This window comes from Sycon ciliatum, chromosome 5 (assembly GCF_964019385.1).
Source record: "Sycon ciliatum chromosome 5, ocSycCili1.1, whole genome shotgun sequence".
NCBI lineage: Eukaryota > Metazoa > Porifera > Calcarea > Leucosolenida > Sycettidae > Sycon > Sycon ciliatum.
This window is the reverse complement of record NC_088647.1, coordinates 35,866,508-35,938,596: the sequence shown is the minus strand read 5'-3', so window position 1 is coordinate 35,938,596 and position 72,089 is coordinate 35,866,508. Positions and strand designations below refer to the sequence as shown.

General features: G+C 48.5%; 4 protein-coding genes across 4 annotated transcripts in view; all 4 read right to left on the bottom strand.

Annotated features, from left to right (window-relative positions):
* Positions 1-1,821, bottom strand: part of LOC135818518 (uncharacterized) — an 11,254-nt gene extending 9,433 nt beyond the window's left edge. Inside the window, exon 1 of the mRNA XM_065331906.1 lies at positions 1,185-1,821. Within this exon, the coding sequence (XP_065187978.1) occupies positions 1,185-1,569 (385 nt within the window). The 5' untranslated portion in view covers positions 1,570-1,821. The remainder of the gene's footprint in view (positions 1-1,184) is intronic.
* Positions 1,822-14,676: 12,855 nt separating this feature from the next.
* On the bottom strand, positions 14,677-25,147 carry LOC135818517 (ER membrane protein complex subunit 8-like). The gene is made up of 6 exons (XM_065331905.1): positions 24,862-25,147; positions 22,726-22,802; positions 21,076-21,145; positions 16,990-17,037; positions 16,604-16,653; positions 14,677-15,819 (listed from the first exon to the last, which is right to left on the bottom strand). Exons 1-6 carry the CDS (start codon positions 25,054-25,056, stop codon positions 15,657-15,659), a joined length of 603 nt encoding a protein of 200 aa, XP_065187977.1. The 5' UTR covers positions 25,057-25,147; the 3' UTR covers positions 14,677-15,656.
* Positions 25,148-26,106: 959 nt separating this feature from the next.
* LOC135818516 (succinate--CoA ligase [ADP-forming] subunit beta, mitochondrial-like) lies at positions 26,107-33,853 on the bottom strand. The gene is made up of 11 exons (XM_065331904.1): positions 33,677-33,853; positions 33,444-33,597; positions 33,246-33,345; positions 32,196-32,286; positions 31,096-31,167; positions 30,655-30,757; positions 29,421-29,585; positions 28,999-29,160; positions 27,707-27,849; positions 27,142-27,351; positions 26,107-26,366 (listed from the first exon to the last, which is right to left on the bottom strand). Exons 1-11 carry the CDS (start codon positions 33,722-33,724, stop codon positions 26,292-26,294), a joined length of 1,323 nt encoding a protein of 440 aa, XP_065187976.1. The 5' UTR covers positions 33,725-33,853; the 3' UTR covers positions 26,107-26,291.
* An 815-nt stretch (positions 33,854-34,668) lies between these two features.
* Positions 34,669-65,768, bottom strand: LOC135818515 (uncharacterized). Its single transcript, XM_065331903.1, has 19 exons — positions 65,433-65,768; positions 64,287-65,087; positions 62,433-62,654; positions 59,658-61,178; positions 56,499-58,516; positions 54,667-55,459; positions 51,147-51,416; positions 50,341-50,682; positions 49,943-50,091; positions 49,049-49,484; positions 47,219-47,791; positions 45,877-46,095; positions 43,439-43,675; positions 42,769-42,972; positions 41,610-41,783; positions 39,572-40,170; positions 38,900-39,286; positions 38,076-38,311; positions 34,669-36,260 (listed from the first exon to the last, which is right to left on the bottom strand). The coding sequence occupies exons 2-19, from the start codon at positions 64,809-64,811 to the stop codon at positions 36,061-36,063; spliced, it is 9,105 nt and encodes a 3,034-aa protein (XP_065187975.1). The 5' UTR covers positions 64,812-65,087; positions 65,433-65,768; the 3' UTR covers positions 34,669-36,060.
* Between the last annotated feature and the right edge of the window lie 6,321 nt (positions 65,769-72,089).

The window sequence follows — 72,089 nt, the reverse complement described above, 5'->3', positions numbered from 1 at the left end:
GCCGGTACATAATGCGTCAAATACTGGAAATAGGCGCGATCGCCCACACAACTACTTGAACGCACAGACAGTGTATTGCAAGTGCACAAAGGGGGTCATCTACCTATCCACCCATTCACGTAACGGCGTTGCAACACCCCGGATGAATAGGGCAAGATTCGGCCAAGCGACCTCGGAAGCACACAGTCACCGTCCTTCACCCACGAGTTCGCCTGATGCAACAAAGCACAACGCGATGGATTACACTACACGTACGTAAACACATCGATCATATCAACGAAAAATCTATAGAAACGTGTTTTACTTTGGGGTCGTGTTGCAAATGTCCATACCGTTATCTACCACAAAATACACCAACACAATACGGTACATCAATTTCAAACGAGGACGACCAACCCAATCCCTATGCAAAACTACACATTATTGATAACGACGCAACACAAACTGTTCGCCGTATCTAGAAGACCTCTGGCGCGCTTTCCGTCCGCACAGAAAGGGAAGACTTCCTCTCCACACAAGACAATCTAAATATTCTTATGACCAGACACTTCCCAGCCAGGGTCGGAGCGGGACAAGAAGAACAGCCAAGTCGAAACAACACCACCCTAGCTATATCCGCTGACTCGTAGATCTACGCCTATGGTCAAGTATGGAGCAACAAAACCACTCCGGGCAGACAAAGCAAAGAGCACAAGACACTCTCTGGACCACATCAGCACAACCAACGCGGGTTCATTCACAAGCCACCTAGGGAGAAAACCTATTGCTGCAACGTCTACTGCATACTCAGTCACACGTCTCGCGGGGAATGCCCAAAGATGCTGGTGCAAATTATTGCGGACACCTACAGGCTACACCACCCACTGCTCAAACATGAACTTACTTGCACGTAATTGTACTACTCCTCACTGCCAGAAGAGATTAATTTTTTTACAAAGCGGATGAGTATGATACGAACAACCTCACAAAGGCTACATCGCCGGATACATTGTCATTTTGCTATGAGACACGCTCATAGATCACACCAAGCCGAGAGTGCAAACTCCTGGAGTTTGGCGTGAAACTGATAATAATATTATTGTCGTGATAATGAACAAATAATTGTAACCATGTGTTACACGCAGGGCCGCCACAAAATGAAAACCAAGGCCAAGGGGACGAAGAGAAGAGAAGAATTCGCTTACCTATCACCGCATGGGTTCCACGCTGTTTGATGGGCCAGTTGAATTTCCACAGATGAAGGCCATGCTCCATTGGCAAGCCAGCGCGTGCTAAGTCGGTGCGCTGCGCCACTGGGTAACGATGGAAAGTACATGGGGCTTTCGGGTCGACGGTAATGTTGCCGGAAAACTTAGTCCATGATAGCTGCTCCAGGTCTGCTCGCTTAGCTGCGTCCATGAGACGGCGGTCGAACAGAGCTTCCTGGACTCCTAACGGACGCTCTAGAGATGATAAGCCGTCGACGGAGGACGACTGTTCCATACAGCAAATTCTGCGCTCCAGCTTTCTAGAGTTTGCTGACTCCCGGTTGACTTTGGAGGGCTTAGCCTTGCTTGCTGTGTTCCCCATGCTTGCTAGCGACGCGGTGCTCAAGTCACTTTGGGCACAACTAACAGCATTGTACAAGCTACACAGCTTTCCTAGCACGCTCAGCTAACTTGAAGTCGGTAGAAGCTACCACGCTTCCACACCGACCCAAGGCGAGCGGCCGAGACCTAGCGCCAGACAGAGAGATGCGAGCTAGATGGGGAGAGAGGGAGAGGGAAAACATAAACTGCCCAGGCCAAGAGGCCACGCCGAACACGCCAAGCCACAAGTGAGAGTCGAGGTAATCCCACTACTTGCTAGACTGCGCACACACAGACTCAGTGTGTGGGGCATGCACGCTTCTCACTCAGTCATGTCATGTACCAAGTACAGTCTACAGAGTCACTCAGTGCATGCTCCAGCTAGATGCAGAGTGCACTGCAGTGCACCAATCGACGATGTACGTCAAGCACTCGACTCGCGTGCACACGCGTAGACCTACGCGGCGTAGGTCTTCTAACGGCATGCATGCAGTAACGCACAGTCGTTTTGCCAGGTACTACTACTGGGTCCCATGCACGATACTCGTGAGTCGTGAGTCTACCTGGTCTACAAACTACAGACAGTTGAACTAAAATTTTAAATAACTGATAATTATTAGTACAATAGTCAAAAGTAGATACTACAACAACAACTACAATCATGACTGATTGTATTACATGACTGTACAATCATGTAGGTCTACTATGTCCAGCAGGCAGCAGCCGAAAACTAAAAGAGGTTGTTTTGCAAGTATCTTTCAGTCTCAAGCAGACAACCTGACTCGCGGCTTTGCATGGGTGGAAAGACCATGTCCTACCTAGGGATGTCGAAACGGCTTGTACAGTGTACTACTACTACGTACTAGCAACTAGTGCACTTCTTCATATGCATGAACGTCAACTTGTTTTCAAGGCAACAAGTAGACATAATTATAGTTACTTAGTTGAACAACAGTCTGAACAGACCCCAATTATTTGCCAAAACTAACTACTAGTACGTGTAGTTACTTGGCAAAAGCTTTCTCGTAACTCCGAGTTTTGACTTTCGTGTTCAAAAACACTCATCAGAGGAAGTATTGAAGCACGCAACGTCGCAAGGACCTCAGACACTTTGTGTACATGATTGTACTATAATTATACTGTCCAATACACCACCGGGTCGTCGCTACTTCTTCTTCTCAATTATACTGAAGTACTGTCATGATAATAATTGATATGTGCAATTCATTTTGCAAGTATAAGAGTCATGGACATGTAATCCTGAAATAAAGATTTATTATATTCATGGAATCCAGAAAAAAAGAAATCCAGTCGAATCATGTACAGTGGTCCCTCTATAATCCGGCACCATTTGTGCCACGAAAATCTGCTGGATTAGGGAGGGTGCTGGATTAACAAATCTGATTTACTGCTGCAATGTGCATGAAGAGGACATTTTGGCTACTGAAAATTGTGCTGGTTTATCGAGGGTGCTGGATTATAAAGTGCCGGATTAGAGAGGGACGACTGTATAAACATGATAAACGACTAACGGTTCCGATGGCGATGCGACCACTGCACTACGTACTGACCAGCGCGCTGCATGCAGCGCATAAATGCATGTGTGTACCGCCGGCGCCCTGGGCTGGGGCGGCTAGACGTGCGACCGGATTTCCATGTCCAGCTCTCACGAAACGAGTCGCTTCGCGAAGGTACACGCGTGACGGCGCGACCCGACAAGACGAAGCCTCCGGCGCCCGGAGCCCCATGAGGCTTCAAAAACTCCACTCTCCATATACCAGGAGTACCTATGCTACATGTTTGTGTAGAATACACAATATCAAGAGTACATAACCCCACGGGGTTATACTACAAATTCAAATTTTATTGTAGGCTATGCTCTGCCAGTGCTGGATACTACACCTGACTCCTAGGATCCTGTCCTAATCCCGACTCCCTACCCAGTACCCAGTAGATCTACTCGCGTGATCATGGTGATGAGTTGAGTTGTTGGAGTCAGCTGATCCTTGCTTTCTGCGGTCAGTGTGACTGTGAGACCTCTTTACATGGTGTCAGTGCTGCTCAGTGAAATCCGATCTAGTGACTCGATGATCAGTTTTGCGTCTTGCAGGGCTGGGCCTAGGTCTAGGCTCTAGCCAGGCCTACTACTTACTAGGGCTGCTAGGGCTGCGCAACGCCCGGCGCGAACATGTACTAGTAGTAGTAGTAGTAGTAGTTGACTCAGACGATCGGATTTCGTTGAGCAACCAGTGCCATGGCCCATGGACCACGGGCCTGGGCATGAGGATCCTTTGTCGCAGTTGCGAAATCAAGAACGTCTTCAAAATGAAATGATTGCACTGGCTGTCAAGAACTGTGAGATATGCATGCTACATGTCATGTAGATCCGATCATAGACGGCAGGGATGAGACGACAATGAGGATGGACGGCTGGAGAAAGCCGCACTTTCGTCACTGCGGTACGTCGCGTCGGACAAGAGCCAGACATGATCCGCTGGACCTGCCAATGATTATGTGGCAATGACAATGGCGAATGATGGATTGATGCATGTCACGTCCGTCATATCCGTCAAGGACATAAGCACTGGCAGTACAGTCTGTAACATTAGTGCAGACAGCGGGCTGTTTCAGCATCTAGCCTTCTACTAAGTTCTAGGCGAACTTAGTTATGAACTCTTCGTCCAATGACGTGAGGTACATCATGGTACATAGCCTCATACAATGTCATGTACATGTAGGTCGTTCTGATTCGACAGCTGTGCCATACTTTTTAAAGTTCGCATTGTTGAGATAATTTTTACCATTGACTCTACATTGTAATTATTAAACAGCACGTGACTCAGCAGTACATGTTGGGTACCCGCGTTGGACGGTTGGGTACCAAAGCAGCAGCATCAACACTCATTTCAACAGCTGGCCTGAACACGTCTGAGTTCGTTCCACAAGAATGGGCAATCGGGCACGTACAGTGCATGACAATTGCATTGGCATTCAGGCTGAGTTGGAGTTCATGCCATTGCCAGCACTAAAGCAGTCCGGCAGCTCTAGACGGTAGACCGTCGTCGATCATCAACGCAACGAGATTGCGGTGGGTTCACTGGTGGAATGTACATGTACTTCGAAGTGCATCACACTTGTATTCTTCTTTTCCTACTTCTTAGACCGTGTTATGGTGGTTATCATGGTTCGTGGTCATACATGTACATGTACATTTGTACTAAGTCTTGTAGAACAATGGCCCAACCCAATTAAATGGCTTTCATATCACCTATTATATAAAGGAGGTACGAGTCCTGCACTGATGCTCCGGCACCTTACATTATGACTTGTACTTTTAGGTGCACACATGACCCCAGAGCGATGACGTTCCCCTCACACCAGGATGTTGTTGGGTCTGTGGCTCTGTGCGACTCCCTGCCTCTCACATCACTGCATGAACCTCAAAGTACATGGAAATACTGCACAAGTATCACACTGCCCCGCGTAACTCGCATTGTCTTAGATCAAGCTGAGCGTGGTACGTGGTGCAGTGGTGCATGATTTCATTTGACTTTTACATTGTATATTAAAAGTTTTACTTGGCACGTTCAAACAGGATGACAAGGCCCAGTAATGCCAACGTGGTGGCGACGTACATGTATTTGCCTAGAAAACAACAATGGAAATAGCAACACGCTACTAAGTATATGAAAGATATACATGTGCATGTAGACATCTGCCCAATGTTGTAGCTGCTTTGGCTATCTAGGACTCATCAGTACAGCTATATATGTTCATCATGTACATTTGTATTTTGAAGTACATGATAGTGCAAATCGCCTGGTGATTGCACTCATGGTGCAAGAAGCTGGGACGGTTGCGACGAACTCTGAAAACCTCCTTTGTGCTTTCTGCACTGTGTACAAATGTACATTGTATGTGTTAGGGCGCGGGGATGTTGCTTTTTACCTTATTACCGTTGACTTGTTGTTCCCTTCCCTCTAACCAATTACCTAGCCCAGTCCCCCCCCCCCCCTACATGTACGGCCCGTTTGCTCTACCCTGTCAGTCATGACATGCGCGTGTTGTTGTTGTTGTTTATTTTACTTCGCAGATTCTAACGGGCAAGTAACATAACGGTTAGTTAGTTGCCCTACAAGAAAGTGAAGGCCGTGTCACTGCCGTCAGTGAGACTCGAGAGCTAAGACAAGAGCGAGACATCAGTCAAACATCCCACGTTCCCTATCCCACACACCAGTACATGTCATGTACAACCAGTTATCAGCAGTTGTGGTCTACCCTCGGCGCACAGTCACACTGTATTTAGTCTACCCTCGGCGCACAGTCACACTGTATTTTTAAATGCGAGTACACGTCGCATAGACGTCATAGCTATAATTATAGACAGAAAGATCGAGTCTGGGCAAGTAACCGTAACGACGTAACCATCCATTATTACACTGACTATACCACATCATGCAGTGTTGTATCTTCGAAGTCATGGCTTCAACGACTTACACGTGTGCTATTGTATAGTATATTACAGTAGTTGCGACGGCTTACATGTAGCTACAAGCAGTTATCGCACATAACAGGTTAGCATGTTCCGCACCTACATCGTATAGGTTTATACTACAGCACTTCGCCTGAAAGCTACCATACTCCATAGCTCATACTCATAAGTCGTTCTCCACTTCTCGTTCTCCAGATCACCCCGCCATGATGCCTGGCCTACACACCACAACAAGTAAAGAATGGGGAAGGAACTGGTTATGAACACTACAACAGGGGGTATCTTAGGACTCCATGGTCAGCAATTTCTTGCATGGTTTCGCCTACATTGGAATTTCAATTATGACGTAACTACTACTTCCGTCTACCTATTAGTATTACTCAACTAACTAGTTACTTGAAGTTATTACGTCATCGCCATCTACACTGTTGTCTACTGCATGCCTCCTTGCAATCAGTTCTGCGGTGTTTGCCAAGCTAGGGTATTACTTGACCTTCGCTAGTGGACCGTATCTCATGTTCGATACACTTGCATCGTCAATGCACCTACAAAGGCTACATCATACATGTAGGTGTGTGCGATATATGGCGGCATGGCCTGCCAAAAGGATTGGACGTTCGCAGGAAACAATGAACAATCGCAATTAGCAGCAGCGGAGCGCGACCACCAACGCAATGACTGTAAGACCAAGAGTTGCACAAATCCACTGAATGCATTCAACGCACTGGATGCGACTCCTCACTCCTCAGTCCAACCAGTATGACTGCAGAGTGCAGTGGGATGTTCTTTTCTGGCAATGGTGTCATGGTCATGATCGGCAACGACGACGTAGCGTAACAGACTTATTGTCCCCTCAGCCTGACTGGATCAGATGATCGATGATATCGGCATAGTCTTTTGGTCGGTCGAGACAGCAAAGACTTTACTAGAAACAAAGGCGACAAACAATCTACATTTACAGTTCCAGATGGGTGATGCAGTTTCTATTGCGTGCAAGAATCAGATACCACATCATCGTGTTCCCAACATGTCGGTAGGACAGTATCATACTGCGGTTGCCAGTGTTGGTGTCCTACATCTAGTACTAGTACTACTACTAGCATACATGTACAGCGCCCTCTTTACAGGCCGCTAACCAACAGACAGACAGTATCAGTAAGTATTGCATGTGCACACACACGTAATACTAATTGTACGTGTATGACTGTCATCTTGAATGATCAATAGCTAGCGGCTATAGTAGTGGCCGTAGCAGCATTGAAAGAGCCGCTCGCTTCGGCGGCCATGACTGTGGTGGTGGCGACGTGGAGGTGAAAGTCGCCAGACTCAGCCATGAGCAATTCTCCAGCTAGTCGGTCACATGGTCATGGGTGAACTGGGTGCCGTACCGTCGATCGATCGAGTCAGTACTAAGCCTGAAACGGCATTGGCATGCAGCAAATCGTAGTAGTAGTAGTTAGTAATACCAAGAGTACATAAACCAGTTTATGTACTCTTGGTAATACTAATAGTATATTTCCAAATGACTCGGTCAGGTCGGTTTGACCGGAGGGTCCACCAGGTCCACTACCAGCAACACAAAGACAGTATCCGTCACAGCATGATAAGAGACCGTGAGTTTGACCTTTATACCAACCTTTCCCTATCATAATTATAACATAATTATTAACGGCATTATTACACAAGGTATACATGTACGTGTACTTCAGATCATGACTTTCGGAGGATATGGTACGCGGTGTAGCAACCGATAAGGTCACATGTCAGCACCTCCGTCATGGAGTGTGGTTGCCGGCAGCAGTACGAGTACCGCAGGTAGAGTCGTCCATCACGGACTCGGGAATTTGGTTAGGCCGGGTCAACCCATGCCGCCTCAGAGGGCGACACGTGAGCCAGGAGGACGCTTTTTCTCAGATGCTAGCCTTTATTATTAGACTTGCAGGTCCGCATAGCGGCATATCCGCAGAGGAGGAGAGAAGCAAGGCCTCAGCCCGAAAAGCATCAGTGTGCACAGTCCTGCGTACATCGTTCATCCTCGCGATACCACGGCACGAGGTCGAGTGCATAATGGCATTATGCAGTGGTGAGCAGGGAGCCCTGCACATACATGTACCAGGTATATGTAGGGCTCCCTAGGCTGGTTGTGAGTGAGACGGTACGTGGACGGTGACCTAACCTTGTGCTACCATGAATACGAGACGACGCTACGAGTGTTTCAGGCCACTATGGAATATCAATAGAAGAAGTTACAGTTTAGTTATCGCGCAAACCTCAACGGCTCAAGCACTGCATCCGCATTGATAAAGACTGAAACTCCATTCACCATTGTGGTCACAATGGCTGGTTGCTGACAGGACAAGGACGTGCGAGAGGCGCAAGGCCAACACTAAAGACACCGAGACAGTAATGAATTGTATTACCCAGCCTGAGTGCAGGCATCGCTGATTTCAACAGTGCCGACTTGCAGAAACGTGCAGTGAAGGTACTGAATGGCCATTATTTATAGTTTTAACATGTTTGTTCATGTTGTATTACTTCCTATAGAGTATAGTGTTGCACAAATGTGACTAATTGCACGTCTTGGATGCTGAGCAGATGAGTCACCAGGCTATCAGCACCGTCGAAGTAAACGATCAACTGAAGAGTGAAGTAGACTGATACCCACAATCATCCAGGGAAAGTAGACAGAAGGTACTGTAGTAGACCGGTTGAGGACCGTGAGTAGCTGTTTGTGTGTTAACGCATGCCAGCAATTATCAAAAATACCGTATCACATGACGGTCTCCTGCTAGGCTCTCTCTCCCGAAACTGCGTTAGTTTCACTGCCTGCACTATCCACACACTGAAGCCTGTGAAGGTGGTAAGTACGCAAAGCCACGGTACGCAAAGCCACGTCGTTGTGGTCACAAGTTAGTTATTGGCCACCAAATCCATACCCCAGTTTCTCCTCTCCCGTGAACCATCTGGCCAAAACGAGTCATATGCATAATTATTAATTTTTACAATCATGTAGCAGGATTGTACTCTGGATGTGCTCCTTCAGCCCTCCTTGGAAGCGGACAGTAGTAAAATACCGGTATTTCAACTTCTCCCCGCCTGGAAGCAAGAGACTTGAGAAGTGGCCCTTGCTTCCTGGCAGGGATTAGGACGGCTTGTGTATGCACCAGGAGTGCCGGATTCACTGATTTAAAATGGTATTTCATAGCTATTTCCAAGCAAGCTATTTCCTGGCTCCAAGATGGGGTAGCGAGTGTTGGCAGAGACATGGCATTTGCACACGCAGAGTCCCTGACAGTAATACATGTACAGCCTAAAATCGTCATCCACACTCACTACAATTGTAACTGGCACATGTCACAATAATCTCGGAGGTCTTGTGCCTTGTGTCGGACATTTTAAAACACACACACACGCACACACACACACACACACACACACACACACACACACACACACACACACACACACACACACACACACACACACACACAGTGCATGGATTAGACTAAACAAAACATGGCTTAGGGTGGGCAACATCTGCCACCTCCTCCACACCAAGAGAAACAACGAGCCAGCAGTTCATCATGACCAGGGCGATAGAAACAAGCTAGGCAAGGCATTTAATCGAGGTCATGACACTTCCATAACCATGATATCGATACTGATGGCCCGAAATCACAACAAGCACTAGCGGACTTGCTTAGTGTTGTTTGGGCGAAGTATACCCAGATGGGATATGGAACACAATGGCCATAATCATACCACTAACACGGTGTGACTGTGGGTAAAACAGGCACAGTGTAAACACATCAACAAACTTCCCCACACAACCCAACTGCCAGTAGCAACAGGCGTGCCCTATCCCCAGACGCCCAGCCTGCGGTGAGCAGCACGCACACACACACACACACACACACACACACACACACACACACACACACACACACACACACGCTTAGGGGGACATCGTGACAGCTGCACCGCAGTGTAGCCCCCTTGGCCCTGACGAGCCGCTATGGCGCTACGCAGCATGTTCACAGAAAACAGTCTGTTTATTGCCAGTCAGGGGAAACCCCAACAATCTCAGTCTTGGTGGACAGGTGGCACACACTAGTGTAGTGTACTGTACAATCATTGGAGATGTGGCAGAAAGCAATCATAACGTGATGGTGGAACACGTTGTCTTAACACTGCTCTTTGGCAGCTGATATGCCTGAAAATAACACATGCATTTAAGATACTAACGGTGAGTTCAAGCCACCGACACCACCATGCATCTTTCTTCAAGCAAGCAGTCAAGTATGCTTAGAGTAAGCTGTAAAAACGATGTCAAGGCTTCGCCAGCATGCACGTTGCATATACTGGTTACTTGCAATTATTCAACAATGTACATGTATCACTGTACAACATGTGGCCGTGGATCTGACCTGTAAATAACAGGAGCTGCAGCCTAACCTACACAAGTCAAACTTTAAATTTGTCTACCAGTTTTATCGGACAGGGAGTGCACGCCAAAACACGATTTTGTCACATTTTCAGACATCGGACACAGGGGATGTATTGCTGTCACCCATTGAAACACCACAATGCGGTAACGGATACACATGGGTGGATATACCTGCGGCACAATTACAAATGTACACACACGCACACGGAAAGCGACAACCAAAACCCAACACAAGTAAAGCACACAAGGCGGCCCCCTCGAGACCTACTGAAACAGCAGACACAGTTTCATTGCTCATCATACTGTGTACTACTAAAGGCTGAAACGATGAGCAAGACAAACTGTATCCTCAGTACTACCTCGCACTGGGACACACACACACACACAAACACACACACACACAATCTACTACAAGCCCGGCATACATTCATCAGAGACACCGCAGCCCAAAGCCCAGACAGAGTTAAACTAAAACCTAACAGGTACATACCGTAACCCGCCCAGGGCAGCAAACTGCCGTACGTGCAGCAACGTACACCGCCTGCGAGCTGCAGAGTACATGGACATTGAGTGAGCTGGACTCTTGCCAAGTGTATGGTATCGCAGCGTCGTGACATGTTGTATAGACGTTACCCAAAGCTGTCAAATCTTCTAGGGACGCACATGCACACATGTATACGCATAAACGCACACCTAGACGTGCAATAACAAGGTAACGGAAGGGCAGGAACACACGATAGACAATCGTATTGTTCATACGTGTGTCGCTTGCTGAGATGTGACACGTGTACACACACACACACACACACATACACACACGGACACACACACACACACACACACACACACACACACACACACACAGAGCGTTGGACTGCGATCTGTCAAAAGGTGAAAGGCCGAGATCGGGCACAAGGAAAAGCACCATGGCCTGTTGTAAAATAAAATCAACAAATCTCACTGTCTGCTCACGTCATGGCCCTTGCAACACACATTGTCAGGCTTGGGAGTGCGTCTGAATCCTAAAACACCGGGGATGCTGGGGAAATGTACAGGAAGTTTACACTACTCAATTTACTTGTCTAATGAAGCCACCATGACAAACCCAGTAAGCACATCTTGACATGACACGTGACGTCGACCTCATCAGTCGCAGCCACAGTAGAACGAGAGTGTCAGCAGTATTGTTCAAATCAGCAACTAAGAAGTCAACTACTTGTAGAGCGCTAAGGTGCCCACAGTGTGTGTGTTTGTGTGTGTGTGTGTGTGTGTGTGTGTGAGTGTGTGTGTGTGTGTGTGTTGTGTGTGTGTCAGTTCAAGTTGCCATATGTCCATGTTGACATGTTAGCTGTCAATACGATGACAAGCAGCGAGCCACAAGAATCCGGGGCAGTGTCCTGGGGACAGCGACCAGGCAGTGGAGTATTGACAGCGGCCAGGCAGTGGAGTATTGACACGCTGCGCCTACATCCAGGCAGTCAGACACTAACACGTAATATGTACGTACATGAGTGCGGCGGCGGGATGGAGCTCTGGGATCTGCTGGTGTAGTGCTTACTAGAATGTTATGCCAGGACACATGGCAACAGTGCGCTTATCATGATAGCGATAACGAGGCTCTCCGTATCAGTCAATATGGCCTCGTCTACGATTTCTCACTCGCACCCTATCCCCACACAGGTAAGTGTTCTTAACAATAAGACACAGCGTAGCATGGAAGTCCAGAAAAGCGTGTCAGCAAGCAACGGAGGTGTGTAACGAGTCCAGCACTGGTGAATGCCTGCAGATGCTTACAACAACAAGAGCCTGGAGATGACTTTGTCGTCTGGAGGGAGCTGGCAAAGCGTGGGCAGAGTTGCAGGGATGAGTTTCAGCCTTGCGATATAAGCAGAGAGAGAGGAAGAGGAAGTGAAGAGAGACTCCGGGCAAGACAAAGACAAGAAAAGCACACACACGTAAGTAAACTTACACGCTTAGAGCCCGCGGGTAGAAGCCGACCAATCGGAATGCTTTTACACAGCACACCAGTGACTGCCATCTCATTGCCCAGAGCTGAGCTGACAGAGCCGCTGCGTGATCTCAGCATCATCACAGGTGGTCTCCTGCATGAGTCATACCTACGCAATGTCAGCCACTACATACCAACACAGGTGCAGCAAGAATCGTGCACTGCACGGCACAGCATTGGACACCACCCATTGTGTGCACTTTTAAGTCATAATAATACAACACGAGCAGCATCTAAAGCATCAATACTAGTGCGCGTAGTATTCAAGAGAATCTGCAATGACTGCAGGGCACGGAGTGGTGGTGACAAATCGCTGATGAATTTGCCTGATAAACGAGCAAAATATTTCGCACGATCTCGAGGATGCCAGCTTTTGCCATGTGATGAGCACACGCGTACACACATGCCCTCCCCCCCCCCCCCCCCACACACACACAGTACAGTTTAGTTGAATGAAAATTCAAGGATGCGAGTCAACTACCGCACGCTTATACAATGGACAGCTGCTCAATTTCGGGTTACTGTACTATAAAAGCCATTATTCTAACGAGGCGCATATATAACGATTTCCCAAAATTGACTAGTTTACGTGTACCAAAGGTAACGATTCTCACTCATTCTCAACGCTCAATAGGACAGTATATGTATCGATTTCTGTATAACGATTTCTATTTTAACGACAGATTTCTCCTCGTTAACTCGTTAGAGTTAGCACTTCGTTACATATTTGGCTTCTACAGTATTAAAGTCAACAAATATTCGGCGCATATTTATTTTCGGCTATTGTCGGCCTGGGCGTATTTGGTCGAAAATGTGCTGCGCCCGGAATTTTGTTTTTCAAAGTACAGTGTGACAGTGTCAGTCAGCAGCAGTACAGGCCGAAAATTTAACGCGGCCGAAATGTGCTCCAGACCTGGGAGGCCGAAATTTGAATGGGCCGAATATTCGTCAACTTTAATACAGTAGCTAGGTGTTTGAACATTGCAATGGACAACTATGAAGATATCAATGAGAGCATGACGTAACTAACGCTTTTCTGTATATTCCTACGTCAAACCTTGGCCTAAACCCGGCCGAATAGCAGGATTTTGTCCATACGGCTCGTAAGTGTATGGTTGTGAGTGGTGCACATTGACGTCCAGCGGCATGACTGGGTCCAGTGCCATCCACGCGTACATATCACTTTGCAGAGAGGTCATATAACAAACACCGGAATGGTGTATGTGTAGCAGATGCACAGTCAACTTCGCGAATAACGGCTGCGGATATAACGGCAATTCGCGAATAACGGCTGCGGATATAACGGCAATTCGCGAATAACGACAGAATTTCCATGCCCAGATCAAAGTCCCATCTAACCTGTATACATATCATGAGACTTGGGGACAAGTTTGGGTATGAGGACACTTCGTGAATAATTACACTTTTCTGATGACCCACCGAGTGTCGTTGTACGCAAAATTGACTGCACACACACCCCGTGCTGAGCTGCTCCATTGTCGCTGGGTAGATCCGCACACACGCAAAAGACCATACATGTAGTAGAATTCCTAAACTTTGACTAGAAATCGCTGTGCACTGCATGCATACCCATGGCTACTAATGATATACACGTACCTAGGTCTGGATCATTTTATTTTCTTTGACTGGCAAGCACACCTCAGACCTCAGACATGCCCATCGCGGGAGCGATGATAGCGAACAGCTATGTTAGACATAGCAACTTGTGCTGGGATTACACCATTCAACAGCTTGCAAGGCTGATGAATTGACCGCCACTATTTTTAGCCTGGTATCCACCACACAGCTGTTTGAAGTGACTTTTTCTGGCCAGTGAATCCCTATTTTTCATTTTTCCATTTTTTCTTTTTTTCTTTTTTTTCTACACACACACCACACCACATACTCCGGCATACACTGGCTGTTGGTAACCACCCAGGAGAATGAAAGAAAAGTCAGGAAGAGTCTGAGAAAGAGAAGAAAGACGTGTGTGACCATAATCGTCGGGAATCGAACCCGCAACCTATCGATTGGAAATCGCTGCACATACCACTGCACCATATGGGACACACACACACACACACACACACACACACACACACACACACACACACACACACACACCTACACACGCGCGCGCAGAAACGAAAACCAACGTGTGTATAGCTGGCTGACAGCACTAGTACTCATGAAGAAATAAGGTACACGTCCCAACACTAAACATGACAGGAGACATCAGGGCAGGTGGAAACTGGAAACCACAGGTAAAAACAGCTTAGAGCTAGGAAACAAGTTTTTGAAATAACTAGGTCATGCAGGAGCTACTTGGAGCTCACATAAATAATCAGTCACCTCTCCACTCATGTGGCGGTGCTGCAAACTAAAGTCCTTGCAACAAAAAACACGGAGGCATTTGCAGAGTCAAGTAGAAACTACTAAGATTGGGGGAAGGGTTGAGAGGCATGAATGTGAAAGGTGAAGTATTGCTGACTACTCTACAACCCAGCGAGGATTCATCCTTTACGTGGGTATTCAGAGCATGTGATATTCATAATGAAAGTAGCAACGATGGCTGCTTAGCAACGGTGCTGCCTAGCAACAGTGCTGCCTAGGAACGATGGTTGCTTGGTAACAGTGCTGCTTAGCAACAAATCAAGCCCAACCATTGCCGTGGACACTGTTGCAGCAGACACAGGTGTTCTCCGTGGGTCACTCAATCAACGCGGCGATTCGTACATAACCGCTGAACAGTCAATATACACCCTCAGCACCGCGGTGCTACTGGCTGTGCCATGCCGGGAAGAGGATCAACAACAGCGGGTGCCAATGGCAGCCCAGAGGCAATACTTCCACACTACCACGGCGTGTTGTTCAGGGGAAATACCCACACACCAATACAGTACAGCAGTGAGTGCTTGCTTGGTCTGCGATGACGCATACAGCACTCTAAACGACTGGGCGCCGTCGACCAAGACCACTGTGAAGATGCAGGCAAATGGCCAGGTCGGAACACAGCAGTAACGCTCCTAAACACTCATACTCTCACACATCACCAGTGCCATACCTTAGACTGCAGAGCGGCACTGTTGAATTCACAACACACTCTCTACCTAGCCGCCACACACACGCCTGCGGCAGACACTACACCTTCTCGGAGAGCGAGATGAGACTGTTGACGCTGGGGTTGAGCCAGTCCAGGCGCACGTCGTCCAAATGACTGTCAAAGTCGACCAGGTCTGCGTAGCCACGCTCGCGTAGAAGCTTCGCTACAACCTCAACCGACGCCATTCCTCCTTCTAGCGTGCTGTAATGAGCAGAGGAGCGGGAAATAATCACAGAATACTTCTAAAATACAAGACACGTGCCGTCAGACTTCGCTTAACCGCACACATCCGTTTTCCACAAAAATATCCAGATAGGTGAGGGGTTCGGATAACCGAACACCGGTTTATAATATGTTGGATGCATCACGTATGCTGTAAATCTATAACCAGCTATTTTCTTCCGGATGGCGAGGGATCCAGATAAAAGAGGACCGGCAAAGCGAGGTCTGACTGTATCTCCATGCCAATCACCCATCACCACAAACAATGGAAGAATGGAACCAGAAAAGAAGAGAGCAATAATGAAGAGATGCAAGGACTCTATTGCAAAGGGGAAACGCTCCGACACTGACCTATGATGTTGCTAAAGCCAATCAGACCACCACGGACACCTGTAGTATGTACGTAGTGGCTCCTTTCCAGCTCTGCAAGCTAAACTTGGCCCAAGAACTAGCCCAGCTTTCAGAAATCACTTTCTCCAAGGACAGAGCAACAAATGACCAGTTCAGCAAGCATTACCAACACATCACACAGACTCCCTGTCACACAGCACCAGTAATCATGACTAGCACTGTATCAAGTGTCTTCACAACTCACTCAGTGTGTTATGCTTAAAATTCACAATAAAATGGATACCGGTACAGCGAGACACGGGTCACTGGCTCGAGTGCAGAGTCATAATTCATTCACTGTACTCGTATGTGAAGGTCTGAATATAGCCCTTGCAGGTCTGCTAATGAGTGCTCGGTTGCAGGTCAGACTCACCTGAGAGAATGCTCAGCAACCCTCCACTTGCCGTCATGGCACTTATACACCTGTAACACGATATGCACACACACGCACACACACATACACACACACACATACACACACACGCACACACACACACACACACACACACACACACACACACTCACACACGCGCACATGCACACACACACACACACACACACACACACACACACACACACACACACACATCCGCACAGATACACGTCTACTTCAAATATAACGCACACCTCTTCTCCTGGGGTAGATTACGCATGCAAGGGCAGACATGCATACATGCACGGCCCAACATGCATAATTATTTGCACGCGCACACAAACACGCGACACTAGCCAGCCAGTCAAGAAGCCACACCCACCCACCTTGACAGCCAAATCATCTGCTGATGCAGTAACCTTCTGGTTCTCCACCTGTACAGTATAACCAGCAGACAAAATGATACTGGAATTCAAAACTAAATGCACATAGCCAAGTACAAAGAGAAGTCCACCCCCCACCCCCACACACCCACACACACCCACAAGGCTGACCATCACCTAGGATGTACACTCATACCTCGGCTATCCGGACTCTGAAGTTACGGGCACCCTTTGGGTGAGTTTCGGTGGAAAAATTACTACTCTTTCGTCAATTTTCGGCTGTTCAAAACTCGCGAAAAAGCGACATGAGGCCCTGGGTTCGAGTCCAGCTCAATCAACGGCGTTTTTTTCTCAAATTTTTCGTTGAGAGCCTCAATTTCGCGGTCCTCGCCCACGTCTCAAACCCATCGATATTGCCTCGCCACATCGCTCACACACCACTCAGAACACCCAGTTCCGGTGCAGCGGGTGCAAGAGAACATACTGACAACGCGATCGTTCGAACGATCTTCTTTCTCCGTTTCGTTTTCGTTGGAGCCGTTCCCAGTTCTGAGAGTGTGTTTGTTTTTGAAGTCGTTGTGTAGGAGATGGGTTCATCCGAGGCTGTTTTCCAAAGGCTGTGGCTGCTCTTCGTCCTGTTTTCCTGGGTTAGTTTTTAGTTTCCTGTGCCCTGCCTGTGTGACCAGGTTGAGTACTGTCGCAGATGTATTGACAGCATCACCCAACAAGCTTCGCGGGGAGACAGCGGAGCATTTGACTATCCACTTGGTACAGTCGAAGTCCGTTGACGGTAAGCTTGAGTTACGGAAGGGTGGTACCCACGCTGTGTATGTATGTACAACGCAAGGTGGCAGTGATGCTGTGTCTGTAAGGCGGATGCAGAGGAGGTTGGAAGAAATCCGACAGGCAAAAGAGGTAGCTTGTGGGGGCACTGCTGGTGTCAGTAAGCAAGATGCCTATGAGCTACGTAGTATGGGTCAGATAGACGGTGAAAAGTTGCTTAAATCTGCTGGCGTGTCTCCTTGTACACTTTCATCTCATTCTGCCCTTGCTTTAAAAGCAGATCTGCACATGCCTTGGAACCAGCTGAGGAAACTGCGGAGGTGGCTCAAGTCCGTTGGGTGTGAGATTGAGTCAGAGAATACCATGCGGCAGCAGCTTGCGGAAGAGGTTCCTGCACTTCATGCTTCCGAAATGTGCCCGTTCACTCTTTCGAGTGGTGATGTAGTTTCATCGCCAATGGGTATGGCATGCAACCTCACAGAGAGATTGTCCTTTTCTTCTTGGACCAGTACGAGGAGGCTGGCATGCTTACCGACCATGGTGTTATCCCGCAGGATGAGATTCGGGTGAAGTTGGGGGGAGATCATTGGGGCGGATCTTTCAAATTATCGTTCCAAATTTGCAACATCCCTCACCCAAATGCTGTGAAGAACATTTTGGCAATCCGGAGCAGCAAAACAACCTCCAGCATGCTGCCACGCAAATGCAGAAGCAGGTCACAGCTCTGCAGGGTGACATCAGCCAACACGAACAGACCCACACAAAGGCAAAGCTCGACAATGGGCCTTGCAACCAGTACGTTGAGGCTGCTTTACAAAAGCACAACATCTGCCACCAAGTGTATCATGTGGGCTCATTCATTGGTAACCACGGTAACCACGCTCTCACAGGCTCCGTCATCACTGACTTGACATCATTCCTTACGGTTGTGGAGGAGCGTGCACCCTCTCTGGCTGCGGATGCTTCAGATGCATCCAACAGTACGCAAAGTGTCACGTTGCATTTTCCGGAACTTCTGCAGTGTCAACGGAAGTTCGCGACCAGCTACAGAGCGATATTGACACCTTCCTGGCTTCAGTTCGGAGGGAGATTGTTCCTCGTGGCCTTGGCCAGGTTACTCCAAAGCTGCACCCTTTGGAGTGTCATGTTGTTTCCTTCATGCGGAAATTCGAAGTTGGTCTTGGGTTGCTTGCTGAGCATGGGGCAGAATTTATTAACAAAGAAATTCAATACCCTTCTTGCCCGTCAAGGTGGCATTGTAGATCCTCTACAACGGCTTCAAGTCACAGTCCAGCAGCACCGTATCGCAGCTCTCCCTAGTTTACGACCTCTGGTCCCAGCTCCTCGCAAACGAAGTAGAAAGGAACAGTCCTGAAGTGCTTTGTTTGCTCAGTTCAATTTTCAGTGTAGTGCGTTGATCGCGGGTGGTTGGTGGGTGAGTTGGCGTCAGTTCAAGTAAACGAACTGCCTCCAGCTTGCTCGTAAATAAAGAGCAGAAAACTAACAACGAACTGGAGCACCTGCTATCGTCAGCAAAGGAGAACAGCTACAGGTAATACTCATAAAAGGACACACTTCAGGACACACTTTTTATGAGTATTATCGCATTTTTGTCTCAGAGGAAAGCTACAGGTAATGTATCCATTATCATTTCTCTATCGTTATTATTTTCGCTTTTCACCCAGAGGATGGGCCATGCCCGAAAATTTGGTGAGTTCATTTATTTATTTATTTTGAAGTGACGTATGCGGCGAAGAGACCGTATTTGGAAAGTTCGAGTTGAAGTACCGTGATTATGTTATTATTTTATTCAAATCAGATTCACAGTTTGGCAATTTCGCCGTGTCTCTCATTGATTTTGCATCAGTTCGATCTCACAAACTGTTCACAGCTGGCCGGCAAAACGAGGCGCGAGGCCAGACAACAAAGGTGCACCGAACAGGGCTGACTATTATCATGAGAGAATAAAACAATTGCTTCAAACTTCATCTTTTCACTCGATGAATTTCGAAAAAAATCCTGTTCAGAAAGTACAATCGCTTGGCCACGAGACTCCGCACGTACACGTTACCATGGGATTCTGACGTACAGTACGAGCATGCAAACAGTGCGTGCAGTGCCAAAAAATCGACACCATTTTGCCTCATGTCGCACTCGAAACAGCCGTGACTGAATCCCATTTTTACCGTTATTTTGCCCACTTTGTCATTGAATGGTGCAATGCTCAGTGAATGCTTGATGTCCGATCAGACGAACAGCAGTTTTTTACCACAGGCGAAAAGGCGGATCGCGATGGAGACGCCCGTGGCCATGATGAAATCGTGACTTGCTCGAGAAAAAGATCTCAAAGTCGTCGGACAAGGAGGCACATATACAAGGGTGCGTGCATGGAACACATTTTCGCTAGCCCAGGGTGCCAAGGGCCAGTAGAGAGGTTAAGATGCATGTTATTTCCGACGTGATGCACAATTTCACGTCAAATTTGGCGTAAAACTCCAAACTTCGACGTGAGCTGCGGGTCACTCGCGTTGTTTTTCGACACGTGAGCCAAATAACGCGAGCTGAACTTTCGCGTCACGTCAGAAATAACGTGCATCTTAACCTCCCTATTATGCTCGAGGTGCAGTTATCCATGCTTGACGAAGAGTTTCACTGCACAGCGTTGTACATAAACAAAACGAAGACTTACTTAGTACCTTGCAGTACTTGAGGAAATTACCAAAAGAAATTTGAATATTCAAAGGTCGAGGGAACGGAAAAGGGAAAGCCTGAAGAAAAAATTGACTGCCACCACCAGGAATCAAACCAGAGACCTTTGCTTGAGGCCAATTTGAATCGTGGGAATTTTCACAAGTACTTAGGGCGCGTTTGGTTGGTACAACCTAGAAAAGGATTCACCAGAACAGCGTGTTTGGTTGGGACTGCACTTGTTATGGGTAGGCCAGAACATGATCTGTTTGCTCCGGCCTCGAGGCCGGAGCAGACCAAGCAGTTTCACTTTTTCACAGTGAAACCAGGCGGGAACAGCGGTTTTGGTCCCAAATGATCACGTACATATTATGCTTTTGGGTTGAACTCGTTGTACTGTACAAAGTGACCATGGTGACCCGTACACCTTTTGAAGAATGCACCAAGTTTGGCACACTTTTTCACAAAAATGTGCTCTGTTTCTGGAGTACTGTTTGGTTGGCATGAGGGTGCTCCATGTGCACCAGCTGTTCGATCCTGTTCTAGATCGTACCAACCAAACACACCCTTACTTTCAGCAATTTAGCACTTTCAGGTTCACTGGTATTTACTACATACCATGAGCAAAGCAGCATGTGGGAACTTCTCTTGGATCTCATCAGACACTCGGCATGCCACTGTGTCGGGCCTGCACAAGCACATTCAAACACAACCCATCGAGGTGACACATAGCAGCAAGGGCAAGCCCCTGCAATACGGAGAAAACGCACACGATCGGTGCCTCGTGCGAGACGTTCACTTCCAAAACATCTACTGCATCAGTGCGGAACAAAGAGACTTTGTCACGGATCTATAGTCGAGGCCCGCACACTAACACAGAGGGTATGAACAGTAGAAAGGAACTCAGGTGCCAGCATAATTATCAAATTTCAACCCATGTACAGTTGCGCTCGGTGAAATCCGGCCCAAAGTGCAAAGCCGGCGCCGCGAAGCCAGCTCCCATTACATCACTGGCGATTTGTGTGTATGAACTCAACTGTACGCACCTCGTGTAAAAGTTCGGAGTGAACGTGTTGCATGCTAAAAACAGTTCAAAATTTCTTTCATTCACTTCACGAAGTACAGCTCAAGATCAAGAAGAGATAGAGAAGAAGGACATCGCTGCGAGAATGCTGACCAGCTGGTGCAGGCACTGCACCTGGAGTGGGACTCGTTGGCTCCTGACACGGTTTCCCCATACGTGGAGTCAACGCCACGTCGTGTTGAAACCCTTGTTATGAACTGCTATGTTAGGTGCCTTATGACTCTTGTTTCACAATGTATGTTGCTATGCATGCTGTGTACACGCTCACCCATACGCGCGCGCGCCTCCGGTTTATGTGTACACGCTCACCCATGCGCGCGCCTCCGCTTTATGTGTACACCTCTCATGCCGTGCATGTGTCTGGCCACGTGCTTAGCTGCGCTGCATATATGTCATGTCGCCGGAAAGGCACGACTGGTCCGCGATCTGCAGTGATGCGTACCTTCCATTGTTTTTGCCGCCTTTCAGTTTTCTTAGTTTTTGTCAGTTGTGTAGCTGCACTTCTTTCTCAGATTGCATGCCCGTCTTTCTCTAGTTCAGTCGATCTTTAGTTCAGTGTGCTTCAGTCTGGTTCTAATAACTTCTATGTCTCTCCCAACTCTCTTGTAAATATAACTCATTCCCTAATCCGAAGTGTTGCGGTAGTGCTGGCTGGTCGAACGTTGGTTCCACTACACCCTAATCGAAGCAGACGGTGGCCACTCAAAAATATTGAAGCCCTGCTGCTCTGGGTATGAAATAAACTGCTTCGAAACGATCTCCGTCTTCTTTACTTGTGCTGAGCTGAAATGAAAGTTACACTTGTCTTTGTTTGGCGCGGTTTTTTTACACTTTGGTGTGAACATGCATGCGTATGATGAGTACAGCACATGCACAGTTCATACGGCACACGTGCACACTAGCACTTGTACAACTACTTAGAGGGCATCAAGGGCCGCATCAGTACTGGGCGCCAGTTATGCACTTCGGGCCGGATTTCACCGAGCGCAACTGTATAACAAACGTAGCAGCATTCCAGCAGGCATGCCACTTAAGAGCCCGATCACACATGCACTGGGGAGCGGCGGCACTGGTGAAGCGGTGCCCTAGGAATGAAAAAAAGCATGGCCATTGCAACTGCGGAACACGGAACTGCCACTCCAGCGGATGCTAAATGCAAAATGTGTTCGCAATCTCTCACTTACAGTGTGTTGGACAGTAGCTCATTGGCTTGGTAGTATGCCACAATCTGTAGCTCATTGTTGTGACAGTAGTCATCCACCTGACACAGAGAGAGAGAGAGAGAGAGAGAGAGAGAGAGAGAGAGAGAGAGAGAGAGAGAGAGAGAGAGAGAGAGAGAGAGAGAGAGAGAGAGAGAGAGAGAGAGATAGAGAGAGAGAGATAGAGAGAGAGAGAGAGAGAGAGAGAGAGAGAGAGAGAGAGAGAGAGAGAGAGAGAGAGAGAGAGAGAGAGAGAGAGAGAGAGAGAGAGAGAGAGAGAGAGAGAGGAAAAGCTTTAGTAGAGAAATTTGCCACAAACTCAAAGCAGAAAAAAACTTATTTTTGAGTAGCACTTTTCATCTGCGCTCCGTGCCTATGTGTCACAGGTTCTTCGTGCATGTACTCGCTAAAACAGGTTTTGGATTGAAGCATTCCAACAGTTTCATGTCTAAACAGGGCTGAACGAATGAATCCTAGCCAACAAACTGGCAACCTGAACTTCAAATTTCACTCATACTAGTACATGTGTCCATCATGCTCTAAAACCAGATACCCGGTCCTTCACAGTCTACACACACTGAGATTTGGCAGCAAACCGCCTCCAGTAAAGTTATCGAGTGACGAGAGTGAGATTGTGACTAATGGTTCAGCCACTTCAGTGGCAGCTAGGTTCATGTGAGTTCAGTGAATACTTGAGAACGGGTATATTCACAAAGCCAATCGCGTCAAACCATAAAGCAAGAACCAAAGCAAAAAGACAACCCAAATCCGGCAATAAATAGAACGCTCAATTGAAGAGCAAGATTGAACACAAAAGCTTGACAAGAAACCGCTACCTAAATGGCTCAGTGAATACTACTCGGCTATCTTTCACCGTGAACAGCTCAACGACTACCTGCAATCACTCTGTGTTGATAATCCAGCTGAGCTATTCGTAATTCAACATTGCTGAAACTTCCAAATCTATCAGGAGACAGAAAGCCACCGTGTCTGTAAGCTGTGTTGGAAATGGTGTCAGTGATGCCATGCTTCAAACGGGGACATGTACATGTACTCTGCCACTATGGCATTGTGTCATTACGTTCTTCAACCTCACCAATACCTAACAGCCCGGATGACGTGGGGAGTGGTCAGGTCATCCTAATGTACATAAAAAAGGTGAACACGTCGGAATTCCGAAGAGCTACCACCGCCTTGTCATGACACTGCGGGTAGTTTGTAAGGCGCTCATCAGCATCATCACCAGGCGAGCAACTGCCTGTGCATCAACCTACATGTTCAATGTGAGAGAGGAGCGTCAAGCCGGATTCCGCCCTGGATGATCTACTGCCGTGGACATTGAAATCCGATGGATGACCGGGACTGGCGCCCTTACTGCTTTTAGCGTGTACATGCACTGTAGTTCACGTACATACTGTGAAAATGGACCAGCAGTGCTTGCGAACGCAAGGCCAGCGCCCCGTGGCCGCTTGACTTCTCCACGGATGTCAATGTCCGCTACAGTACATGTACGTGTATGCGCTTCTCACGATAAGCTATGGTTTGGAACGCGACTCCTTCCGGAATTCGTTCATGCACATGGCAAGTCGATGCAGACTGCCCGTGGAGATATATTCTGAGGGGAAACAATAATTTATAGCACTAGACAATCATGCGGTGATTGCTCCGCATTCTACTGGAGTCCACAAGGCCATGATCGAGGCAGCCATCGAGGCAGCCATCGAGGCGGCCATGGGTGCTAACACTACATATTTGGGCAACGCTAACATTGCAAATGACGTCAGTAACTGATGACCATTCAGCCCAGTGCGTGTGCGGGGGACTCCCAAATGCAAGACTGTTCAGCTACCACTCAGAGATGTTTGTTTGTAGCAAAAAGACGGTGAATGGTGCAGCGTGGGCGGAGAGATTTTGATGTCAAATCATCTCTATAAATGCACGTTCCAAAATGAAATTAAACGTCTTAGTAATGATGTACATGTACATGACTGTACAATGTCATGCAATAGTGCGATTTTCCATATCTCATTGGAGGATTTTCCATGTCTCATTTGGAGGACAGCATTTCCATACCCGACAATGACTTCTACCCGGCAATTACCACACGAAAATAACTCCTACCTGCATAAGAGCTGCATTCATCATCGGTGAGAGGCCCAAACCCTGATGAAACAGAGGTATAGCGTCCTCCACGTACACTCGACCGTTTTCTTCCGCACCCAGAAGAACTCCGCACACAGCACGCTGCGAAAACTTGCTGGCGTGCAGGATCATCTTTGCGTAGGCACGCACCGACAAACAAATATTGGGCTTCATGTTGAGGACCAGAATCGTCAAAGATAAGGGGACAAGAATGCTTCCTCAAGCAACTTTCAATTATTTCGAATGAAACAGTTTTCCAAGAACAGAAGTTTTGACTTTGAAAAAAAGTCTTTCATGATTTTCTAATGTCTTGCCTGACGTCATGATTGAAAGAACAAATAATTCAATTTTTTGTCAAAATAGCTTAGCAGAAATGTAGAGTCCATAAACAGTTTATGCACTCTTGAGAAATGCCATAATTCTATCAAGAGTATACTCAAGAGTATAATAACCCCGCGGCCCGGGCCGGGGGGTTATAATACTCTTGAGTATACTGTATAAGCCCTCTTGCTTCTATACAGGACACTTGCTACAATGTAGACCTACCATAATAATGGTACATGAACCTATGATCTGATAGTATGAAAGAGGGAGCTGGAGAGCCCAAGATAACGTCGTTACGGCTAGCCTAGAGTCACTGAGAGCAAGTCAGGACCAACCGGATACTGTAAAGTGAGAAACTTTCGCTAGAGATTCAATTATTTCGCTATTCGCGACCATCACACATTCGCGAATACAGTCAACTTCGCTAATAACGACTGCGGATATAACGACAATTCGCGAATAACGACAGCATTTCCATGCCCAGAGCAAAGTCCCTTCCAACTGTATACTGTAATACATAATTATAATGAGACTTCGGGTATAACGACACTTCGCGAATAAGGACACTTTTTTGATTCCCCGTCGAGTGTCGTTATAAGCGAAGTTGACTGTAGTATAAATGGCCGCAAACCTCTCCGTACATTGATTGTAGACAGTACAAGACCCGGCTGAAGAGATAGAATCGCAAAAGTTTCTCATCGTGAACCAGCCCAATTTATGAAAACACTAGTGCTGTATTGTACATGTACCAGTACTTTGTAGCGCTTCCTTGTAGATCTACCCAGTGGGTAAGGCATGCATGTGCACGGAACAAAGGAGGGCAAATTCATCAATCTGACAATCGGGAACAGCCCAGCCCCCCCCCCCCCCCCCCCTGACACAACACAACAGTCAGAAATCTTGATCGTGGCACGAGGGTATATTCTGGGGATCGACAAACACATGTGAAGGATTCATTAATTAATATTTAGGTGCACAGACAGAGTCGAGTATTCAAATTGATTCAAACATGAGAGACAACATAGCCAATGGACTTGAACAAAGTATAAGGTCTGAAAATCTACAAACAAAGTCGACTACATCAACTAAATTGGAAAGGAGAACGAGACATCGACTGATGATTCCTTCGCCAGCGAAACAATATTACTAAGTCGCACCACCTACAAAAAACAGGAGAGAGGAAAAGAAGACACACGCGTTGAAGACTCAAGTACAGGTGCAGTAGGCAGGCCCCATTGCCGCATTTTCAGAAGTTTAATAGCCTGTCTGAAATAAGCGCTACATGATTTCTGGGCTTTTGTGTGGATTTTTTTTCAAATCGGGTGAAATTTTAGGGCTCTCAAACTACTACTGTGAAAGCAGAAATTTTCGCTGGTGTAATATTTTCGGTATTCTCCAAAATCGGCGGTTCGGCGGAGGGAAATTTTCGGTAAAACCCGTTTTCCAGGTAAGTGCACTAGTACTACAGGTATACAGGTATACAGTATCGGTGCGTTTTATTTTCGGTAAAAATTGTCGGCACCGAAGTTACCGAAAATAAAACACTACCGAAAATTTCTGCTTTTACAGTAAGCGCCTCGGCTAGTAGTGCCGAAAATGTGGTATCTGGGCACTTCTAAGACTATAAGAGTATGACATGAAACTACACTGGTCCATCACTCTGTGCCTACGGCGCAAAGGAAACCAAATCCCACAGCGCAGGCGCACCAAAACTCAACAGTCCTAGACCTCACACTCACAACACAACACTAAACACACCACACGAAGAAATTCTGTATCGACTCTACTACTACTAGCGACCACACCAGATCTAGCGCAATATGGCATGGCAATGTTGCAAACAGGCAAACACACACACGCACACACACACACACACACACACACACACGCACACACTAAATTGTACAACAAGTAGCAGCCCAAGGCTTTGCTTACCATTTTTGCTGCCTCGTCCAAGTCATCTACGGGTAGGATTCGCAGGCCACTGTGTGCAATGAGCGCCTTGGCGTCCTCTACTCGCGTTCCCTGCAACCGCACGACTAGTGGGATGTTGAGCTGCAGTGATGTCGCCGCTTGAATGATTCCCTTGGCGATGATGTCGCAGCGCATGATACCGCCAAAGATGTTCACCAACACCGCAGTGACCTGAATCATGGGCAAACAGAATAGTCACCACACAGCATCAGAGCACTCATCAAAAAAGATTCTTGCTGAAAGACAACAACACACACACACACACACACAAGTAGATAAAGGGACTGCTTGTTCTCACTCACTATTACGCACTTTTTTGACCAACCAAACGGGCGAGAATGATTCGGAGTGATTCCCATTTGGGAATGTGACCAACCAAACGTAACCTCAGTGTTCTATGCAACCGGCTATTCTGCACCCCAGTAGTCTGGTACGACAGTATTACTCCTCGACATTCTGTCACTCAGAAACGCACAGTGCCCAAAGCTGGGACTGGTCTTTGCCATTTCCCCTGTCCACTACCCACCTTTGGATCCTCGCTGATGATCTTGAATGCTTCCGTGACCTGCTGTGCCGTTGCTCCACCGCCCACGTCGAGAAAGTTAGCGGGAGCACCGCCGTGCAGCTTGATGATATCCATGGTTGCCATGGCGAGACCGGCACCGTTTACTGCAGAGAGAGAGGGGGGGGGGCACATGCATACACAGACACACCCCAGGCACAGGCACAGTCACACACTCATGCCACAATGCACGAAACACTACCGTAAACGAATGTTCAAAACTACACTGGACATACAAGTACAAATAACATCAGTGCTACCAGTTCCGGTGCGTGGAAGGTAGCAAGCAACAGAGCCATACAGGTGCATACACAACAAGCGGAATGCTACATTCCATGCAGCCTTATCAGCTAGGACAGTGAGCATGGTGTATGATGCACTATCCGCACTGGAGTCCCCAGTAGGAGCAAATCAACAAGTGACGTCAAATAGGCCACACAGGAGCAAGAAAAGGGAATGCACTGGCGTCGCCACACCACCAAAGGTGCAATAAAAATCCCACCACGGGTGAGGCAATCGCAGCTCGAGATAGGAGTCGCTCTTGGTTAAGCACTCACTCTTGGCAGTACTTCACAGTGGTGCCCGTGCTGTGCAGTGTGCTATGCTTGAGAATTCATTATGTTTTACTACAGTTTTACCCACTATAGTGGTGCTTTGCATACGTTGAATAATACTGCAAAACAGGTAATTATAGGCGTTTTAAAATTTCGGTGTCAGAGACCTGATGGGTTTCAGGTGTAACTTAGGATTAGGTGACCAACGTTCCCTTCACATACAGCACATGCACTTGTGCCATTTAGGTGCCTGGTATTTCTACCAACCTGTTTTACAGTACACAAATCAGCAGCTACAGTCAGACCTCGCTTAACCGCACACATCCGTTTTCCACGAAAATATCCGGATAGGCGAGGGAACCGGATAATCGAACACACACACTGTGTGTGGGCATAGCATTGCTGTAAATCGGTGACCAACAATTTTCTTCCGGATGGCGAGGGATCCGGATAAACGAGGACCGGATAAGCGAGGTCTGACTGTACAAAGTTCGCTGTCTTTCTCGCAGTTCTTAAAAAAGACGGCTTTGTTGTTCAGTCAAATTCATTGTAACCAGTTCGGCCCGTCACTCTGAGCTCCGCTGATGAGATCTAGCAGGGTCGAAACAGCTACTAGTAGCTGTTCGGAGATTGTGTATCAGTAGCTACGTACTACTAGTCACACAGCAATGCAATGCAAGGCAAGGCAAGGGTATCACTCACCGAGACAACCAATACTGCCATCAAGACCGATGTAGTTCAGGTCGGCTTTCGATGCCCGTACTTCTCTATCGTCCTCCTGCGACCAGTCACGGAATCCAAACACCTCCTTCTGCCTGTAATGCGCGTTATCGTCAAAGTTGATCTTTGCATCCATGCAGATAACTTCACAGGGAAATAGGAACACGCACGCACACACACGCGCGCGCGCACACACACACACACGCAAACACATGCGGATTGAACAAGGACAGCGGTGCACATTGATCAACTTAAAGAGTCATTGCTAATGCTCCACTCCACAGAAAAGCACCAGGAAGGATGGCATGCCTGTCTTCTGATTACAGAGAAGCAACAAGTCAAGAAAACACACAAGCTTCTGCACACCACATTCCACCAGCTCTTTGCACACTACTAGTACATACCTTTGCCAGAACTCTCTTCGGAGAGCGGGTTTATTTCGATCAGCGACGCGTCGTGCTTTAAGAAGAGATCGTACAGGCGCATCATAACCTGAACGGCCTGGTCTACGCTGGCCTCGTCGAAGCCAATCTTGCCGGCCACTCGCCGTGCCTGCTCTTCCGTCAGTCCTACATGAGCAAGACAAGTAAGTACAGTGAGTACAGTGCCAGCATCATGAATGAGATGAGCTCAGTCAGACATGCAGAAGCACTCGGCTGAAGACAAGCCGACCAATCCAGCATGCTGTTGATAACTCCTGCGCACTCTTTCATGTCTACATCGGTATGCAACCCCGCAGTTGGTCGACTAAATGAGCTTGTCGGACCAAAGCCTGACTAGCGGCTACCCCCGCTACATGGACACTCATAGTAATGGTACGTACAACCATGCCAAAGAAGGGACTTCTTGCTCTTCAGATTACAGATGACACCAGCCGTGGCGTGCCTCTACAGAGAGGAGCCAGATGCTAGCGCGGAATAGAGTCCTCGAAAAATAGCACTTATGTGATGTATTCAGGATATGTATATAATACAACCCAACAGTACGCTTGTACGCGAAATATAAACCGACATACAAACCGAGGCGAAGCCGAGGTTTGTATGATGGTTTATATTTCACGTACAAGCTTACTAGTGGGATGTATTATACTTATGCTGACCTTCATACAAACTGACAGTCAACTTCTTCCTGTTTCTAAAAAGGAGTTTGTATGGTGGTGGTCTATATGGGGTTTGTATGAGGTATGAGGTTTATATGCCCAATATAAACCACCTGCATGATGGGGCAGTTGACTGGAAGTTTGTATGAAAGGTCAGCATAAAGTAAGTTACACTGACGTTTCACTTCACATGCAGATGAAATGCTCAAGTAATCACCGGCCATGCTTCATGAGACCAGGAAACCAAAGAGCAATACCGTATATTTAAACATGTAATTTTATGTGTATTTAAATGTCGGTGTCAGGGACCTGCCAGGTTTTGGGTGTAATGTAGAATTAGGTGACCACTATTCCCTTCACATACAGTGCATGGGAATAGTGACTTTTAGGTGTGCTCATTATTTAGGTGCCTCGCTTCTCTGCCCAAATTATCGAAATTAATGAATACACCGAAATACGTGAGCTACAGGATAGAATCTACCCAGTCCAGCAAGCAGCCCGGCATTGATGGCATTGTCTGACAACGATGGCGTACGTACCAACTTTGATATCGACTCCCTCCTTGATGATAGCGTCGGGGTTGGTGGCAGCCACCTTTTCAATGTCCATACCACCCTCTGAGCTGGCAACAATTGCAGGGCCCTGAAATAGTAGAAGTGAGAGAGAGAGAGAGAGAGAGAGAGAGAGAGAGAGAGAGAGAGAGAGAGAGAGAGAGAGAGAGAGAGAGAGAGAGAGAGAGGGAGAGAGAGAGAGACCAATACTAGTATTAAATAGTCGATCAGCAGCAGGCAATGGTGTTCTGTTCGTAGAAAGAGCTCAAACTCGAAATCACTCTGATACTGGTGCTCAACCACCTAAGGTGCTATGCGTGGGTGCATTTGCATCCTTCTTGCCTGATCCCCCCCCCCCCCCATCACACACAGACACACAGGCACACGGGCATAGACACAGACACACGTACCACAATCACCATATCTTACCATGAACGCACGGTCCATGACGAGTGCAAAGTAGAATTCTTTACGCGAGTAGAGTCGCTCGCAAACTAAGACCTGCATGTATGGTGGGAAGAACACAGTCAGAACAAAGATTAAGACTGCGTTCGTTTTTAGCTACCTGGTAGAGTAGAGTAGAGTCATTCTACCGATAGAGATAGAAGGTAGAGGTAAGCGCACAAACGCTGTCCTACCGGATTTAGTAGTTTTTCACGATACGTACGTGAAATGTTTCTCTTCTGCATGGAGTTGTGTACAACTCCTTGATTTTTCTGGAAATCCCGTACCTCTATCAAGTTCTACCGACTTCTACCAGGTAGAGCCGGTAGAGAAAGGTAGAATCTACTCTTTTGAGTAGAAAAACACATCTACCGAAAGAAGTAGTTTCTACCCAAACCTGTAGATCAAGATTCAAAAACGAACGTCCCCTAAGGTAAGTAACCACAAGCATTGAGTCATTTTTGACAGACTCAAACTTCACGCTTACGCGATCATCAGGCAACAGCATTCAGGCACAGGAATGAGTTTGCCTGATGATCGTGTAAGCGTGTGAACTTGAGTCGCAAAAGCCCCACTCTATCTCATTTGTACAACAAAGCTTGTCGCTGCTGCAGTGTACAAATAACAAGAGTATATAATCCCCCTAGAGCGTGCAACTCTGCATATGGGGTCTCCGACGGCGAAAACTCACATCACGTGTCTCAGATACGTTCATACTACGTACAAACGAAGGATAGCGTGCGCGCAATCCGAATATCTGCCATGGTCATGCTGGGGATTTGCATACGAGCAGTGAGCTTCTGCCAGAGAGTGCTTTTTTTATTACTCCGCTGCTCGCTAAAAACGGGCTGGAAACGTACAACTGAGACACTGCACCACGTGATGTGAGTTTTTGCCGTCGGCGTACCCCATAGAAAGGGCATCAGGAGTTGCACACTCTTGGGGGGTTATATACTCTTGCTAATAAGTGTTAGAAATCGCCGCACGTTCAGCACCGCACACCTGACATATGACAGTGCACAGGTAGGTCAGCAAGCATGACTGACAGATGCAAACATGCCATGTGAACTGCACTGCACACACACCTTCTCGCAGATGCGACCACGCTCGCCGGTCTGTTTCGTGACTAGCGTGTGTCCAATCATCTGGCCAGCCATGTCCTTTGCCTCATCAGCCCTGTACAAGCACAGGAGTCAGTCCACGCCATGGCATTGCAGACAACAATCAGATAAACACAAATAGCAGCTACAGCACACACACATTTACCTCATTCGCTACATAGATCAGTACAGCAACAGCTCACCCCACTAATATCCTTCGTTTTAAATTACTAGTATAATATTATTTTTTCCCTGTTGACGCTTCTTGTCAAGCTAATTGCTATGGTTGATTTCTACCCTAATACTACGACCATCATGAACAGACCCCCCCCCCCCCCTCATTAGGTTAGGGGGTACCCCCTCTCATTTTTCGATAAACACAATGAGAATGCGGCCACGACTCCTTCGTCGTTTCCGGGTGCCCGCACATTGCATTGTGTGTGCGAAGGCAATATTGCTAACTGTTTGTTTGGGTGCAAGGTGAGAGGCCGAGGTCGGAAAACTGTCCTCGCAATCCGGGCTGTATATTCCTACAGGCACGCTGTGTATACCATGCATGGCGATAAACAGTGCACCGGGAAATATTTGGCGCATTTGGATTTATGGTGGGCTTGATAGGATGCCTTGTGACAGAGCTTTTAGGTCTGGCTTCACAAGATAACCGCAGTATGCGATACCAGGACTGCTGTTTCAACCAGGCGAGGCTGGGGGAACTACTAGCTCTTGGCCCCTGTGTGTACCGACAATGTGTGAACAGACCCGCATAGTGCGGTCTTATCGTGCCGTAACAGCGGTCTAGAGCGATATTTACGTAAGTCTCATTGTTCACAAAGCAATCATAACAACGAATACCGTATACAATACTAAAATCAATGATGATGCTGACAAGCTACTCTGACACCAATTGACCATGCCGAGAAGAGAGTATAAGTATCGTGTTGCCCTGAACTGCACAAATCAGTGGGCCACAACACTTGCTGGATATCTGCATGAAACTCCCCCTACACAAAAATGTTCACCATGTTTGCAACTTACGAATAGACAATTTTGACGCCACCCTTTAGGCCACTGTCGAACTGACCAAGGCCTCGACCACCGGCAAGAACTTGCGCCTTCACCACCATATCCTTGCAATCTGAAGTGTGCATTCACGCATGATTACACAAATAGGGGTGCAAAATTACAGATTGACAATTTCGCCCATCCAAACGATTCAAATCGAGTTCGACGTACTGAGATCCTGGGCAATTTTATGCGCCTCTTCTGCAGAGCGGGCCACCTCTCCTCGGGGAGTAGGAACTCCATTGTCCCGCAATAATCCCCAGCTGAAATGCTCGTGGACGGAAAGAAATCGTCGGGCTTGTTGAGTGAAATTGTTCTGCCCAGCCTACAAGTCAATACGACCAACATAACAGAATTCCATCATCTCCAGAAAAACCGTCGCAGATTTCACACAGCCCACTCACGGCCAGGGTTCTGGAAAGCATTCCTGCGAACTGCCCACAGGAAGCCATCGCTGGCAGGCCCAGCAGGCTAGCCTAGCAAACAACGGCGGTAACTATTACTTCCAAGAACTCTTCAACGAAACGTCCAAAGCCTTGTTTCATGAAAACAGAAAAAGTCACTTCAACCCCAACCGACACCCACCTGAAGTAGGAATCTGAATGCTCGCCCTCGCACAGCAAGCAGGACAGCAGTCACCGCAGATACCGAATATGTGCGGCTTGACAAAAAAAGCCCCCGCTGGCTCACTGTTGTCAGTGTGGAAGATTGAGGTTCGCCCGACTGTCACGCAGTTCACAAAGCAGGAAGTAGTAAAATGCCGGTAATTTACTACTCACGTCACTGGAAGAGGACTTTTTTATTCTCTCCCATACTACTTCCGGTTCCTCGATCGTCAGAAACCGAAAGGCTGCAAACTACAGTACCTGCTTCAACAACAAAAAGTTCAAGTGTTTGTGAGAGTGTCATGCATAACACTAGTACTAGATCAACGGTACAATACTCTTATTATGTACTCTTGCCGTCTTGGTTAGTCAGGCCAGTGACAGTGGCGAGTGCCACTGCCAGTGATAGTGCAGTACCCTGGATCTAGCAGTCTACACTACAGCCAGGCTAGGAAGCACAGTTTTTGACGACCCACCAGCTATTTCAGTACTTGACCTTGGATAAATCGGCTACATGTAGATCTATGCATAAAGAAGTACAGATTTGATGGCTCTGGCCTCGGAGGTATGTTGAAAAGAAGTGTATCAAGAGTTCATAAACCTGGGGGTTATGAACTCTTGAGTATCTGTAAATGAATTTGTACCGTACTTCTTTTTATCATAAAGCGTCATCACAATGTGATAAAAAGATGTTGAAACAGCGTACTGTGAAGAATAAATTCTTCCTCTGTCCACACAGTCACGGCTCACTACCACAAATGGAAAAGGTTCCTTGACCTTACAACTACATGTAACTTGAACTCGGAAGGTAGAACCAGATTTTTGGAACTCAATAGCCGTGGTTGGCTATAAAAAGTTAAAAACCCTGCAATCGCCATGCAAAGTGGTCATTGGCTACCCCAGCCATGTATTGCTTGGAATAAAATAAAAATAAATATCACCAAGACGACTGATTAGCTTATAGTTATACATGTATACTCTTGATATTACATGTGCCGATATGGGACGGCACGGTACACGTAGTGTTACAAACACAAGATGGGAAGATGTCAGAGTGAGAGAAGGATAATTATTGATCTCAAGTGAACACCTCCGAAAGGGCAGGGAGGGAATGGAAAGTGACAACTGCCAACATAATAATTATTCTGATATGTACAATGACATGCGTACAACATAAAATAATACTAGTGCATGCATGTCGAGTGTATGATCTAACAACAGTTACACTACGGTAGTATGAGTAGTCGCGGGTAATGGCTGGTGCTGTCCGGCCGCAACACAGAGGATGGCGTGCTTTTAGGGCACTGTGACCTCTGTGTGCTCCTCTCTCTCTCTCTCTCTCTCTCTCTCTCTCTCTCTCTCTCTCTCTCTCTCTCTCTCTCTCTCTCTCTCTCTCTCTCTCTCTCTCTCTCTATCTCTCTCTCTCTCTCTCTCTCTCTCTCTCTCTCTCTCTCTCTTTATCTCTGTCTCTGTCTCTCTCTCTCTCTCTCTCTCTCTCTCTCTCTCTCTCTCTCTCTCTCTCTCTCTCATCCCGGTGCTGCAGCTTGAAAACTCGGTGTACAATGTCTTCTGGCATCAACAGGCAGGTAGGTGCCTGCAAGAATAAGGTGAAAGCCGCCAGTTTCGTTCATGACGGCTTTGCCAAGCACGTTTCTGGCTTTCTGCTTCAAACAGCTTCACATATTTACACTAAGGTAAAGCGCTGTCATGCGCAAGGCATGCATGCAACACTAAGCAATTTCGGTTCAAGCTGTGGATCTGTGCTGAGCCTTCAAGCGATTCAAAAAGGTCACCAGCTCAGTTCACCATCTGACAAAACACAAAATAAATCTCTCAATGAATTGGGGTAGTGGAGACTCAAGGACTCAGCAGGTGCTTCGTAAGGCAAGGTCTTAATGTATAGTAGGAGTTCATTCGTATGCAGAGCATGGCTACTCCGGTCTACCCACACGTCCACCCGATGCACATTGTAGTACTTCAGAACTTGAAACACGTACACGTATGCCGTGTGCTGTGCACGGCTTGTAGCTGTAGCCGTTGTGAAGTAGTGCATTGCCGGGTGCGCTCCGAATTCACGTCCAGGGGCACTCAGTGCGAGGCAGTTCTTGCTATCCATCTCTCGCTGCCAGACCGGCACCGTGCATGCAGTCGTGCGTATCACAGAGTCGGCTGAGTGTCGGTGTTTATCTGATGGACAACGGTGAACCGAGGAGGTGCTCCTGGCTTGCCTGGGTGTACGCTGGGGCCAGCGCGGCCTGGCGGTTGGCCGCTGCATCGCGGTCCAGTCTCCTCTGGACGCGGCCAAAGCTGCCGTCCCAGAGGAGCACCTGGCTCTGTTGCACTGCACCACCGATGTCCCGCGTGTACACTGTACTTGCAGTACCTGCAATCAATCAAGAGTATATACGCATATAATGAATACATGTACACAAGGCAGAACAACAGAGACCAACAGGCTTTCTCGTGACTCCGAGTTTCGTGTTTTTAAAAAACACTCATCAGACGAATTCGTTGTTCTGCCTTGTGCAGTACGCTCTGCCCTTGTTAGGGTATTGAGCACTATTTGCAGCAAGGGCTTCAGACACTTTGTCTAATGAATACTTGTATAGCAAATAGGCGGCGCGGAGACAATAACATTATTCCCGTAGCTATGCAGAAGACGTTACTTCAGTAACGTCTGGCGCTAGCCAGGGTCCACACAGCTTTAATTTGGTGTTTGTTTGTTTGTTTGTTTGTGTGTTTGTGTCACGCCTGGCGCTATCCCGTATCTCTCCCGTACCGTACCGTACCGTACCAGGAAAGACAGCTGGCCACAATATTTTTATTTGTTTGTGCCATCGACATGCCTGGCGCTATCCCGTACCTGTCCCGTACCATCAAGAGTACGGTACCATCAAGAGAATGAGTATATATGCGAAGTGTATCGGGGGAATGCATTCAGTGCAGTAACATTTTGTGTGGATTTGTGTGCGAGGCCGAGATCCCACTAGCAGGCTGGTTGGGCCGCCTGTCGACCAGCCCGGGAATGGTATGTAGGCCGATAGCATAAAAATTATAACGTATATACAGTCGTGTAGATGTATAGCAGGGAGTCATATTATGTAAACGACTCCCTGCTGTATGGTGAGATTTTCTGGAAAGAAATACGAAATAGGGAGACGAGTAAATGCAATCAGAATGGATGTTAGTTGCCGTCAGTATGATAATAAGAAGAAGAAGAACGCCCGTGATCGGCAGAGTCAGCGCCGGGGGCCAGGAAACGTCAGGACCGACATCCCGTCGACTCCAGAACGCCCGTGATCGGCAGAGTCAGCGCCGGTCCCATAGCTATGCAGAAGACGTTACTTCAGTAACTCATTGAAACGTTTTTGCAATACAATGATGTAGCTAATAAAAGGAAAAAGCATTTCCATCAGTTCTAACAACATGCACGGTGAGCTAGGCAACAAAGCATAGCGCAGGGCCCTGAGCTTCCAAGCTCTCTCGTTATAACAATACGTTTTGCTATTGCTACGTTCAATGTCCACCTCGCTGTTTCTGCTCATTACTGAACATAGCCCATGCATGCGTACACGTTTAGTACCGTATTGTTCCGGAGTATAAGCCGCATGTTGAACACTCAAAATTCACCCAACAAAAAAGGGATGTGGCCTACGCTCCGATGATCAAATTAACGGTGATAAATAGGGTAGATGTCTGTATTTCGTGGCAAAAGAAATGGGGGTGCGGCTTATACTCCGGATAGTACGGTAGGTTTGCAGCAGGTTTGCAGCAGGTTCTATTATCACCTGTCTAACAAGTTGATGGACAAACCGGTGACAAGCCGTTCTCTTCTTATATTAAATTCTGAGTGATACGGAGTAACGCTATTGGTCTTAGAATACGGATTATATTTCGTCACTTGTCTGCAAATTGCTTGGGCAATAGGTTCTAATTGAACGTCTTCTCTCATTATGTGAACATCTCAGGGCTCCGCACATTGAGGGGGGGGGGGGCTTACTACCACTGCAAGAGAGTAGTGTATAGAAGACCTCAGTGCCGTTGTTCTTAATCGTCAAGTATCACACTGATAGTGCAGTCATTAGGTATACAATCATAACATAGGTCATCAATATCGGCCGGGAGCAGTTTAGGTTCTCCGCGCCCATCAGACTATTTCCGTGCTGACCTGTTCTAAGTCATTCACGGCTAGACTTACGAGCATGCCCGGCTTCAACTGCCTGGCTAGTTGCCGGCTCTGTAAGGTTGTGGCTGAGTCCGGCCGTGACGATGCACGGCGCTAACGATTCGCCAGAAGGTTGCCCTCCGGATTGGTTGCTGCTAGCACCTGGCTCTTGATCACTGCTGCTGTACTCCTCATTGCGTGCCTGGCATCTGTGTGGCTGCTTGTCCTTGGGAACTCGGTGAACTGGCAGATTAGTGAGCACCATGGAGCTATACAGTAGACGATGAAACAATAGAACACGCCAGAGCTCTACTCAACTACGAGTACACAAAACCTTTCGAAGACGGGTTTGGAGAAAACCATTTGCTTTATAGGTGGAGTTTAGTTCAGCACTTCAGCCAATATGGGTCAATCTGGAGGACTTCACGTTTTCCCCCGCAGTCGAATCTGTAGCACTGCAGCAAAGGAAATGAGCTTCATTCGCCCGGGTTCTTGCAGATCTGGCACATGATTGGCATTACAGAACAGGCATATGTACATTGCTAAAGAGGCGACGGGCTCACTGCTTACTAGTGCGGGGGTTAGTTTCTCTGTATTCCTGGTTAGGAGTGCTATGCCCTGCCACCTAATTTCAACTCCACCCGATCCAAAATAATCACCGACGAAAAGAAGTGTACTCCGATGGAGAGCCAAGGATTAATTTATACAGAAGAAAAAAGGACCAAGGAACTACAAGTTCCGCTGATTGTTTAGTAACTGGTGGTGTTAGTGGACACTATAGCGTAACTTGTAGTTCCTTGGTCCTTTTCTTTTGTATGAAAAGAAGTGTTATTACTATAATTATGCTGTCCACTGACCTCACAGCCTTGTTGTGACACTGGGTGACAGCCTCGATCACTGGCGTGCCCAGGTCGGCGACGTTGACAACAGCAACGACGGAGTTGGAGTTGCCGGCAGCCGTACTGGGTGCACAGTCGCTCACGGCCACCCACAGCGTTCTCCCCTGGGCCAGGATGCGGTACACGCAGCCGTAATCGACCGGCGATGCCGTCGCTGCTTGCCGTGTAAAGTTGCCAGGTAGTGGTGGCTTGCCAAGCAGGTGTGATACGCTGAACTCTACTCTGTGCTTCACAGTGCCCGACAAGGGGTCTGTGCACAGCCAGGCCTGGATCAGTGGTTTGCCGATCACAGTCGTGAAAACGTATTCGCCACTGACTGCCACTCCGTCGTACTGATAGTCACCACTAGAGTTATAGTGTAAACACACGCGTACACGCAGCAACACATATACACACATTTGCCAACCCGTACGCAGTTGCACACGTACACACACACACACGTACACACACACATGTACACACACACGTACACACACACACACGTACACACACACACACGTACACACACACACACACACACATCTGCTGAGTTGACTGCGTATTGAAAAACTAGCAATGCTACTGCTGTTGTGTGTACACACCCGAATGCATGCCGTCAGAACAGAAGTTGCACTTCAGAACAGTACTTACCTTATGTTGACTGGTGTACACTCCGACAGCGGTGGTGCAGTGCTTGTGTCATACACAAACACACTGTGATCGCAGACTAGCCACGCAGTGCCACTGCCAGCATGTTTCACCATGGTCGAAACCGGACGATCGCGATGCGCAGCCTCGGGGCTCTCCAGCGGCACCAGGATGGTTTTGAACGGACATTCGAATCTCTCGGTTCCCCAAGCGGAGAGGATGTCCTTGCCGTCAATGCGCGCCAATGTTCCATTGCTCAAGCCGACGAGGAGCACCCCAACAGTCGCAGCCGTGCTGTCCGCTGGTTGTGGTTTTGCCGACACGTAGAGAAGGGACGTGATGGTTGCGCTTGCTGCCAGTTTCCGCACGCGAACGCTGTGGTCCTTACTGCGAATGATGCAGACTGTGCCACCGCGGGCGCCCGTGATGATGAAGTGCTGAGAACCGATCTCCGCCAGGACGATGTGCCCGCTCAGCGCTGGCGTTTGGTCACGCATCGTGCGCACCTCACGCCCGAGGCCGGGCTTGGACAGGTCAAACGAGTAGAGCTGGACGTCGCTGCCGTCTTCTCTGCCGTCTTCTCTGCCCACGCACGCCCACGCCTGCATGCATTAGTATACCAAGCATGGGGCAGCACAGCGGCAGCACAGCACAGCGGCAAGTGAAATACGAACAAAGATAAATGAGTACAGGTCAACTCTCAATATGCCAACTCTCGATTTTACGTAAACCTCATACACCGTAGAAATTTGAAACCGTCAGTCTTTCATCGAAGTCATCCAAGACTGCAAGATGCACGACTTTCAGCACATTCCGCTTTTCCTGAATGCGGCTTTACCGGCGTTTGCTGTGTTGACAACTAAAGCGTGTTCATGTGCCGTTTTATGCTACACTAGTCGCTATCACTTCATGAAGCCGTCCTGACTCAACTGCACTGTAATAGTCCTAAGCTGATTATTCACATCCTTATGATTATGGTGAAAAAGGAGGACAACATGTTAAACCTTAGTTAAACCGAGTTAAACCTTATGATTATCATGGTATGTAGCCATGGCATGCATTTAGGGAAACCCAGCCAGCTCTCTTTTGCAGGTTATTTGTTCTGTCTTCTCTTCTAACACTGTCCACTGCTAATGGATCTTCTCTCTATGATCATAAGTATGTTCCTGGAACGGGGTTGCTGCTTTTGGCTTCCTCTCTTCAAAACTTTCCCATCAAATGTGTAGTGAAAATAATAATAATAATAATAATAATAATTTGAAACTCGGATGTTGAGCCATAAATAAATGTAGAAAGGAAAAAGACATTATGGATACGAGTTAAGAGTAACTCTCCATCACTGTAACATGATACTTTATACAGTCAGAAAGTGCAATAACTAGGCACAAAACTGACAGAGTACTGAGACATTCGACGTCCTGACACCTAGCTTCAACACATCTCCGTAGCGCTAACCGACAGCCTTCCAATTGGAAGGTTCAAGGTTATGGAAAGACCAAAGAGGGAAAGGCAAGCGCAACGAAAACGAGCAAAAGCTACAGTCGTTTTCGTTGCGCTTGCCTTCCCCTCTTTGGTCTTTCCATAACCTTGAACCTTCCAAGTTGGAAGGCTGTCGGTTAGCGCTACGGAGATGTGTTGAAGCTAGGTGTCAGGACGTTGAATGTCTCAGTACTCTGTCAGTTTTGTGCCTAGTTAAGAGTAACTCTCCATCACTGTAACATGATACTTAACTCGTATTCATAATGTCTTTTTCCTTTCTACAATAATAATAATAGTAACAAAAGCAGGTCGCATAATGAAGCAGCATAACTATAGATGTGCAAAGTCATGATGCCTGGTCCGCTTCTGTCCTGGGTTCACTACCCCGTGCATTGCAGCCGCGAGCAAAACCAGCTCAGGCTGAGAGTTCCCTCCATGATTGTGTAGTGAGAATGGGAATGAAAAATGCAGCATTTTTATAATTATCCAGAGTGATGTACTGAAGCTTTGGCCTGTCAATAAATGAGAGTATCGTGCTCTGGAGTGTGAGCTTTGTACTAACCTGTGGGGCTCCGGAAACTGGCTGCTCAAACGCATCCATGCCAAGTACGACCAGGGGAGACTTGTGATCCCTTGGCAGCGTGGCTCTACCGCGAATGCAGGCAAAGTCGGCGTGCTGCAAGAGACGGACTAGCTCGCCGGCAGTCGGCCGCTGTTCTGGCGACTCTTGCAGGCACTGTGCAATCACACATGAGTACAATCATACTAATATGAAGGCATCAAGTTGTGGCATATTAGATTTTGGCTGCCTCGCTGATACACTTCAACGAGAACGTGTTTATAATAATTGACCTTGTGCAACGGCGACATTTTACGAGTGTGACAAAACCCCAGCAGCCAGGTCTGGAGGTTGCAACGACTTCATGCCAGCGGCTGTGTAGCCTGATGGTGGAGAGTATGCAGCAGCTGGTCTTGTGCTGCAGCCCAGAGCGCTCCCACCGTCGGCTTTGGGCATGCGCCATACAATGTGATGCTGGGCCAGAATCAAACTTTTTCATGCGGTGTGTCAATACAGTCAGACCTCGCTTATCCGGTCCTCTTTTATCCTGATCCCTCGCCATCCGGAAGAAAATAGCTGGTTACAGATTTACAGCATCCATGGTGCATCCAACATAACCAGTGTTCGGTTATCCGGTTCCCTCGCCTATCCGGATATTTTTGTGGAAAACGGATCTGTGCGGTTAAGCGAGGTCTGACTGTACTGTCGAAAAGATGGTGTACGGTGTCCGCGTACTCTTACTTCAGTTATGCAGCTGCACCTGCTAAATCAGGGTCATTGGCAGACCCCCTCCCCCCCCCCCCACACACACACTAATAGCTTCCGTGGCATTAGCCACTAGTATTTAGTTCATGGTGCACTAGAGTTAGATTTACAGGCATGTGCTATGCGCACTGCATGCATGGGTGTACGGTATGCAGCCGCCACCCTCTCTCACAGCCTGGTGCGCGCGCGCGCACATACACACACATACACATATCCTGTCCTGTCCTGAACATTGCCGTAAGACGGTCACATGCCCCCTCATACGAGGGGCCCGACAGACATGGGGTAGGTCGGTTGAGTACGGTACGCAGCGCGCTCCCCAGGCTAGCGGCCAACGTGAGTTCTGTTCATGCACACAGGCACACACAGACAGACACACACACACACACACACGTACCTGCTTAACGAGGTTGTACATGGCAGGCCAGTACAGCAGGTCGGAGAGGACCTCGTGCAGACGAGCGGCCTGCGTTTCACGACTCGCGCCGTAGACCTCCAGCATGTCTTTCTCGCGCATGATGTGATTAGCACCGGGCAGGAACGGACGCTTGCCACCCGTTGCGAGCTCACACAGGACCAGTCCAAAACAAAATATGTCAGCCTGGAGATACGTAAAAAAAAAAAGAAGGTATACTACGGTCTGATTTGTACGACATTTAGGTTTGAAGGACACGTGGCGTGCATTGGCGCATGCTCCACGTAATTGATTCATTCTAATTATCACTATTCCACAAACTGGTTATCGTTGTGAGCTGAGTGTAAACGAGAGGTTCGACCTCGTGTGTGTGTGTGTAGAAGAGGTTCGACCTCGTGTGTGTGTGTGTAGAAGAGGTTTGACCTTGTGTGTTCACTATATAACACACCCCACTACCCACCTCTCCAATGCCAGTTCACGCATGCAGCTTCCAGGGAGCCCGCCACGACAACTAGCCAGCAACACGTTACATCAATACCAAACTACACCAAGCAATACCATAATATATTATATCAACACTCCACTGCATCATGACAACTTGCCAGCAACACACTTTACATCAACACTAGAATAGTGCACGCGTCACCCACACCTTCTCGTCATAGTGCAGTGTGCCTGTGGCGGAGGAGATCATTTCCGGTGGCCGGTAGCCCGCTGTGCCCGTTAACTTGCTGAGCCCAGCCGGGCCACACCACTGTGAGATGCCAAAGTCGGTGAGGACAGCCACGCGCTCGGTGGAGATGTCCAGCGACCGTATGAGAATGTTGTGGGGCTTCATGTCCCTGAAGGCAATGCACTTGCCGTGCATGCATTCTAAACCCAGGGCAACCTGGGACACGGTTACAGCAGTTAAACACACACACGCACGTACGCGCGCACACACACACACACACACACATGCACACACACACACACACACACACACACACACACACACACACACACACACACACACACACACACACACACACAAACACACACACACACACACAGTAGTATTCTTACAAAAGGCAGAAGAGAATAGAGACAGCCGGCTAGGTCATTGTTGTAACGCTGCGTTTCATGCACATAGCAAAGCTAAGGCAATCCTCAGACAACTGATAACCTGTACATCATCTGGGTCCAAATTTATACCCAGGCAGGTAGCTAAAATAGGGCGCGCAAAGTGAGTGAAGCGCGAAAAAGCACGAAAAAGCATAGCGCGCAAAGGTGGCAAAAGCGCGACATTAGTGTGACATTTCAAGTGATACGTTAGTTAGGGAGACATGGTGCGGATGGTGTCGGTTATCACATGGGAGGTGAGAAAAGGAGGGAGAGAAGGAGGGGTGACAGTCAAGTAACACGTTAGTTACAGTGACGGCGGGCAGGCAGGCAGGCCCTGGCCTGGGCCTGGTGGCGGCAGGCAGGTGCCGGCGGCGGCATGCAGGTGACTAAGTGACGCCAGTGCCGCAGCGCGAGAGGTAGAACTTATTCTGGTGTCGACATTTTGATACTAATTCTGATTTTTTGTTGAGGAGCGTGGCTGCGTCAGCGCGGATGATTTTGACCTTCTCCGCTAAGCACATGCCGCATCTTTTTGAGATGTTGCTGTAGGTCTTTGCTCTGTCGACGATGGACCATCTGATGTCGTACTCTTCACCCTGGTCCTGCAGTGCCCACAGGTGCTTCGACAGCTGCGTGCTTTTGTGGTACTTTTCGTATCTCATGGTCGTGAGGTGGTTGCTATAGCGCGTCTTGAACGGTGTCTCGCAAAGCCCGAAGTACCGCCTCTCGTCACCTGAGCTCCGGGCTGTGACGTTCGCTTGATAGACCACCCTTTCCTGCAAACACTGGCCGTCCAGAGGGCAAGAGGGTTTAGCTCGGCAGTTGCATTCCTCTGCTGGTTTTCGCACGTCGGCCGGGGCTAGCACTTTCTGGTTGTGCCCCCTGATTATGCAGGCCATGTTGGGCATACACGAGCAGCTGACCTTGACCGTATTTTTGTTGAAAATTTTACAAAGAGGTGACGATGCCGGGAAGTGCTTTCGAACCAGCGTCAGGAACCTCTGGCCGATACTGGTAGACACAGATTTGCTGAATGGCGGGTTGTACCAAATTATGTTTCTCTTTCTTTCTCGGCTCTTCTTTGCCTGGCCGCCGTTGTTGAATGTTAGTGCGGCCGGGCATCCGCTGGCTGATAGTGCTTCCCTGTAGGCCGGTGCAGCATTGCTGATGGCCTCTTGGTCGCACGAAATGCTCGACACTCGCTTGTTGATCATTGTCGGCAATTTCTGTATGATTGTCGGCGGGTGGTTCGACTCGGTGTTGATGTATCTCGGTGCGTCGTTCGGTTTTCGGTACGGCTCGTAGCGGCCACTTGCGAGGTTGAAGGTAACGTCAAGGAAGTTGACCGTTCTCTGGTTTGTGCTGATCGTGATTCTCAACCCGGAGTCTCTGAACAGCTTCTTGATGGCTTTGCGTATGGAGTCTGCCAGTAGTATTCTTATATTTATAGTGGAGAAACCAAAACAGGCAGATGCCTAATAACAATGGACCCACTGTGTAGGGTGGAGGAGGGGGAGACATGGCTAATGGTAAATAGTGGCGGCGAAATAGAGCAGTTCCAGCACAGCTACAGACACACACACACACACACACACACAATACATTTTTACTAATTTTTTAGTAATTACTTGAGTCGGAGTTAACGATCTCCCCCCCCCCCCCCCCCCTGAAGTAAAATGAAAACAAACAAATAATTTGAAACTCGGATGTTGAGCCAATAATAAATGTAGAAAGGAAAAGGACACATGGATACGAGTTAACTCTCCATCTCTGTAACCGGATACTATATACAGTCAGAAAGTGCAACAACTAGGCACAAAACTGACAGAGTGCTGAGACTTTCGACGTCCTGACACTTAGCTTCAACACATCTCCGTAGCGCTAACCAACAGCCTTCCAACTCAAACAAACAAATACGTGTATATTCAATTATTCATGTACGCATGCATAGCTATAGCCGACCGTGCACCGTGCTTTCAAACTTACCTGCAGAGCCACTTTGTGGACAAAGTCCACCTGCAGCAGGGAGCTGTGCACACGTTTCTTCGCGAGCAGGTCATTCAGCGCACCATGCTCAGCGATCTCCATAACCAGCTTTTGACCAGCGTCTGACTGGTGGAAGCCGTGCACGCTTACGATACTGGGGTGACGGAGCTCGGCAACGATTCTCAGCTCGTCGCGGAGATTCTCCTCGGCGCTGGACCCCTGTCACAGGAATTGAGAACATTTAGAATGAGCTGAAGCCCATAAGACTTGATCATTGATTTGCACACAGTGTGTTGTGTGTAAATTTAATGCGCGTGGGGGTGGTAGTGGAGGGCTGGGGGGGGGGGGGGGGGGTGTATGGATGTCAGCTAGTTCGGTTGGTGGATGTACGTATGCCAGATAGTGGCTTGGGTCTATTGCCATCAGGCGTGGCAGCCTGAAGGTGTAATGTTGTACAGACCTGCCACCTTGCCGTAAAAGTCCGTAAATAAGTATTTGCTTTCGAATTTAGTGGCCACACTCGTACTAACTTTCGGGCGGGTACTGACTTTCGGGCATGAACTAACTTTCGGACCTGACTTGTGTTTAGTGGAGAAGTCATTTTCATGTAGATGTACATGCCACGTGCTGCATGCACGCACCATACCGGTACTGATTTCGGGCGGTATGTTTATCGGGCTTGACTTGACTTCAACAGACAGAGTCACAAGAATGAGGGGGGGGGGGGTATTTATTTCGGGCAGGTACTTATTTATGGACTTTTACGGAAGTTGATTTCAGAGTCCATACTTTCTGTTCTAAGTATACTGTGACATACTGTAAAAGCCATTATTCTAACGAGGCGCACATAACGATTTCCCAAAATTGACTAGTTTACGTGTACCAAAGGTAACGGTTCTCACTCATTCTCAACGCTCAATAGGGCAGTATATGTATCGATTTCTGTATAACGATTTCTATTTTAACGACAGATTTCTCCTCGTTAACTCGTTAGAGTCAGCACTTTGTACATATATGGCTTTTACAGTGCCTGCTATCCAAAGAGCTATTGGCTGGATTAACTCTGGTGTAATCAATGGTGCTTGTGAAGCCTATATCAGATCCACTCTGATTTAGCCACCCTCACGTTGTAAAAAATATTGGGGCAAGCATGATTTGATTTCCCAGCGATAGATAGGCGCTTCTCGGCACCCCCCATTTCCAGGTCCATGCCGTATCGTTTCGATATATTCATTTCATAAGTAATTATTATGCTCGATTGTAAGTGGCAGCCCCTTTGTTGGGCCTGAAGACAAGTGTAAAAAGGTGTAAGACTTATATTCGGTATAATACGGTATCTTACCAGGCATGATAAGAACTTCTTTGTTGCAACGATCACATCCACTCCCGTGTTTTCGTCGCGCATCTTGTCGCGGGAGACTTCTCCGAAGCCCCCGCCGCCGAGCCGTTTCACCTGGACCAGGCGCTTGCTGCCACTCAGATCCTGTACACCACAACGCCAGGACTCATCCAGCTCTGGCGCCAGATCACGGGGCAGGAAACACGCCTCGGGGTGCTTGCGACTGCAACACCAGGGACTCTCCGCTGAACGTGCTGTAATGACATCAAGCGGCCAGGCGATACGACCATGGCCGCTGCACTGTGGACACACGGCATACTGAAGCCTCTCGGGCTTGTCAAGCTGCCAGTAAGTCAGTGGCATTCGCCACTCGTCGAGCATTGCTAGTATGGTCTCCATCAGGTAGCAGAACATGTGCTGGTAGGGCATGCATGCGGCTGGCGGTGGCGCTCCAGGCAGTGGGCTCCGGTACTCTACCTCCACTCGTATCATGTCCTGTCTGTAGTCTCGGACGCTTGCATCAACATCGGGCCAGTCGGTATTATCCTTCTCGGCACTGTAACGACAGCACTCGACCTGAGTTGTACATTGTAGAGGCATATTCACAACACAGCTACAATAGTCAGGACCGGCACAGCAAGAACCTCTGCATCTGCCAAGTGCACCGTGACAAGTCTGCGGGCTCTTTTTTCGTAAGTTTTCTTTGTGGATTGAGCACTTTCACAAGTCAATGACAACTCCGTTTTGTATTCTACGCCAAATGTACGTATGCTACAGTCCATTCATAAAAAAGATGGGCCCTGGCTCTGTCGAGCTCCCGTATCTGGCTATTTTTCGTTATTTCATCGTACATATACACGTACTTCGAAGTACACAGTACAGTGCTCCGAGATTTGAAATTTGAAAAAAGGGTTAAAAAAGATACCTCGACTGAAGTTCGGACCGCAGAATGTCACTGCTGCAGGCGGAGTGAAACGGCCTGGATTTTGACGGTTTTTCTCAATTCAGTGCTTTTGGGGCAAAACCTGGCCGAAATTCTATTCTTGTTTTAGGGCTTGCTTTTTGGAGTAGATGTAATAGGCTTCAGAAACATAACTGGAAGAGCATTCCATAGGAGTTTGTAGAAAAATTCTGAAAAAAATTCAAGTTTGACCCATTTTTGGCCAAAAGCTAGAAGTCCATCTTTTTATGAATGGACTGTAAAGTGCAAACGAAAATCCGGTGGAACAAAAAGTGATTACGTATCTGCATAACTGCACAGACTGTCACATCTGTAGGTGGACTGCGATATAGTAATGTGGTAGATAATCTCGACCTGTCTTAGGCTTACGGGCGTGAATGCCGCATACCATTCTCCCCAGTGCTGGGCCGGTGGTTAAAGACCACCCTATGCTCGTACAGGCACTTCATGGTGTTATCCTAGTTTGATCAGAGCTGTCTACGATGTATGAATAGATTGATCAGAGCTGTCTACAATGTATGAATAGATTGATCAGAGCTGTCTACAACGTATGAATAGATTGATCAGAGCTGTCTACAACGTATGAATAGATTGATCAGAGCTGTCTACAATGTATGAATACTAGGTGGATACATATAGCTGTTGCTAAGTTACCGTACTTTCTGGAGTATAAGCCCCCCCCCCCCCATTTTTGACCATGAAATACAGACATCTATTCTATTTACCACTGTTAAATTGATCATCGGATTTTAAGCCGTACCCCTCTTTTCTGGGTGAATTTTGAGTGTTCAAAGTGTGGCTCATACTCCGGAAAAATACGGTAGTCGAAAAAACGGTTTTTTTCTAGCAACACACGTGTAGCGGCACTTCACCTTGAAGAGAATCTTGTGTGGCCATTTGACACTGATGCCGGTTTTCCAAAGCTTCGGATTACCGACGGTGCCATCTAGTTTGTCAAACACGCGTGCAAACTGCAGCAGATGGGCGAGAAGCCGCGTGACGAGGGCATGCGACATAGATGGGAGCAGCAAGTAGCGCACGACTTTGCCGTTGCCTTTAAGATTCCGGTCAGTGCCATGGCTGGGAAGGTTTGACGGGATAAAGAGCATCGGCGATTGGCCAACACCACCGCTGCTGGCTCTGGTGTCGGTTGTTCCTGCACGAATGCCTCTGAGCGGCAATGCCATACAGAGTTGCTCCAGCAAATGCATCAGTTGACGGACCAGTGACGCGGCGCCGTGGTCTCCGTCCAGGCAATCCATTGTCTGCAGACTGTACCCAGCCCGCTGTCGGTCAACTTCAGAGTTCCTGTGCCCACACCATAAACCAGATCCAGCAAAACAGAGGTGTACCATAGGAAGGCGCTGGAATGCTGACAAGTCAATTTGAATCATACAACTTACTTTCTAACATCTACATGTCAACGACCGATCATAGAGCACCAAGTCTTGTTGAGTTGAAAATTTGTCGAACACTTGGGAAAATATAATTCACTGTGTTTAAGAGGCTCTTATGACCAAGCCTCGTTGCTACCAATGATTTCATGCCGTTGAGCAAAAGTCAGAAAACTGATAATGCTGATAGAGCAAGTGTAGTACTCATACGGAACACGTCCAGAGATGACATACATGCCATAACACAGCGCTTACGATAGATCATATGCGGTACACGTCTATCGGATGTAAAGGCACACATTCGGACGTCGCTCGTGTTACACTTGCCGCTATCGGCTACTCAGGGATCATGACTGCATATTTCTGTCTTACCCCATGGACATCTCGCCAAGTGCGTGCACGGCAATCCAGTTGCACAAGCGTGCCGGATGCAAGCAGTAATAGGCGTGAAGACCCAGATGCGAGTCCGGCAAGTGCATGACGATGCCCACCTCCTCAAGGAATTGCAACGCCATGTGTAGCTGCACGGGACCCATGAAGGACACACACACACACACATACACACGCACACACACACACACGCACGCACATACATACACACGTGCACGCACACATAACACACAAACACATACACACGCGCACACACACACACACACAACTTAGGCACACAGGCACTTGCAGTGTAGATGTGTACATCCATCATTATGCACCGAACATATCCTACGTGCACAAGACCAGATAAGCAGAACATCGGATATAGATTAACTCACCTCATTGTCTGCTTGCTCTTTGTCCCGTTCAGCTTGCCTGCTCAGCTCATCTGCTTCTTCAGCAGTCCCAACAGGCTGTGTCACGCCGTGTTGCTCCGTGTCAGAATGTCCCCTTCCTTCCAGGCCACTGGTCTTTCTGCGCACCCGCTCAGCAATCTCTCTCACTCTCTTAGTGTCCACCACCATGCAGTCGCGCCAGGATCTGCTCTGGCGCACGAGCATGATCTCGTCGCGCAGGTCGTGGCAGAAGCTCTGCACCTTGGCATGCAGGGCAGCACTGGCGGCACGAGACTCCACGACCGTCTTAAGCACGTCTGCCCACGGGTTGCCAAGCAAGCGTCTCTGTCACCGTAAAATAACCAACACGGTGCGCCCATTTTACAGACGGGAAAAGAACGAAACAACAAATTCACGGTTAGCGTGAGGCTCAGCTGGAGGCCGAGTTTTCAGCATCCGTAGGAACACCACCACCCTTGGGATCAAGACGCAGATGCAGCTCATAAAGCGGTGGGAGGGGAGTAGACTAGACCCGGCAAAGTGGTCAAAGACCAAAAAAGTCCCATTCGCTGCATCCTGCTTCAACAAACACCACACTAGTAACACTATTATCCCGGGCAGGGTGAGCTCGGAATAGGGATTGCTCATCCTTCGACTCAGCAGCAAACCTTCAGTGTACACATGCACTGAACACTGATAAGAGCTAAAAAAGCATCCAGGTTAAGGCCAACACTGTCTGTAACTCTAATTGAAGGTACAATCACAGCAGTTTTAGCCATCACAACTCGTTCTAAGTCTATGACTCTTACCTGGAGAATAGTGTCGACGTTGTAAGCATGGACGAGGCCGTCGGGCAGAATTCGTCTTAGCCGCTCGACATTCTCGCGCACTCGCGTGCCCTCTGCTCGCGCTGACTTCTCCGGAATACCGACAAGCACAACGGGACATCCGGGACTGGACTCAGCCACTGTCTGCAGCCACGGTCGCAATCGCAGCACGTCGTCAGGCTTAGACGCATTAAACATGGCCAGGTATGCTGAGCGCCTGGCCAGGAATCCGTCCTGAAGTGCCTTGTGATCCTGCAGACAGTGAACGTTACGCAGCGCCTTCTGTTAGCGATAATGGCTAACTAGGACAGGATTTCCGTAATGTCCATGTAAGTATATGTGTGTGTGTGTGTGTGAGAGAGAGAGAGAGAGAGAGAGAGAGAGAGAGAGAGAGAGAGAGAGAGAGAGAGAGAGAGGGAGAGAGAGAGAGAGAGAGAGAGAGAGAGAGAGAGGGTGTATGTAATTTGGGGGGGGGGGTGAGTGTATACGTGTGTGTGTGTGTGTGTGTTGGGGGAGGGGGGGGGGGGGTATGGATTGCATTGGAATTGTACTATGATCTCGTGTACATACAATCATATAGGGCTTGAAAGTGCTACGCCACACCAGACCCCGGGTCATGACAATGCACACTTTCAGATTCACTTGGATCCAGTTCTTGTATACACGTTAGCTGGTTTTTCACAGCACAGCCACCGTGACACAGCCACTGGCAGTGACTAGACTGGGCCCTCCCGGTCAGGGACCCACTCCTGGCAGGCCCGTCAGTGGAACCGGTCCGGTTGAACAGGTTAGTGCCGGACCAACTTTGTAGCTACCAATGTATGTTTACTGTGGAGGGGGGCATAATTATGTCCCCCGCCATATTATACCAGGCGCATGCCCCGTATGGGTTCCTGGGTGCCCGGAACCCCCCCCCCCCTTTTTCGCTCAAAATGCAGGATTTTGCTTCATTTTTTGAAAATTTTCCCGGGGGAGGTCCCCGGAACCCCCCGCCCCTTGAAGGGCACCGGCGCACGCGCCTGTATACACAAAGTATGAAAGACTGTGGTACTCCCGGACCAATTGAAAACTGCTTCCGGCGGTTCTGCCTGGCACAGACAAAAATCACACTTGCGTACGACATGAGGGACCCGTGCACCCAACGCGTCCTGCACTTCGCTGGGCAGAGGGGATCTGGAAGTAGTTATTTGTCATTAGATTTTGACACTTGACGTCATCACTTCCCAGCCCCATGATCTATGCGCTGCCTAATCGACATGTAACCTGCTCCACTACCCAAGGCCGGCAGGCCAAATACCCATAGAGGGAAGAGCTTTCCACGTACACTCAACTTTGTGTACAACGACACTCGGCGGTGCATCAGAAAGGTGTTCTTTTTCGCGAAGTGTCGTTATACCAGAAGTCTCATTAGATGTATACAGTGAAACAATAAGAGGACAGAGAACGTGTTTTAACTCCGAGTTTCACGCACTAAACGATCATCAGAAAACAGTAAACTGAGTAAATCTGGTTATATACTCACAAAGCAAAGTGCAAATGGCTGCATCATGGCGCAAATCTAAAAGTTGTGAATGGTGGCAGTGCAAGGCATAAATGACTGCATCATGGGGCAAATCTAAAAGTGCGAATGACATGCAGCAGTGGTGAAAGGTGACAACCACTGGAGCTGGTTGTCCCTTACTTAATTAGGTGATGGCTGTGGATGGTTTGAAGTTCCGAAGGTAGTACTTACTCTCGTGGCGACACTTTGACACAAGCTCACTCCTCTTGTTGAGAGAGAGGTGCTTGTGTGCTTGCACGGTTACCATTTTTTTCTTGGACAGCCTGGAACCTCTCTGTTTTACAGGTCGCTCCCCTGTTCCCAGGGTTGAGCACTCTCCCTGGCTGTTCATACTCGAGGATGCACAACCCAAGACCGACTCATTACTGTTTTCTGATGATCGCTTAGTGCGTGAAACTCGGAGTTAAAACACTTTCTCTGTCCTCTTATTGTTTGAACCAGCTCTGCCTCTCGGCATTGAGCACTCTCTTGAACAGCCTGGAACCTCTCTGTTTTATATGTATACAGTCAGATGGGACTTTGCTCTGGGCAAGGAGATTCTGTCGTTATTCGCGAATTGTCGTTATATCCGCAGTCGTTATTAGCCAAGTTGACTGTAGTCCATAGAGAGAAGGGGGCTATGTTGCAACTCTGAGCTTCATTGTCCACGATGATAGTGAAGAACATGAAACTCGGAGTTGAAACGGACAGTAAAACCTGGTTTAAGCGACCACCCCACGGTGCAAGCAAAAGTGGTGGTTTAGCGTGTGCGCTAAGCCCTGTTAACGAACGTGAAACACCTACCACTCATACTTAGTCTGATGATCATGCATCTGATTATGATGTCATTGCTATACATGCGCATGCGCAGCGCGCGCCACTCTCCCACGCGTGCTTTCCAAATCTTGCTTTAGAGAGAGAGCAAGAGAAAAGAGAGACTCCTTTGTCACATTTGCTTTCCGACGACTTGACTGTTCACTGGTTTGTCCGCCAATATCCCTGATGTGCCAACCAGAAAACAATGTGTTCTGAGCCGGGTGCATGCCTGTATGTGGAGAGTGCGTTAACGGTCGTTAATGGTGGTTTAGCGTGTGCGCTAAGCCCTGTTAACGAACGTGGAACATCTACCACTCATACTTAGTCTGATGATCATGCATCTGATTATGATGTCATTGCTATACATGCGCATGCGCAGCGCGCGCCACTCTCCCACGCATGCATTCCAAATCTTGCTTTAGAGAGAGAGAAGGAGAAAAGAGAGACTCCTTTGTCACTTTTGCTTTCTGACGACTTGACTGTTCACTGGTTTGTCCGTCAGTGTCAATTTCCCCTTCCCTCCCAACCCCATTCGACTGGGGATCACTATCTCTCCGTCACTGTCACCATAATTTCCTCAATAACAGTGTCAGTACAACTCTTGTCAATATACTTATATCGGGTGAGGGCAGTCTATCTCCGCAGCTGGCTCATTTCAATCACTACCGGTCGCAGCTCCTGCCCACGGCAGGCCGACCGTCTCTCGTTCACACTCTGTGTGCTCCAGGTCACAGCTCCTGCGCAGAGCAGGCCGACCTGTCTGTCTCTCTCTCACACACACTATGTGTGCACCGGGTCACAGCTCCTGCGCAGAGCAGGCCGACCTGTCTTTCTCATGCACGCCAGCTGCTCCGCCCAATATCCCTGATATGCCAACCAGAAAACAATGTGTTCTGAGCCGGGTTCATGCCTGTATGTGGAGAGTGCGTTAAAGCCAGGTGGTCTCAAGAACCAGGTCCCACGGTTTCTGTGTAGAACTGTCCGTGCATGGAAAAGCGGTCGTTAAGAGCAGGTGGTCGCTAAACCCAGAGGTCGCTTACACCAGGTTTTACTGTAGTCTTTTTTCTCCTTCCTGACTTGTATATGCATGTCCTCACCATGTGTTAGAATACGGTTAAAAAAATTAATTTAAACTGGGTCAAATACCTTGCTGTCGGAATGAAAGTCCCAGCACTCGATCGTCACTTCCTCTCCGCCTGCATCCTCCTCGCAGATAGTGATCACTTTGCGAACTGGTGGGCTGGCTTTGGAGCGTGATGACAGCGACTTGGCAGAGATGTCATCCTGATGTATGCTGTCACCTTCCTGTTCATTGTGCTCGCCTTTCCTCGGCTTCTTACGCGTGTCCAGGTGTTCCAGAAACGGCCCCTTGACCTGATCCGACGTGGCATTGATGACCAAGCGAACGTTGCTAAACGTCCTGGCATCTGTATTGGCCTCTCGAAGATATCGCTTCATGGACTTTGCAGTACGCTCTGTCGGCAATGGCGGCTCCAGCTGCAAATCGGCCCAGGGGAAAATGAGCAAGTCGTCCAGGTACTGCATATCGCTGGGAAGCTCTCGGATGCCGTTGTTGCCGCTGAGAAAGAGCTCCTGGAGATGTCTCAGGCTTCCGATTTCCTTCGGTACGTGCGACAGCTGATTGTTCTTCAAGCTCACCCAGATCAACTGTGTCCAGTGCTGCGCACCGTTGCTGAGGTCCCAGACGTCAAACTGGTTGTTGTCCAGTGCCAATTTGCTCACGACTTTACTTGCCCAGTCGGCCGGTGCTGGAATCGTACCTGTCAGTTCGTTACTGCTCAAAAGGATAGTCTTCACGTGGGGCAGGTGCCGCACAAAGTCCCAAGTCCCTGCGGTGTTGGTGCCGAGGCGATTGCGGCCGAGATCGATGTGTGCCAACCGATGTAGTTTGGACGCACAGTCAGACGACGGTAACACACTAACAGTGACAGCAAGAAGAAGGAGGAGAAGAAGAAGCGGACAATCGTCATTGAGTGAGTGTGTGTTCTTTCTCGCACCTCACATGAGCCACAATTAGTGCAGGGTTGGCTGCGGACAGCCGTATTGCAAGACAAGAAGAAGAAAGGACAATCGTCATTGAGTAAGTGTGCGTAACGTTACTCAAGCCCTTCCAGTAGCAATTGAGCACACGCCTAGCAGGACATATGGTTAGTGCCTAGAACAGCAGTAGGGTATGAAGATATGTTTTAAAGGGAGCCGAGTGCAGTAATAAACCAGGGTATTAAAGTAGCAACATTTGGCCTCCTACAGATTTTTCCAAAGTGATTTCCGCTATCCATTAGCCATTGTACAATATCTGCCTTCACTGACGAGAGTTTTTATGCGGGCTGCATCCTTACGAAAACTGACCTTATTTAAAAATTCTCAATACATTCAAACATGTGGCAAGTCTCTGCCACCAACATGACACACTGGGCTGCATGCCTAAGCAATATCAGTGTATACCAGTCGGTGACCTAAGCCATAAGAGAGGTTCACTGACTCGTTTGTTTTATACAAACAATTCAATGAGTCGGGTCTGGGCTAGAGTCTCGTGAACAGCTTGTAGATTGGATTTGTTTACACGAGTCCAGGCCGTTTGATTCGTAAGTAGCTCAGAGATCAGACTGCCCCCCCCCCCCCCACCCAAGGAAACACCATGCCAGAACAAGAGGTATGATCTAGAATCCGTCCATGTGTTCCCGTGTTTCTGTTGTTGTCTCTCTGTTGCAGTTTCTGTTGCTGTTGTGTAATGAAAGTCAGTCAACCTTGTTCATGAGTCAGGTGTCACTGAACCTGTTTTCACGCTTCACACCGTTTTAACACGAAGCGAAATTTACTTTGTTTCTTGTACGAGTTCACAACGAGTCACCGAGCCTCCCTGTAAAGTAGTGGCTCGGTTTATCCCAATAGAGAACGGGGCAATTAGTGACAGTTGTTGAGCAATATCCTAAGCATTATTTGGTCACCCTCCGTACCTGATTCTGTTGGACTTCAAGATGAGTTTCTCTAGGCTTCCAAGATTGCTTATGCTGTCATCCAGGGCTTCTAGTTCGTTGCTTCCGAGGTCGAGCTCCTGCAAATACGGCATGGCACCCAGTCCTCGACTGGGTAGGCTGCTAAACTTGCACTTCTGCAAGCACAGCTTCTTCAACGACCTGAACGCCTGGTGGAAATCAACCGGCAGTGCTGACAGGTGGTTTCCGCGAAGATCTAGCTCCTTGAGCCGGCATCTTTCTGGATGCTGGTCATCAGAATTTATAGATTGCGGACTACGAAGTGGAGAGAGTGCAGATGAACTGGTCGAACCAGGCCTTGATTCTGCTGCTGTTGCTCCTGGTGCCCCAGCAGTCTGTGGCATGGTGGCGGCTTGCTCAAAATCAGACTCGAACATCTCATTGTCGCCATAAGCCTGAACGGAATAGCAATCAAACATTGGGGTCGCCCTGGAAATCCCACAGTAGGAGAGATCTGCATGCGTCAGACTGGTTAGATGGACAAGAGCCGAGGGTATCTGTTCCATGCAATTGCCGGACGCGTCGAGCAACCTCAGTTTAGGAAAGGTGCCTTTGAGTCTGCGTGGCAGGTCTTTTAGGTCATTGTTCTGCAGTATGAGTGCCGTGGCAGTGGTGTCGTGCAGGCTGAGGATATTCTCCAAACTTGTGATGTGATTGTCCGACAGGTCAACGCGCACAGGTTTCGACGATGTTCCGGGACTGCCTCTCTGGCCTGCTTGCTTCCGAACGCTAGGTGGCCCGCGTGTCCTGTCGGCGCTGCGCTCCACACCGGGCAACGATTCGGCGGAGCTTGTCGCCGGTGGCGGGCGTGCCACACCAGCCTCTGCACCGCCTTCAGGGCCGTGGATCTGTACGGCAGTCACGCCTGATGGCTGAGTGGACGGATCAATGCTGTCGGTCTGTGACTGTCGGGGAGTGCGTGCCTCATGCTTGCGCTGGTACCATGCCGTATCAGCAACAGGTAGTTTATCAACGCCGCTGAGCACACCACACAGGCTCTCGTCGCGATACAGAAAGTTGTGAGGGAGAGGGTCGGCAGGGGGCAATGGTGACCTGGCACTGCAGCTGGGATCAAAGCGATGTGCGTCCCGGTACCTCTCCGACATGTCACGCACCACACCTCCCCTGCGAGCAGGCCTGCTGTATCTTCGGCCGGCATTCGCCGCCGTAGCGTAGGGCTGTGCGCCTGAGGCATCGGACGTATCTGCATTTGAGGCACGGCTGGCCGGTCGCGACGCCCCCGAGTCGAAGGCGTCACTGGCGCCGGATTCCTCCTCGATGCCTTCCGGCACTGCGAAATGACCAGCCATATAGCCATGCTGCAGTGGGCATGGTGGTCTTGTGCCAGTCCTGCCGCGCACCTCGAGCTGTGTAATATCTGGACGGGTGATCTCCGAATGCTTTTTCAATAGCTCAGCTCCCAGCTCCCGCTTTCGGTCCGCAAACTGGATGAGATTCGACGACGAATCCAGTATCGACTCAAGCCATGTGCTGTGCGGGTTGCAGTTGAGCAAGCCTCTAAAGTTGACCGTGGTCTTGTCAAACGCGTGCTTCTGCCGATAAGCCAGAAGCTGTGAAATGATAGGCTGCGTCGCGGAGCGTTTTCCGGGAACTTCTGCCTTACGCAGAGCCTGCTGCAGTACTTGCTCGATATCACTGGCCACCACGTCTCCAGTCAAGATGGCGCCAACCATCGCACGATCACCGTCTCCATCCAGAACGGCTCGACTCAGAAACGTCCTGCCATCGACCTGCTGATTTGTGTCTGCGGAGAGCTCCTTGACCATCCAGCAGACGTGCTGAGGGTGACGATCTGGATCATAATCTTGCTCCTGAGAGGACAGCGAACTGGAAGAATTTCTCCGACACACTTCCTGACGCCGTTCCTCCATCGCCTCATGCAGCATGGCGTCGACAATCCTGCGCGAATCTGATGAGCCAAGTACCTTCAGGGCGTTGGTTGCGTGCTTCACTAAGCCCTGCATGGCGCGCGCACACACACACACACACGCACACACGCACGCACACACACACACACACACACACACACACACACACACACGCGCGCGAGCGGGCGCGTGCGCGCAGGTGGAACAAAAGGGGGGAGGGGAAGAGAATGGAAGAAAAGATGAATGTATACTTGCAGTTCATTGTGGTGATTCTTTCCTAATTATAGCCATGAGAAAATGTTTTGCATCTTTTAAAACTCTTCAGATACTGTATAGCAGGAAATTTTCGGACGGAATTTATTTTCGTACGATTTCGTACACGGCCTCTTTTGTACTAAAATTAATTCCGTACTAAAATTTGTTCATGTGAAATTATGTACACTATACATGCGTACTGCATGCAAGCACGTGCATTTAGCATGCAGCACTGTACGAAAATAAAATCCGTACGAAAGGTCGAAATTCGGCTTTGTCCGAAAATATTTCCGTCCGAAAATTTCCTGCTATACAGTACATGGGAGGGGGGGGGGTCGGGGTTCCGCGACCCCCCCCCCCCCCCTTGGAAATGTACTGCTGGAAACCATACACATGTACATGTATCACCTATTCAGTTTTGGTTTAGCTGAAACCCCCGTAGAGATCTCTGGATTCTCCCCCTGGAGGAGTCGACAAGTGTATACCACATGTGGCTGTGGTGCCAACAGCGATAATAAGTTTGTGACCATGCCAGCCAACTGTCCATATGCACAAATGCCACTCCGGCGCGCATCACCAAATCACACAAATGCATTTCATTCAGGGCTGTAGGCATTCAAGGGAGCTAAGGTTAACTTCACATTCCTTATTTGGTGTGTGCAAACCTGACGAGAGCAATTTTGCCAAAACGTCAGAATTGACCGTATTAGTGAAACGAGTTCGATGCTATAATTGGAGATTGAATGGGAAAGAACATGTCTGCCCTACATCACTTCCTGTGCCTATAGTGCTTTACATTGTACACGTTGTCCCCCCGTGTGCTCCCCAACGCATTCCCGCTGCACAACTTTTCACTACTTTCACTTTAGCTCATACGTGTACATGTACATCCTTCAAAGCGGTGAACCCCTTGATAGGCGACAAGCCTCTGGGTCATCCTAATAAAGATATTATTATTATTATTATCAACACTTACTGCATCGGTGTCGCTATGCTTGATACCGCAGACCTCGTCCAACAGAGTCTGATGCGTTCCGTACTTGAACAAGGCTTTCTTGATTGCATGGCCATGTTTGGCCACCTCCTTGACCGCACAGTAGGCTTCGATCAGTACGTACAGCTCCCTGTCATCGGGACTGCTCGCTTCCCTGATCGACTTGGCCAGTATGTGTGCCAGCGACTCTCCCACAGGGCTGATGCCAACGTCATCGTGCACACGACCACCAGCACAAGAAGACGGGACGCCATTTTCAGTTCCCGGTGCCTGCTTTTGCCGCTGGAGGATGCCGAGCCGGCGTCGTCGACGAGGCGTTCCAGGAGCCGGCGATGCAGCCGCTGCCGCTATGGCTGTGCTAGCCAGGACCTGCTGCGATGGCTGCGGCATCAGGATCTTCTTGAAGTGCTCACCGCCGTTTCTTGCCAGCAGCGCGATCAGTATCAGTGCCTTTCTCAGCACGTGTCTGTATGGTCGCTCGAAGCGCACCTGCGCAAGTTGGACGACGACTGACAGCATCCCGTGCTCGTTGAGGAGCGCCTTGACAATCGCCTCGCCACTGCTCGACTCCAGTGCTACACAGAGGTACTCCAGCGCTAGCTCGGTGACCTGCTGGTCATCGTCATCCTCGTACAACGCCATGACCTTCATCAGATCTCCAATGGTGTTCGTGAAGATCTGCCACTGCAGACCACGGCGGTAGTCATGGCTGATTTTCCTACCCGGCTTGTCGCCCACACGCACTGTGCAGGCAAGCAGCGACAGTGCACATTTCGTCAGCAGGAGTCGCTCCGTCGACTGACTCTCCACCCCGTAGTCTTTCAGGTATTGGATGGCCAGCTGGTGCACGCTATTGTCACGAACCAGCGGGATGCAGTGCAGCAGCTGTGCCGTGTCATGCTTGGCCAGCTCTTGCAGTAACAATATGCCGTTGCACGCGACCGGACCCAGGCGATAGTATCGCTCCGGTTGCTCTGCCTGGCCCGACGGTCGCCTTTCACCGCCGACAGTAAGTGCCTCCATGACAAGCGGCACCACGTTATCCTTTAACAGAACACTTCGTATGCCGTGGTTGTCATATGCCAGCATGTACAAAGCTCTTAGGCACCAGACAAGCACGTCGATTAGATCCACAATAGGAATGTCGTTTGTTCCTGGCTCTGGCCGGTCAATACACTGAGAAACTGCAAATGCCAGCACACGCTTCAGGATAAGGTGAAGCTCAAGTGGCAGTTTGCTTCGAGATATGTTCTTGCGCAATCTAACGAGCTTGTTGTATTCGGGATCCACTCCGGGATCCACTTCGGCCTTCTCAACCACGACGTCCCACACTCTGCCCTGATAGCGTGTATGGCCCGTTATGACATACGCTATACACTTGCAGCAAAGCACGGCCAGCTTGCAATCGCGCATCCATTCACAGCAATGCTGGTTCATCAGGTTGTAGATGTAGTCCAGCATCTTGTGCACTTCATGTTTGTACTCAAGTCGTGCAGCTCCCGCCTGAATGCAACCAACACACATGCACACACACGCACGCACGCACACACACACACACACACACACACACACACACACACACACACACACACACACACTGTACTTACTTGTACTTGTTGCTCACTGCCAAAACTGGTCACGTGGGTCTCCCCGGGAGAGGGGAGAGAGACTCAAAAGGAATCTTGGAAAGATGACTCAATTGGCTATTGAACCGCCCAACGGCCGACACCCCCTGAAATCCCCAAAACTCGGGGTGGACTTGAAAATGATCCCACTTATGGGCTCACCACACCTCAGTAAGTGGGTGAGGACAAGGTGCAGAAAAGGATTGACGGTATCAGGGCACACACACACACACACACACACACACACACGTTCAGCACCAGACAGCCAATCAAGACAGACATTATGCGTGCCCCGCTCAGAAAGTATTGACCTGCTTTTCGCAATCCACCACGGGAGGCCAGGGGCGTCGGAAGGTATTTTAGTGTGGTACGGCCAGCCATTCATGATTGGAAGTAAAATTTACTCGTGGGGTAGGGGTTGTTGAGCCGACATTCTTGGAAATTTAGAGCCCAGATCAGTGTATTTTATTGATTTACAGGGTACATTGGGCAAATAGTGGTACGGTCAATACCGTAGTAACGTTAACCGTACCGTGTCCGACGCCCCTGGAGACTATCCGAATATAATCATCAATATATCCCAATTTCTTTCACTTCCAGGACTGAAATTCTCAACCGAAAGCACTTTTGCAGAGCAAGTTCTTGGGTCCTACCCATCACCCGTGGTCGTACCGGTAGAATGGCACGCAAGCTATCATTAACGAACTAATAGAGGCACAGTCTGTATATACTTGTGAAGTATACCTAGCAGACTCAGTGGAGGACGTTCAGGTTTGTTGTAACTCTGAGTTTCATGCCGTTAGGCAATCGCAGCACTAAATTTGTATATGCTTGTGACCCTATGTGTTTATAAGCATACTGTTGGGTAGACCCGAGTATCAGATGTCTGATGATTGCCTAACGGCATGAAACTCAGAGTTACAACCAACCTGAACGTCCTCCGCTGAGTCTGCTATGTACTAAGCTCTGTCTCTGACATTGAGCAGTCTCTGCAGCTTGGGGATCAACGGATTTGTGAAGTATAAATGTACATGTGTACGTAAACACCAATCACTGCAACAGTTTATATCCATCTTGATACTGTACACGGCGGTTGGAGTGCCTATCACTGGTTCATTTGTTCACGGCTTACCATTGCTAATCCTTCTAGAACACAAGCCACCAGCTTGGCTGTATCAACATTCTTGGCGTCCGTGTGCTCCGCGAGCTTCGTAACGACCCTGGCCTCAAGCAGAGCGACGTGCACTCCAGCTTCCCAGGTGCTGGCCCGGGTGATGCTGGCAAGGAGCTTGAACAACGACTCAGATACCATTGGCGATGAAGAGCACATGTCGCTCTCGATAATGCCCACCAACTGCGATGCACAACACGGGAAGCATCAGAACATACAAGAATGCAGGTGTTACACGATTTGGCGTTGCACTCGACAATAGATATAGATGATATGCCAAATAACGTGCAACTAGACTTGGGAGGGCATTGCACACCAGTTGCATACAAACTATACTACAATGTGTACATGGTAGGCTCTGAGGTCTGCAGGAGCACAAGCCACAGGTATCTGTACAACTTTGAACTTTGTATGCAACTACTCTGCAATGCCCTCCCCAGTCTAAGTCAGTTGCACGTTATTTGGCATATCATTATATTGGCTGGGTTATTAGCATGCCTTGGTATGCTTGGCTGGGTTATTAGCATGCCTTGGTATGCTGTGCACACGCACACACCCAGCCTACTACCACCTCAAGTGCTATGATGTAGAGTCAACTTTGCGTATAACGACACTCGATGGGGCACTAGAAAAGTGTCCTTATTCGCAAAGTATCCTTATACCCGAAGTGTCATTACATGTATTACAGTTAGGTGGGACTTTGCTCTGGGCACGGAAATTCTGTCGCTATTCGCGAATTGTCGTTATATCCGCAGTCGTTATATCCGCAGTCGTTATTAGCGAAGTTGACTGTATCCAGATAGACACAGTCACCGCAATCACTTGACGTCTGTCAGCGAGTGTGTCGTGCTGCATGACTGTGCATACATGTGTGTTGTGTGTGTTGTGGGTGTTGTGGGTGTGTCGCAAGCACTGCATCAAATCACACAGAGCGTGAAACGCAAGCGTGCTGCACTGTGTCAACGCAACAGAGCTTGAAAACTGCATGTCAGCCAATCATTTTATTATTTTTATTGTGATTCAAGGCCTGTTCTGTGCGCGTGTTTCCGGCGGCCGTGAAACAGTGTCACATGTGTCTCCCTGCGCAACTCCATGCGTGCAGCATTTGATCCCGAGATGTACGCCGGACTAGGCCTCACCCACCTAAGGCTAAAGCCACAAGCGCCGCCTGGCTGCAGCCCGTACCGCACTCCATCATCTAAACGGGTGAACAAATACGCCCAGGTTTCAATTTCTCATGCAAACGGGCTATGGGCGTAGATGCACTGTCTAATTCTCCTGCTCTTGTACTGTAGCGGACATGGAAATCCAGTCGATTGACCGGGGCCGGCGCCCTCAGCGTGTACAGAACGCTGCGTGAAGTGCATGTTGATCCGATGCAACCAGCGCGCTGCAGCGCATAAATGCATGTGTGTACCGCTTATACTCACGACTGCATGGCCGCGCCCTGGCCTGGGGTCGCTAGACGTGCGACCGGATTTCCATGTCCACGACAGTAGTAGTTGAGCACTGTCACGTGGGGTAGTGCCTTTGCTGTTTGCGTTATGCGGAGCTCACTGACCAGTCAGTTTGAGCACTCTGGTAAAGTACGAGAATTTATTTTTCATTACTATCAGGTTCGGCCTCATGTTCTCCATACTGCGCTGATGAGTCCACAAAGGACGAAACAGTTCAGACCTCAGATTGAGCATTATACCGTATGTGTTTTACTGGGGGGGGGGGGGGGTGTTACCGTAGGCATGTGCACACATCATTCTGTCACAGGACCTGCAGGGTCTACACGAGGGTAACATGAAGTGGTTCACAGCGACTAACCTGTGCCACAAAGGTTCCACCATTCTGCTTGACCAGAGCCGCTATTCGTTCATTCCGCGATGCCACAAAACTTTCACCGTCAGGACTGACTGCACTGGCTCCTCCTGGGTGTGGGCCATCACCAACATCATCAGAGGTAACAGCAGCAGCATCACCAGCATCAACAGCAGCATCAACAGCAGCAGCAGCAACAGGAGCACCTGCACCAGCATCACCAGCACCAGCATCAGCACCAGCACAATCAGCCTCAGCATCAGCATCAGCATCAACACCTGTTGTAAACGACCTCCTCTCTGCACCGTTCCCAACGCTACCCTGGACCCACTTCGTCAAACGGTCCAGTGCTTCCGCCAGTTCCTCCTCTGCATTGCCGGCACGAGCCATTGCAGAAGCTGAAATCACAGCTCTCGCTAACTTGTCAAGCTCCGCGTCCGCTAGTGTCGTCGCACCGGAGCCGCCACGAGCCGTGCTTGTGTGGCTGCCCGCTTCGACAGCGGGGAGCACCTTGTCCTGGCTGGCAGACATCGTAATGCAGCAGCTGGATCAGGACCAACTACTGGTAACTAATTACTTACTTACTTTCAGGAAGAGTGCATGCAGGCGCTAAGCATTCTCCAAATAGCTACAGTTCATCAGCTGCCCTCCGAGTTCCGCTTCCAGGTGCAAACTCAGCTGAGCATGCAGTGTGCACGTTGACCCGGATTGTAGCCTAGCGCCTGTACCGTTCTCCTGACCTCAGTCAGTGGACTTGGGGGGTCGCTAGTACAACCAGTACTGCACTGGCAGTGATGAACGCGAAGTCTGGGCATGTGGCAGAAACATCACAAAGTAGAAAGAAAGAGACAAGAGGACAATGTTCGGAAGAAGAAACATCGCAAAGCCAAGCTCCTCTTCGTTGTCATGGCTGACGTGATTGATAGATTTGACGCGTCGTCGGTCCTTGCAAGCTCGTGCTTCTTGGCATGAACCTTCACACAATCATTGCAGTCTTCAGATAACCCAAGCAACAGCGACAGTGTGTTGCCAGTGCCGCTGATCAAGCCATGCAGCCATGCAGCCATGCAGCCATGCAGCCATGCAGCCATGCAGCCATGCACTGCCGCAAAACCACAGTCATGTAGTATGAATAGGGCCTAGGCAACTCACCTGTAGGCTGTAGCTCTTGTCTGATCAGTCTGCGGCGGTTGACGATCGGGAAGGTCCTCGAAGACGAAGACGATGATCAGCCCGTCGGCCCTACATGTAGTAACGTACCGACCAGGCCAAGCGACAAACTGAGCACGGCTGGCTCAGCGCAGAACTTTTCATAGAGCAGAGTTACGCCCCGGCTAGGCCTAGGCCAGGTTTCACCGGGCGGGAAGTGACTCTACCCACACCAGGCGCCACGGTCGGTATCCGCGAAGGGCCATGCATGGACCCGACTGACTGCAAACGCGTCACAGCGAAATAGAATCATCCGAGTGTCGTCATTGGCTTGGTAGTTTGGGGACACCCACAGGGAAAGTTTCCTCCTCACTGCCGGTATGTAGATCAGGATGTCAGGGTATTTGTACTGCCACCGAGAGTCATGTCTGTGACAAGGCATTTGCAATCCATTCTCCAATACCATAGCAAAAGTGCAATGGCTATGATTGCACACACAACCGTCGCAACTGCGCGTGACATGAAGATTGAAGGTATGCCTTTCAATCTCTTGGACCGTCCCTTCATCCTACGCCATGTCGCCACTGACTCATCACTGACTCACCTCACGATTATGGTGCTACTTCGAAGCCTGTAGAGGTTAGACGTATAATAGTAATTATTCCCCTTGTAGTCAAGTGTCATTTTAGTTTAGCATGCTTGTTGTAAGTTGTAGACATTGGGCTGTCATGGCTTGATGTCATAGCTCTGCATGCCCGCACAGCTCAGGTGGACTGGCACAGTTCAGTTGTCAACGGACCTTGTCAATTCTCGGTGCTACAAGACAAAGCAGTACAGGAGTACACGGCATAACTAACACCAGGTTTCGGTCAGCGGGAAGTGCAAGCACTCTGCCGACACTCTTTCTTACTCTTAGTTTAGTTGGCCAGCGTTCACACTCCAGGACTGAGGAGCGACGTGTAACGTTTCTGCGACGTTTTCCTGTAGCTTGCTACCTGCATGTCGACGTGTTGTTCCTCCTCCAGCCACCACCACCTCGCCTTCACATCTTCAGTCACATAACATGTACAGTGAGTGCGCTCACAGCTTTTCTTGACATGTGAAGAGATGTAATAATTATAGCGGGTACATGTATACGTATTCGGCAAGTAACAAAATACCTATAGAGAGGTAAACGGCGAGGCGACAATGACGTTTTCATGCAGCCAACTCAACCTTGTTCGACCAGGAAGCTGTCGAACAGAGGGCAAAGTACAGCACGAGTAATGACTATGTGCTTGTATCTCGTGAGCAAAATGCTATCAATCATCTGATCAGTGGATTAAATACAGTAAGAAGGTGGTAAAACAGCGCAAAAAGAAAGAAAGAAAGAAAGAAGATAGCTAAAGTAAACAGCGAAAATTGCAATAATGACACAAAGGTGCAAATGCGAGAAAACTCAATAAGCGCGACATGTAGTGCGACAACAAGAGACAACCACTGGACATACATGTAACTAACGAGGTTTTGACGACCTGCGTGGCAGTGACAGGAACCGCATCAACCAGAAGAATGACAAGATCGGCAACGGCGGCGATGGCAGCGACTAAAGCACAGACAGAGGCAACGGCTAGGGTCCACTCGACTAGCCATGTGAAATCGGATGTGTCCACCGCACATGCTGATTGTTCTGATGTTAGTTCTGATAAGTATGAGTCGTCCATTGCTAGTCATTTGTTTGAGCATCCTGATTGTCGTGCTGTGTATTCGGATGATTGTTTTTCGATTGTGTCACGTGTACGCAGTGCTAGATTGCTGAATGTTTTGGAAGCTGTATACATCCACACAAGGAAACCCAACCTTTGCAAGCAGAAACAAATCAAAGTCACACTTAGGCTGTTAGGTAGGTCGTCAAAACCTCGTTAGTTACATGTATGTCCAGTGGTTGTCTCTTGTTGTCGCACTACATGTCGCGCTTATTGAGTTTTCTCGCATTTGCACCTTTGTGTCATTATTGCAATTTTCGCTGTTTACTTTAGCTATCTTCTTTCTTTCTTTCTTTCTTTTTGCGCTGTTTTACCACCTTCTTACTGTATTTAATCCACTGTTCCTGTTCCTTTTCCCTTGCCTGTAAATCATCTGATCATGGGCTATTGGCGTTGGCTACCGGTAGACGTGGTCGTCCGAAGATTTCCTTTGCTGACAATATCGTTTCGTGGACTGGTATGTCTCTGCATGAGAATTGCGAGTTGGCATCTGACAGAGCTGCCTGGCAGTCACACTGTGCATCTACTGCTTACACAGCTGCATAATGCCGTTTATTATTATTATTTTTATTATTTTACTATTATTATTTTTTCGACAACGCAGATGATGATGATGATGATGATGATGACCGGTAGACGTCTACAGTCATGTATTTCGTTCCACGATCCGTCTTGTGGAACACCCTGACCTTTGACCTTTGACACCCATCGCCAGAGCGCTAGCGGCAGAGGCGATGATAGCGATGCTACACCGATTACTCTGTAGCAGGGATCCGAGAGTCGTATAAACCCTTTTCATACGACTCCCTGCTCTGCAGTAGTACTTGTGCATGCTGGGATTGCACCATTCAACAGCTCACGCTGTGTAAAACATCGTCTTTTTTGTCATGACCAGCTAGCTAGGGAGTTGGGTGTTGCAATCATATCATTCGTATTATTTCCCGGCCGTCATCACGCCTCAGGACGCTGCACATACCGGTATATCTACACGTCTACTGCCTGTGTATTCCACCAAGACTAAGGCCCAACTTCCCCAAGGGAAGCAAGAGTATAGCCCCAGGGCCTGGGGTTATTTAGAAAAGCGATCCTGTCAGCTTTTCTATTATTGTGTACTCTTGATTCCATAGCAGCTCGAGCATGCAGCAGGAGGTGAGGCGGAGATTGCTGCGTAGATGTCAACTGGAGCTAGCGACCTTTTAAGGCCAAAACAAAAAATAGGCTTGTTTCCGGTTGGCAACCCCTCAAAAAGGAGACTCGGTCGGCCGGAATGAAACTTTTTTGGATACTTTTTTTTGGTTCCTCAATCGTTGTGGCATTGATGGACAAGAGCACCTACACATGTACATTGTACATTATAATTATCATGGCAAGGATCAATGTCAAAGTTGACTGACTCACTGTTCTTGTACAGCATGTGGTGTATTCCTGTTTTCGTACATCCTGAGAAATCAAGCAAACAGTTCGAGTCCTTCCAGCTCCGTTATTCTAGCTCGTATCGACCCCGGAGGTTTTCGAGCCGACAGCTGAGAATCTCTGCTACCTTGTAGGTGTTTCAATTGTGGAATTCGGTTGAGATTTGACTGAGTTATGACTCGTTTAGTGCACTTGCACACATGGCATTGCCACCGTTTGCATACATTTGGGACCAAAAAAAAGTTTCTGAATTTGGGAAAAAGTGGCCCGGTCGGGCGACCGGTGTAAACGCGAAAACGGTTCCTCCGCGAAAATGGTTCCAGGCATACACCGGTTACCCCCTGGAACCGTTTTCGCTAGCGAAAACGGTTCCACCCTAGCCGCGAAAACAGTTCCTCCGCGAAAACGGTTCTTCAACACATTTCCTGCATCTATGGCCCTCTTGGAACTGTTTTCGCGGATGGGGTCTCACCGCGAAAACGGTTCCAGCTAGCCGCGAAAACGGTTCCTCCGCGAAAACGGTTCCACACATTTCCTGCATCTATGGACCGTTTTCGCGGATCGACATGCATCCGCGAAATCAGTTCCCAATCATGAGTTGTGCTTTCGGTTTTTTTTCTGCAAAACGTCCTGAAGATGTCTTCTCTTGGTGGTAATCGGGCGTGTTACGACGAAGTCTTGCAAGCGTTGCTTGCAAACGCCTGCCTCGTTTCCTGCTGACGCGAAGAGGCGTAGAGCAATAAAACGCTTTGCAGTCAACTTCGTCTTGGATCGTGGGGTCCTTTTTCGCCAAACAGATGAAGGCCTACCACAATGGATCACAGACGACGGCCAACAAAAGGAGATCTTGCATCCATGCCACTCGCATGATATGTCTGGTCACCTTGGCCGTGATAAGAGAGGAGGAAGGTCTGTGAGAGGTGAGTAACTAATATTACTTGGATTTATTTATTTTCAGTCTCAAATCAGTGAAAGTTGAGAGGATGGTAGTGTGTGGTGTAAGTAAGGGAGTTAGTGCACCACATTTAATTATTATTACTTTCAACCGTCTTCATGAAGGCCCACACACAAAACTGACCACAACTGACAAGGCTTCTGTTGGCACATCAGTACAGTAATTGACCCGGATTAACTCACTTCATATACCGTAAAATCCCGCCAGAGCGCCCCTACCTCCTCGTCGCTTCAGGTGGGGAGAGGCGGATGGGCGAGTCCCCCTTGCCGCATTCAGTGCAACATGAAAAAGTACTCACCCTACGAAAACTGTTCGTGCATCTCGTACACCGACCAAAGGTCAAGAGCCAGGAGTCGTACAGACCCGTCAAAACTCAGGGTTTGTGCGATCCCTGGTCAAGAGGGTACCTAGGGTGGGCACTGTTGCGTACATTTCCAACGGGGTCGAGCACGCGTCTGCAGTACAGTACGGCATCACAGACTGCGACAGAGTCATACGAGGATACATCCCTGACAAGAAGTCAGGGAGGGGCGGACAGGAGAGACGGGGCGCTCTGGCGGGATTTTACGGTACATGTAAGCACTCACCTAATTTTCCACCATACATGACTGTAGAGACTTTCAACCCGGGTTGAAAATTCTCATGTTAACACAGCCTAAGGCCCGGGTTCCGCTGCGGCTCTGCTGCTCCGCGGTACATGCAGCGGAGCAGCGCGGTTCCACTGACACTCGCCATTCGCGGTACCGCGGTCGTGCTCCACACTTTTTGATGATGTTTCATTTGCCTGCAAGTGCAGTGCTTGGACAAAGGAAAATTCAAAATTTAACATTTCCTGGCATTTTCAGGAGGTCACTTTGGATACATTGACTGTCGGATCACTGGACTCGTAATCTCGTGCTGTCCGGGCTGTCACAACCCTCACTAATATAGTCACTTGACTCTCACAACAGACACGATGGAACAGGACTCAGACAAGTTGAAAGGTATTATTCGGAAGGACTTATTGCAAGAACAACACATCATTCGAGCAGAGGAAAACAAACTACAAATGTCTCCACTTGCAAAACAGAAAACTAGCAACAGAACTGACTGCACTATCAGTTCATGTATGAATAAGGGTAGGTTGCATGCAAATATGGATCAAAGTACTGCTCACGGTTCACATGGTTCAGTTCGCGCGAGCTTCGTAATAATAATATTAATAATAACTCTAACGAGTTAAGGAGGAGAAATCTGTCGTTAAAATAGAAATCATTATACAGAAATCGATACATAATATACTGTCCTATTGAGCGTTGAGAATAAGTGAGAATCGTTACCTTTGGTACACGTGAACCAGTAATTTTTTGGGGAAATCGTTATATATGCGCCTCGTTAGAATAATGGCTTTTACAGTAGTCTTTGTATCATGCCCAAAAGTAGTTTGTTGTTTGTGTTTCCCTTTAGCCGACTTGTCCTTCGTCCTTCCTCCGATGTGGATGGTGTGGTAGTTTCAGCAGACTCCGTTCAGCAAGGAGCGGAAGAAGCTGATGTAAGTTGACCTTGCCCAGTGCGTATTTTATGCACTTTTCATGAGTGCGTCGTGAGCTTTTAACCTAATCTTTGTAGCATGCCCCAAAAGTAGTTTGTTTGTTTGTGTTTTCCTTTAGCCTACTTGTCCTTCCTCCGATGTGGATTGCATGGTAACTGGCGCCAAAAAAATGGGTACAATTGGTGGGTACCTCCTCGTGGTTGTACCTGGTAACCATTGTAGCACGCCATAGAAGTCTTGAATGCATCTATCGTGTGTTACATTGGGCTAAATCCCACCACTTTCTTAGGCTTTCACTTTCAGACAGTGATGTGTATTTAGGACCTAGCATTTGCTTTGTTCATATTGTAGTTATATGATTCTTAGGTATGTGTATGGGATTGAGGCCTTTGGCATCTGGTTGGTGGATCTGATCTATCCTCCCCACCGTTTAGGAGCTGCATCTGACGCCTGATCACGGGGTGGTGGCGTCCCACGGAAGCGGAAAGGTGGTTCTCGACCAGGGAGTTGTACGACTCCTTGTTCTTGACCTGCCTGGTACGCGAACCCGTCGAATTTATTTATTTATTTATTTATTAGGTATGTGTATGATGTGCTTCTGTGTCTTCTGACTGTAACTTTATTTTAACTCTGAAAGAGCAGATTTGATCTTTTATGACTCCTTCATTTTCGACACATTCTCTGTACTGGACACATTGTTGCAATTATTCTATGTAAAATAGAAGAAAAACACTAGGGAACGAGTTATGAAGCAATTATCCCCGACTGCAACAAGATAATAGGCAGAAAGTGCGATAACAGGTTACACAACTGACCTTATTATCTTGTTACAGCCATGGATAGTTGCTTCATCACTCGTTCCGTAGTGTTTTTCTTCTATTTTACATTTGTATCCGAGCAATTATTGTACACTTCCTTTATATTTAAACTCGGATACTGAGCCAGTTATAAATGTAAAAAAGAGAAGAAATACATGAGAACGAGTTATGCCGCAACTATCCACGACTATAATATTC

Excerpts from the sequence above, each read along its gene's own strand:
- LOC135818515 (XM_065331903.1), bottom strand. The coding sequence starts at position 64,811 with ATGTCTGCCAGCCAGGACAAGGTGCTCCCCGCTGTCGAAGCGGGCAGC. Across the intron at positions 41,784-42,768 it reads TGTACAACCTCGTTAAGCAG|TGCCTGCAAGAGTCGCCAGA; the intron begins GTACGTGTGTGT and ends GTGATTGCACAG. Across the intron at positions 40,171-41,609 it reads CAGTTTCCGGAGCCCCACAG|GCGTGGGCGTGCGTGGGCAG; the intron begins GTTAGTACAAAG and ends TAATGCATGCAG.
- LOC135818516 (XM_065331904.1), bottom strand. The coding sequence starts at position 33,724 with ATGGCTTCCTGTGGGCAGTTCGCAGGAATGCTTTCCAGAACCCTGGCC. Across the intron at positions 31,168-32,195 it reads GTGGTCGCATCTGCGAGAAG|GTCTTAGTTTGCGAGCGACT; the intron begins GTGTGTGTGCAG and ends CCATACATGCAG. Across the intron at positions 29,586-30,654 it reads GGGAGTCGATATCAAAGTTG|GACTGACGGAAGAGCAGGCA; the intron begins GTACGTACGCCA and ends TTGCTCATGTAG.
- LOC135818517 (XM_065331905.1), bottom strand. The coding sequence starts at position 25,056 with ATGAAGCCCAATATTTGTTTGTCGGTGCGTGCCTACGCAAAGATGATC. Across the intron at positions 17,038-21,075 it reads CACATGCTGCTTTGCTCATG|GTGGAGAACCAGAAGGTTAC; the intron begins GTATGTAGTAAA and ends TATACTGTACAG. Across the intron at positions 15,820-16,603 it reads GTTGCTGAGCATTCTCTCAG|CACGCTAGAAGGAGGAATGG; the intron begins GTGAGTCTGACC and ends TGCTCATTACAG.